This window comes from Medicago truncatula, chromosome 3 (genome assembly GCF_003473485.1).
Source record: "Medicago truncatula cultivar Jemalong A17 chromosome 3, MtrunA17r5.0-ANR, whole genome shotgun sequence".
NCBI classification, from domain to species: domain Eukaryota; kingdom Viridiplantae; phylum Streptophyta; class Magnoliopsida; order Fabales; family Fabaceae; genus Medicago; species Medicago truncatula.
Window position 1 is genome coordinate 1,078,974 of NC_053044.1, and position 71,294 is coordinate 1,150,267.

The 71,294-nt window shown below is 32.6% G+C and overlaps 6 protein-coding genes across 14 annotated transcripts; 5 read left to right on the forward strand and 1 right to left on the reverse strand.

The window, feature by feature from the left end:
• Positions 1–4,228: 4,228 nt before the first annotated feature.
• LOC11411769 (fluoride export protein 1) lies at positions 4,229–8,051 on the forward strand. 2 transcript variants are annotated; one of them, XM_003598070.4, is made up of 6 exons: positions 4,229–4,407; positions 4,627–4,710; positions 5,655–5,753; positions 5,918–6,110; positions 6,674–7,095; positions 7,492–8,051. In XM_003598070.4, the coding sequence occupies exons 1-6, from the start codon at positions 4,267–4,269 to the stop codon at positions 7,708–7,710; spliced, it is 1,158 nt and encodes a 385-aa protein (XP_003598118.2). In that variant the 5' UTR covers positions 4,229–4,266; the 3' UTR covers positions 7,711–8,051. The 2 variants fall into 2 exon arrangements, with proteins under 2 accessions (XP_003598118.2, XP_024633684.1); XM_024777916.2 differs by having other exon boundaries at positions 4,633–4,710.
• LOC11409101 (uncharacterized protein DDB_G0290301) lies at positions 7,972–10,121 on the reverse strand. Its single transcript, XM_003598071.4, has 2 exons — positions 9,888–10,121; positions 7,972–9,455 (listed from the first exon to the last, which is right to left on the reverse strand). Exons 1-2 carry the CDS (start codon positions 9,985–9,987, stop codon positions 8,161–8,163), a joined length of 1,395 nt encoding a protein of 464 aa, XP_003598119.1. The 5' UTR covers positions 9,988–10,121; the 3' UTR covers positions 7,972–8,160.
• Positions 10,122–11,215: 1,094 nt separating this feature from the next.
• Positions 11,216–14,852, forward strand: LOC11416280 (bifunctional protein FolD 2). 2 transcript variants are annotated; one of them, XM_024778498.2, is made up of 5 exons: positions 11,216–11,517; positions 12,333–12,658; positions 13,557–13,793; positions 13,869–14,036; positions 14,151–14,330. In XM_024778498.2, exons 1-5 carry the CDS (start codon positions 11,325–11,327, stop codon positions 14,178–14,180), a joined length of 954 nt encoding a protein of 317 aa, XP_024634266.1. In that variant the 5' UTR covers positions 11,216–11,324; the 3' UTR covers positions 14,181–14,330. The 2 variants fall into 2 exon arrangements, with proteins under 2 accessions (XP_024634266.1, XP_003598120.1); XM_003598072.3 differs by lacking the exon at positions 14,151–14,330 and adding an exon at positions 14,337–14,852 and having other exon boundaries at positions 11,223–11,517.
• A 2,626-nt stretch (positions 14,853–17,478) lies between these two features.
• Positions 17,479–22,498, forward strand: LOC11416281 (G-type lectin S-receptor-like serine/threonine-protein kinase At4g27290). Of its 2 annotated transcripts, none has more exons than XM_013603349.3 (7): positions 17,479–18,947; positions 19,500–19,631; positions 21,025–21,170; positions 21,260–21,473; positions 21,572–21,809; positions 21,887–22,037; positions 22,107–22,498. In XM_013603349.3, the coding sequence occupies exons 1-7, from the start codon at positions 17,630–17,632 to the stop codon at positions 22,401–22,403; spliced, it is 2,496 nt and encodes an 831-aa protein (XP_013458803.1). In that variant the 5' UTR covers positions 17,479–17,629; the 3' UTR covers positions 22,404–22,498. The 2 variants fall into 2 exon arrangements, with proteins under 2 accessions (XP_013458803.1, XP_013458802.1); XM_013603348.3 differs by having other exon boundaries at positions 17,480–18,947; positions 21,016–21,170.
• A 20,333-nt stretch (positions 22,499–42,831) lies between these two features.
• LOC11406953 (G-type lectin S-receptor-like serine/threonine-protein kinase At4g27290) lies at positions 42,832–50,149 on the forward strand. Of its 2 annotated transcripts, none has more exons than XM_003598081.3 (7): positions 42,832–44,184; positions 45,678–45,809; positions 48,359–48,513; positions 48,604–48,817; positions 48,902–49,139; positions 49,216–49,366; positions 49,437–50,149. In XM_003598081.3, the coding sequence occupies exons 1-7, from the start codon at positions 42,834–42,836 to the stop codon at positions 49,731–49,733; spliced, it is 2,538 nt and encodes an 845-aa protein (XP_003598129.3). In that variant the 5' UTR covers positions 42,832–42,833; the 3' UTR covers positions 49,734–50,149. The 2 variants fall into 2 exon arrangements, with proteins under 2 accessions (XP_003598129.3, XP_024635850.2); XM_024780082.2 differs by having other exon boundaries at positions 48,368–48,513.
• An 8,330-nt stretch (positions 50,150–58,479) lies between these two features.
• On the forward strand, positions 58,480–63,634 carry LOC11422950 (G-type lectin S-receptor-like serine/threonine-protein kinase At4g27290). Of its 5 annotated transcripts, none has more exons than XM_024780078.2 (7): positions 58,480–59,850; positions 60,569–60,700; positions 62,167–62,321; positions 62,412–62,625; positions 62,754–62,985; positions 63,101–63,251; positions 63,322–63,634. In XM_024780078.2, the coding sequence occupies exons 1-7, from the start codon at positions 58,500–58,502 to the stop codon at positions 63,616–63,618; spliced, it is 2,532 nt and encodes an 843-aa protein (XP_024635846.1). In that variant the 5' UTR covers positions 58,480–58,499; the 3' UTR covers positions 63,619–63,634. The 5 variants fall into 5 exon arrangements, with proteins under 5 accessions (XP_024635846.1, XP_024635847.1, XP_024635848.1 ...); XM_024780079.2 differs by having other exon boundaries at positions 62,176–62,321; positions 62,748–62,985; XM_024780077.2 differs by having other exon boundaries at positions 58,481–59,850; positions 62,748–62,985.
• The last annotated feature ends 7,660 nt before the right edge of the window (positions 63,635–71,294 follow it).

Below are 71,294 nucleotides of genomic sequence, written 5' to 3' on the forward strand. Positions count from 1 at the left end.
CAATGTTTCTATTATAGTGGTGTATCTAACAAACCTTAAACAAATGCCTTCTTGTATGACTTTCTCTGAAGCCTCCAGCTCAAACAGTTTCTCCTCTATGATACACTAATTAGTATAAAGTCCTGCGAAATAGTGGTGTTATAACATTGTAGCGTAGCGTTTACAATACTCGAGAGAACCATAACGGAGACTGTCCAACCTTCTATTTTCTGTCCAATCTTCTATTTTCTGTCAAGAGCTTGGTAAAAAACTTCATGTATGCTGTTTTGGGGTATAGATGATTCGCTTGGTGGCTATGTGCTACAGATTATTGGGTCTGTTTGTAAAAGAATTTGAAAACAAAATGCTTTGATGTTTATAAGATTCACGTGTTGTGTTTGTTAATTTTCTTTCGAGAAGAATGGCTTTTGGTTTGGAGGTAAAATTATTTCAGGTTGTCCGAAATATATATTACGTGAAAAGATGGGTTGGAATGGTGCTTGAAACATAAGATGCATGTCCTGTTTATTTTGATTGCTTAGTTTTATTTTCTTTCTTCTTTGTTATAGCTTCTTTACATTGCGGTTATGACATGTGGAATATGAAACCTCTGTTAATTAATGATTATTAAGATATGCAATTTTGATATGCATTATGTTATGTTTGTGCGTAATTATCGGTTGCGATGTAGTCTCAATTCCAGTTGCATTGAGTTATGTTTGTGTGTAATTGTCGGTTGCGATGTAGCCTCAATTCCAGTTGCATTGTGGTTTCGTCAACAAAACCGTCATTGAGGTGAAAATTCTTGATTTATTTGTCATTTCTTTGGCTCCCACTTTTTCTTCAGTGTAGGAGTATGTAAAGTTTTACAACCCACAAAATTTCAACATATTTCATTTGATTACTTCATCCCTATTCCTTTTTTGTCTCGAGTCCCATAAATGACTTTATTAGCTTCCAACATCTCTTCACATTGGATATACTTATTGGCCCTTTCTAGTAGATGGTTGAAGTCATGGGTTGCTTTGAGGCCAATACTCTCGGTAAACTTGGTGTCCTTCAAGAGTCTTGTCTTCATCTTGTCATCGGCGTCCTTCACTCGTACGACCTCTTTGTTGAATCTCTCAATATAATCTATGCAGATCCAGAAGATCCCACCCTTCAAAGAATCACTCGAAAATTTCCAGAACTTGGATAAGGAGGAGGGGTTCTTTTGAATCTCTAGGTTATAATTCGTAATGACTGGGATAGGACGTGGAGGATTAATTGTCATGGATTCGTGACATAGCTGATTTTGGTTTCGGTTTCGTGGTAAGGACGAAGTTGTTTTCATGCGGGTAGCAATTTGTGAGCAAACGTCTAGAAGAATATTGCAGGATGTTGCACCACTCACTACAAGAAAATCTACTATTTGACAAAGAAGAAATCCTTGAGAAAAGTATCGTATGAAAATCCTTGTGAAACAAACATTTACCACGGTTTAAATTACGATGGATAGACCAAAACTAACAATTTTAAACATAAAGAGATCAAGTCCGCAAAATGAAAAAAACAGGTATCGAAACTACAATTAAACACTTAAAATTCCATAAAAAAAAAAGTACTTTTGTTAATTCACAAAAATATTGTTCCATTTTAACTAAGGGTGTTCAAATCCAAACCGATCCAAACTAAAACCGCAAACCGATCCAAAAAAACCGAAAACCGCAAAAAACCGAATATATTTGGATGCGTTTGGATGTTGTTTTGTAAAAACCGCTAAGATCGGATCGGATTTTGGATCACTTTTTCGAAACCGAACCAAACCGAACTGAACCGCAAAAATAAATATTAATACTTATTTATTCTTTTATTAGTATTATATATTGCATTATTATGTTGTTTGTTAAATTTTAATCTTATATATTGCACTAATTTAATCTATATTATTATTACTTCATATGTTAAAAAATAATCAATAATTTTCATACTATAATTTTATCTTTTTTAATATATTTTATATCAAACCTATTATTTTACCCTGTTTGTGTAATATTAATATTAATAAAGAAAAATTATTCCTTAAAAAAGATTAAATAAAAAAATATATTTTGCATTTTGGACATCCAAAAATCGATCCAAATTAAACCGCATATAATTGGATCGGTTTTGGTTCGGATTTTTTTAGAAAACTCATCTAAACCGAACCGAACCGCATGTGATTTTTATTTTGGATCGGTTGACATTTTATCTAAAAACCGATCCAACCGCACCGCAAACACCCCTAATTTTAACCACCGTTTACAATTTTGATAATATATTTTCCTATTCTCTCTCCAAATGAACTCCAAGCGTTTGATCAGCTAAACGATAAGTGATTGGATAAGACAATTTTAGTTGTATTGTATTTGATTATAAAACATTCCAAGAACCGAACAAATTTGGACCAAACAAGGGAAAAAATTAATACCGTAAAAGTTTGCATTTCTGCCTTGTGCAGTATTTTTCTTGTTTAAAGATTTTTTTAGAGGTCCAAAGGAATTTAGCTTTGTATCCAAAACGTTGCCTTTTGTGATCGCCCATTTTCATATATGAGCAATGATATTTGAACAATTATTTGGTACAACTTTTATGACAACTTTATTTTTCTTTCTTCTTATTGGTCAAAAACAATGGAGAAAGTAAAATGATGAGAGAGTAAGAATATATGTGAGTATACGAGAGAAAATTGTGTAAAAGTTGTCACAAAATGATCGTACAAACGTAATTTCTCTTTTGAAATGGAATGGAAAACGACTAAAAGTGTAATGACTAGAAGCTATTGTCCTATTAAATAGATCCAAGCAAAACCTCAGGACAACCACAAACAACATCTACATTCTGTAAACGTGGTCAGTTCTCATCTTCACCTATTGCTTTCAACATCCTCTCTTGTCACACCTTATCCTTTAAGCTCCCTAAAAAATCACATGGGTTGCAATTTAATATCATAAATGTATGTATGTGCAATCAACCTATTTTGTAAAATGCCTAATTAACATTTGAATTATGTGATATTACCACATCACAAATATCGATTTTTAAACAAGGCTTAATACATCCCCCGGTCCCTTAACTTATTTTAATTTCTCAGTGTGGTCCCTTAACTATTAAATGTTTCAATTTGGTCATATTTTATTAATTTTAAATCCCTAAAAAAGAAAACCGCTAGATAAGGAAGTTCATCATATCTAACCGTGCACCACCAACACCAAACTACCTAAAATTTAATTTTTAAAAATAATATAAATTCATTTATATTAATTTAGAAATAAAAAAATATCTAAAAAATTGGAAAATTAACTTTCGAAACTAAAAAAAAGATCTAAAAATTTTTGAAAAATATTCAGGAATTTTAAAAAAAAAAACAAATCTGGAAAATTACTTTTAATTGGAAAGAAAAATCTGAACTTATTCAAAATATATTTTCGAATAATTAGCCAAAATGAATTTTTGTTAATTATAATTTAGATTAAATATAATTCAGTTTTTTTCGAAAATAAATAGATTTTAAAAAATTATGGAATTTAATTTTCAAAATACAAAAAAAGCAAAAATTCAAAAGTTTAAAAAAAATGTCAGATTTTTTTCGAAAAAAAGTTTTAAATTTTTTTTTTCCACAAAATTAAAATTTTGGAAAATATTTTAACTTTTAATAATCTCGATACAAATTTAGAAAAAAAATCAGAATTACGATTATATTTTTTTCAAAATTTTATTATTTTCGAAAAAATTCAGATTACTTTAAAAATCATTTTTTTTACAAAATTATGAAGATTTTACGATTTTGGTTGATCCTAACAAAAAGCCATTTTGGCTAATTATTAGAAAATATATTTCGAAAAAGTTCAGATTTTTCTTTCCAAATTAAAATTAATTCTCCAGGTTCTTTTTATAAAAAAATCCTGAATTTTTTTAGAATTTTTTTTATTTTCAAAAATTAATTTTCCAATTTTTTAGAATTTATTTATTTCTAAATTAATATAAATGAATTTATATTATTTTTAAAAATTAATTTCAAATACTTAGGTGTTGGTGGTACATGATTAGATATGATGATCTTCCTTTATCCAACGATCTTCTTTTTCAGGGATTTAAAATTAATAAAATTGAACTAAATCGATGACGAAAATAAAGAGAAGGATTAAATTAAAATATTTAATAGTTAAAGGACTAAACTGAAAAATTAAAATAAGTTATGGGAGCTAGATGTTTTAAACCAAATATATATCATTCGTTGAGCTCATCAAGACATACATATCACATGAAATGGAGCATGGTGTTGGAGTTAACAAATTGCAGCTTCATCTTGGTGCATCGAATTCTGTCTCCTCTATTTTGCCCTTAACATCTGAACAAATGTCCCCTCTTTTAAGCAATGAAAGAGAAGATTCTGAAGACATACAACAGGTGTTTCTTTTGATTAGATGATGAAAGATTCAAAACATTTTTGTTGGATTTAATTCTTATGCATTTTCCATGTAAAGATTTTTTAAATCGTCATTCGATCATAATCGTCAAATCACTTTTTTTAGAAACATTTTACACTGATGGTGTATCAAAATTTTATTGTACTCTTTTTTGTTTTGCTATGGTAAATGGTGTTGTAGTAGTGACTGTTGTCTTCAGTTGCAGGAACCTAGTAAAGAATTGCCAAAGCTACTGGATAATGCTTCATATTTGATTCATTTGGCTGTTTTTGGTATTCTCGGGGTAATATTCTATCCTCCGAACTTCAATGATAAAATATGCGAGTAGTTAATCACTTTTGGTTTAGTATTATTTCCATATAACCATTACTTGAGTTACGATATTTGAGTATTTTCAGTTCAGTTGTGGAAAATTTGTCTATCGTGTTTTGTGAATTTTGAACATACTTAACTTGAAATAACACCAGTTCACTATAGTACTCATATACACATGATATAACTAGTTTCTTGAATGAGTAGATAATAGAGAAATTTGCAAGTTCGGGGGGCATTTTGCACATAAGTGCAAAACTTCAGGGGGTATTTGCAAAACGTCACGTTGACTAACAGAAAAATTTGACGGAGGGGGTAAATTGATTAACGTTGTGCAATTTCAGGGGGGTAATTGAAGTTTTGTTAATATCAGGGGGTAATTGACGAAACTTACAATTTCAGGGGGGTAATTGCCTATTTACTCTAAACTTTATGTCTCTAATACATAATACATTGGTTTTGAAACTGAAATAAGAGATGATGTAATGATGTACAATGTTAGTTCTGTTGATTTGAAATCTTATTGATTTTCATTTTCTGTTTATAAAACTGGTCTTATAAGGGACTTGTTCACTTTCATCGTCTTCCATGATCTAGGTATTAAATTTCAATTAATTGCTCAACTTTTACCTGCAGTAGTCGCATTTATTCCATTGTATAAAGTATGAACAACAGTCTCTATTTGACGTATGTTCTGTATTTTTCAACCTTAGGAATCTGCTCAAAACTGTCATGAACACAATTTCAATTTAACTACACTATAGAATATAATGATTAATTGTATGAATCTTGTCGCACTCATTTATTTTTGGGTAATATAATGAACTAATGAATTCTGCTCATACTATTATACTAGGATTTCAGTTTTCAGCATGATACTAATTCACTTGTTCTTGTTTTGCTATTATAATGCAGGTATTAACAAGATATACTCTGGACAAGTTATTCGGCCCTAGCGTTGGTCATGTGACTAGTGACCAAACTATTCTTTACCTTGACCTTCCTTCTAACATGGTCTCTACTTTGTTCCCTTCCTCACTCCTAAATTTTTGCACCTTAAATTTTTAAGAAGCTCTGTCATCGAACTTCTCCATAAGCAGCAAAAACTTATTTTGCAAGTTAAGAACCGAATACTTTCAAATTATTTCTTAATATAACTTTTATGAATATCTTTCTAGGTTGGTTCTTTTCTGATGGGATGGTTTGGTGTTGTATTCAAAGAAGACATATCAAATGTGTCCAAGTATCTGGCTGTTGCACTGACAACTGGTTACTTAGGGAGTCTAACAACATTCAGCGGCTGGAATCAGAAAATGCTTGAACTCAGTGTTACTGGGAATTGGCTCTTTGTTGTGCTTGGCTTTCTAATAGGTAATGTTAAGAAGGAAAGTTTGATAAGTATGTTTTAGTGGTATGTTTTCTCATTCAAAACTTGTCTGTTATGACTCTTTCACTTCACATTCAATGTGTGTGTGTGTAGAGAGGATCAAATTACATCAGTGTAATACTTAGATATTGTCATACTGTTCAATAACTTTTTATCGGATATCTATATGCAAAACTCATTGTTGGATTGAAAGTTCCTTTGCACTTTTATACGAGAACCAGATAAGGGATCAAATTACATTGGTCTTTACAGTTAACTTTGTATGCACTTTTATTAAAAGACGTTAGTCTCGACATATATCAATGATGTATCAAATCTTTTTACATTTGCATAAAATTTTACACAAATGATCTATATAATATAAACTTTCAATCAGATAGTAAGTTTTATAATACAGGTGTCTTATAAAAAGTTTCTGATGAGTGTAACAATAATCAAGTATTATAGCAATGAAATCTGATACCTTCCATATATGTGTGTGTAATTATCGCAGTCTATGCAGGGATGAATTGATAGGATGAGCTTTTAAATAATTGGAGTTCTGCAGGGTTATTCCTTGTTGCCTTTTCCATCATATTTGGGATAGAAACAGCTAAAGGTTTCAGGTGGCTTCTTACACGGCTAAACGTGACTTCAGGAAGTGAAACTAGTCGAGACAAGACCAAGGCAAAGGTGGAAGCCTTCAAACATCACTTAGTAGTTATGCTGGTGTTTTTGCTGATATTAGGCTTGTTATGGGGTGTTAGTGGTGTATTGATGATTGCTGAATTCAAGAATGGTGAAAACGCTTATCTGTGGATCGCTTGCATTGTTGGACCTCTTGGTGTGTGGATTAGATGGCTTTTATCCCGATTAAATGGACATGGATTAGGATCAAGAGGTTTGTTGAGTTGGATGCGATTTGGAACTCTAACTGCAAATGTCTCTGCTGCTTGTATCATGGCTGCACTTGCTACAACAAAGATATATGTAAGTTTCTACAATATGATTCATCAACTACCTTCTCAATCAAATATTCATGTTTGTATGAACTTTCATAGCTATAAGCTGGTTTTCTAAGAATCAGAAGTAGTTTTGTTTATATTCATGAATAGGATTTCTTTTTGTGTCAAATTTATCAATTATCTATAAAAATGTTTACGAAGTTGAACCAACTTTCATTTTTAGTCCACTTCTGTTACAACTGTGTACATGATCATTGAATGATGAGGTATAAAGAATGTTTACCACTCAACATCACAGTTAGACCCTCGTTGATAACGAGGACACAATCTTTCATAAAAAACTGAAAAAGATCATGTTAACATTGTTGACGTTTTAAACATAAAGGACTCATTTCTTATATATCTCACTTGTTTGATGTAGGTGAACACCAGGGATTGTGATACTATTGTAAAAGGCATACAGTTTGGCCTGTTCGGTTGTTTGAGTACTGTCTCTACCTTTGTTGCCGAGTTCAATGAAATGAGAGAAAGCGAGCACCCTTGGAGAGCATATGTTTATACTATAATCACAATATGTTCCTCGTTCTTTTTAGGGATCTTAATATACTCTGTGCCTATTTGGAGAATGGATGAAATATAAATGTCAGGTAGCCATAGAAGGTAATATTGTCGTGACAGTCTATTTACTTGAAGGAATTAAGCAATTTCGAAAAAGCACAATAATCTGTTATCTCTTTTTCAATGAAAATTAGGTCAGGCAAAATACCAGTTTTTTCAAGTAGCTGCTATATAGTACTACAGCGTAGCGGAATTTGAACAAACTGTAGTTGTTTTGCAATAGATGAATTATGCACAAGATAATGTAAAGTCACTGTAATTTTTTATTTATTTGGCAAATGTATTTGTTGCTCAAGACAAATTATTTTTATTTGTATAGTATGATACAATAGCGTAGTAAATCAAATCTTATAAACATTTCAACTTGATCATGATTCAACACTAGAGTTTCACAAGCTTGTTGTACAATATCTTTTGAAATGAAATATATCAATAAGAAACCATGTCAATTGAAATAGATCATGCCATTTGCCTATGCTCTACGCGAAGAACGATACTTGTAGGAAGCATAAACACCAAGTGCAACCACAAGAATTGTTGCACCAGTGTATATTAGCTTTTGTTTATCTTCTTCACTGAACCTCTTTGCATAACTGGTTACAGCTTGAGTAGTGGATAGAGCCATGTCTTTGATTCTTGTCCTTGTTGATTCAAGAATCTTTTTCTCATCATGATCACCAAATTTATCATTAATCATTTCCTTTCCCTTCTCTTTGTATGTTTTCTTTGGAGGAAAAGTTTCAACTGAGGCAGATCCTTTGCTTTCGTCCTTGGTTTTCCTTTCAAGTGTAGGGGAAGAATCATCTACCACATGTGACTTTTCTGATTCTATAGCTTTCTTAAGATGCTCCTTAGTTTCTTCCTTTACAACCATTTGCTTTTCCTTATTCTCATCTTTTACACTTTCTTCTGTTTGAAGTTTTGCATCTTTTGTATCTGTAGGTTTATTTTGAATTCCTTGATCTTGACCCTTTTGAGGGTTAGACTCATGTGTACCTTCTGATTGAGTTGAAGTCTCTTGATGAGTATTTTCCTTACTTTCAACTTTTGTAACTTGAGATTTTTGAGAAATTTCTTCTTGACCCTTTTGAGCTAAAGACTCTTTTTGAGAAATTTCTTCTTGATCCTTCTGAGGTAAAGACTTTTTTTGAGAAATTTCTTCTTGGCCCTTTTGAGGTAAAGACTCTTTTTGTGAAATTGCTTCTTGACCCTTTTGAGGTAAAGACTCCTTTTGAGAAATTTCTTCTTGTCCCTTTTGAGGTAAAGACTCTTTTTGAGAAATTTCTTGTTGAACCTTTTGAGGTGTAGATTCTTGTGTGGCTTCTTGTGAAGTTGAAGTCTCATGATAAGTCTCTCCTTTGCTATCAACTTTTGTAACTTGATCTTTTTGAGAATTTTCTTCTTGAACTTTTTGAGGCATAGTCACTTTTTGAGCATCTTCTTTACTTTCAACATTTGATTTAGGATCTTGATCAGAAGTGTTTTGTTGATCCTTTTGATCATTTACCTCCTCAGCTTTATTATTATTTTCTTGAGTTGGTTCTTCTTCTTCTTGGGGGACAGCTCTATCTGGAATATTTCGCATTGTAATAGTGACAATTTTTCCATCAATCTTACCTTTAATATTGCCAATATCACAATGTGATGGAATTTGATACTTTACATTGAAACGAATCATTTTATTTGATCCACCTGATCTTTCACCAAAAACTCTCACCCTTCCAAAATCATACTCAACTTTAGCACCAATATCCCCTCGTGCAAAACCTGTAGTGTGCATTAAATAATTTGCAAAATTATTAAGAGATTAAACCCTGTTAAATATTACTACTATTTAAGTTTAAAAAAAAATAAAAATCTACTATAGGTATCGCCGGTTTGATATCTAGTTCGGTTTTTAAAACGTTGGTAAAACATCAAAAGTGATATTGAATTATAAAAGTGCTTTAAAAACACAAACAATTAATTACAAATTTCAACATCAAGTAAATTGTGCAATACTGAACATAAGTTTACTTCTAAACTAAATTTAAGATTTTGTGTAATTTAAAGTTGAATATGTAAAAGTCTTTGAATAAAAATTCAGATAAGCAAATGGAGGGTATCTTATTTAAGTATAAAAAACTTAAAGAACCTTTATAATTAGAAAGAAACTTGAGAATAGAATTTATTCAACCAAAAAATAAATAAACTAATTACCATCAGGAATTTGAACAATCAGAAGGTGTGATTCTGGAGTATTCTTTTTTTCAATTTTTGGATGCACATCTTCATAGTCATATGATTGCAAGGTAGACATAATTTCTTATGGTATTGCTCTTGTAATTGTAAACTATATCAATGCTATAATGGAACTTGAACAAATTGGATTTGGTGATTCCTATATATATAATGAATAGTTTAAAAGAAATTGTTTGAGTTGAGTTTTCTTAGAAATGAAAGCATTCCTTTTTGGCTGATTTAACGTGATATAGTTTCATGAATTTCCTCAAGTCAGATGTGAGGTATAACTTCTTCAATAAATAAAGTTGAAGTTCTTTGTTTGGCTCATACACTTTAAATTTCCATGAAGAGGAGGTAAGGCAAAGACGATTTATGTTAGAATACTTCACTCATATACTATTTTCCATAAAATAATTATTTAGCTTCATGAAAAAATTAATTTATCTCTAAGAAAGCAAAGCTTTTACCGAAGAATTACATTTTTGTCTTATTATTTTCCTTTTGGTGGAAGGAAGGGGCAAAAACTCATTACTAAGACTCAAAATGCAAATGTATCTATGAAGTTTTGTTGAATATGTACTTTCTCATCCAATTATGTAATGTTATATCAGATTTTTATATTAATTTTTTCTAAAATAAATTTAAATGTTATACAAAATATGTTTACAAAAATATAAGTACTCAACAGAACTTCATAGAATTTAGGGTTAAATATGTTTTTAATTCCTACAAATATTTTAACTTTTTTCGTTTTAATTTTTCTACAAATAATTGTTGGGCTTAGTCCTTCAAAAAATTTCTATCACTATTTTTTGTCCTTACCTTTTAGTCAACTCATGTCTAACTTTAATATTTTTTTAATGAAATTTTTTAAAAATGTGTAAATTATTACGGCATTCACTCCCAAAAAAATAATTTTTGTTTATAAAACATGAATTAAATATGAATTTTTAAGTAGAAAAAAATATCTTAAATTCATATTTTGTAAGAAAAAATCTATTTTTTTAAAAAAATATTGTCATATAATTCTATCTATTTACGCAAAATTTCATTAAAAAGCGTGTCGATGACATGAGTTAATTAAAATATAGAGACTAAAAGTGGAAATGAAAAACTTTTAAAAAATTAAAATTCAACAAAAAAATTTAGAAAGACTAAAATAAAAAATTAGTATTTTTAAAGAGATCAGTGTAGTTAACCCAAGAATTTATATAGCATAGCATTTGAAAAAATTAATGATTTATATAGCATTTGTATACGTGGCAAACACTAAACACGTTGGGTTCCTCAAATCCCACGTGCCAAAACTCATTGAACAACGTTGTTTTGTCAACAAAAAACACACTCATTCGTCAGTGTTTGTATCTTGAACAATCTCTACACGTTCATGCTCAGAAATCCACATAACCAAACATGAGAAAAGCTTTTCATTTGCATTCTCTTTCTGGGATAGTGGCATCGCATAAAACTCTCAGAAAAGTATTGTATTTGCATTCTTTTTCTTCTCCACCTTCTTCTACTTTTCTTGGTCCCAATCTTCCTGATGTTTGGGTACCTAGACACAACACTTCCCCCCCTCATACCCTTTTGCCACAAAGTCTCCAATGTAAGTTATATGATGTTAATTTTACTTTATGTGATGTTAACTATCTGTTCTGGTTAGTTTAAGATAAAGGGTAATTTTCCTTTTTCAGTTAAATATTTTATTTTGTCATTTTTTAAGTTTACTTTGAGAGTAAATACCTAAATTGGTCCTTGAAATTGAATCCATCACATTATTGATATTCCAAAATGATTCCTGAAATTGAATCAAATTCATCTCTTGGTTGGTATTTGTAGAGACTAGTAAGTTGATAACAATGGGATGCATTTGAAGTTATGTGAATAATGTCATAAAATGTACTTGATTACAGATCTAGATGAATGAATGGGAGAAATTTGATTACTACTCCAATTATTTAACTAATCTAAAAAAGTTAACGTTGCCTATAAATGTGATCAGACGATATCCTTTTGGAATATTAATGATGTGGGGACCAACTTTGGATATTTGCTTTTTCTTTTGTCAAATAACCTAATGGCTTGTCTATACCTTGTGTGGAGAAGTGGGGAATATAGGTTTTGAAGTTTGAACCCCCACTTGAGCATATCAATCTCCTTGCAGCTATCATCTGAGCAGTACTTTTAAGATTGGGTATTTTTTTTTAGTTTCTATATAAATTGTACTTTCTATTTTGAATTTTTTTCCCAAATAATTGGTGTTTTTAGTCCTGTAACAAATAAAAAGATAGTCTTTATAAAAGCAAAATATGTATTAAATTAGAATAAAAGTTATGTAGGATTAAACTTAACGGTCATGAATTTGATAGGGACTAAAAACATATATAACTTTAACATTCTTTTTTGTGATGTAATTTTTAGGGACTGATAATGATGACCACAGTGCTGCAATCCTTGAAGGTAAACCAATTGCTAATCACATAAAATTGAAAGTGGCTGATGAGATAAGAAGGATGAAGAGTGACATTGGAAAGTTTCCTAAATTGGCTTTTGTTTTGGTTGGTGATAGAAGGGATTCTCACACTTTCATCCATCTTAAGTCGAAAGCTTGTGAAAAAGTTGGCATTGAAACTGTGGTTTCACAGTTGCCAGAAAATTGCACTGAAAATGAACTGCTTGATGTAGTTTCCGGTTTAAATGATGACCAGGATGTGCATGGAATTATTGTGCAACTCCCTCTACCTCAAGTAATTTATTCGTCCTTTTTAAATCTTCTTAATTGTTACTATTTTTGTTATTTAACGAAGTGGTTGGACTCAAGTGGTTTATGAGCTTCAATTAAGACAAGTCGTTCCGGAGTTCCTGAATTAGAATCTTAGCACCAATAATTATTGGTCAGGTTTTACTTACCTCCTAATCAAATTCCGGATTACTAGAGCCTCTTTCCCCAGATAACCGGAGAGTTAAGACTTAAGACCAAAAAGTAATTGATGTTGTTGTTTACCATCTTAAAAGTTGGGTTGGGCCAAACACACAAAATTAATTTTAATCTGAGAAATGTCTATTACTTATAAACACTATTTCAAGTCACATCACATCCAGTTAGAAACTCTCAACACACACTATATCAAGAGTGTGACTCAAGATGGCTTAGTAATGGGTGACCCAATGGATCTTAGATAATTTTGCAATAGCATGTCAGTTTTAGAGTCGTTGAGGTAGAAATGAATAAGATAGCAAAATAGATCAAAACTGAAAGCAAATTTAAATGAGATTGATGTGCGGTTATGTTGAGAAGAGAGATGTGAAACATTGAGAGATCAAATGCAAAAATCTTATGTGGTTGGTTTGTCGGAAAATGAAAAAGAATGAGCGACGAAGGGAAAAAATGAATGAAATGCAGCACAAGATGGGTGTCATGACCGTGATACCAAGTTATGAAATATGGCATCGATGGATTAACAGGTTATAAAATAGAACATGTAGTAGAAATGAGAAAGGTTATCTTTGAATGATTAATCAAGTGTATATATAGGCATGAGAAAGTTTTATTCATAAGAGTAAGATTGTTAACATTGTTTGGTGATTTGGACCTGTGTGGAAAATTTGATATTAATAAGTTATATTCTGAAATATTTGATGCAGCATCTTGACGAGGAAAGAATTATGAACATTGTGAGTCCTGAAAAGGATGTGGATGGATTTCATCCTTTAAATATAGGAAATCTTGCAAGAAGTGGAAGAAAACCCTTCTTTATCCCTTGTGCATCGAGGAGCTGCATTGAGTTGTTACTTAATCATGGTATTGAAATCAGAGGGAAAAGAGTTGCAATAATCGGAAGGGGTAAAATTGCAGGGTTACCAACTTCATTGCTATTGCAGGTAACAATAAAATGTTGTTGCTGAGCAGAATGTTTCAATTGCTAAATGGCTCTGATTTTGCCGTCTTTTGAGTAGAGGCACCACGCCACGGTCAGCTTGTTACATGCATATACAAAGAATCCTGAACGAATAACGTCTGAAGCGGATATTGTGGTCACAGATGTTGGAATCCCAAACATAGTTCGTGGTGATTGGATAAAGAAAGGAGCTGTCGTCATTGATATGGGAACAAATCAAGTTAAGGTAACAACTAAAAACTTTTTACTTCAATATTTTAAGGTTTCTTTTGGCGTCTGAATGCATGGAGGTACTTGAAATTTTTATTTTGTTATTTGAAGAACTTGGTGCTATTTTCAGATGACTTGTCAAATATATATTCAGAGTTAATAAGGCACAAACTAGAAGAGGTATCTTTTAAGACAGTGATAATAAATTCAACATGGTAAAGAAACACACACCAATAGACTCAACAACACAGAGGAGGACTAGTTCCTTATGGACCTATTCTTATCTAGATGCACTTTAATATATAATAATTTGCAGGACCCTAGCAGCCAAGTCTTCCGTGTCACTGGAGATGTTTGCTTTGAAGAGGCAGTCAAAGTGGCATCAGCCATTACTCCGGTTCCTGGAGGCATAGGACCTGTTACAGTATCGATGCTTCTCTCCAACACACTTGATTCTGCAAAACGTGCATTCGGAATTGTTTGAAATAAATTGATTGACTTCTCCATGTCTTTCATTGAGTGATGAAGATGCATGTTGATGTTATGTTAGTGTTTCCTTTAAACAGCTGTTTGCTGAAGCTAACTTGCTATAAAATCTGTGACAATATGAAGGTGCAATTTTGGTTATCTTCTAGTTGATAAGATTGTTGTATATAATTTTTTGTATTCCCCAAAAAAGCCTATACTTAACAATTTCTCTATTTTTTTTAAACAAACCGAACCTAATGCGTTTCATTAATCAACAAAGTCTCTTACAAGGAGGATTAGACTCAAAAATACGTCGAGTAATCCAAAAAATAGCCGCCCACCCAAGAGTATGCGCAATCATATTTGTTTGTCGTCTAACAAACGTAACCTCAAAATTGGAATGCAAAACTTAACCTCTAAAGTCATTGTTTTATGTCTCAATTTTATTTATTTATGTTGATGGTCTAAGATGTACAATGAAATTAAAATGGATAAATGACATTACCCAAAGTTGAACTAGATAAACTGGAGGTTTGAAATGGTCCAACCACTATGCTATATTATATCATTTGTTTGAAACAAAAGTTTGAAAACAACTAAATTATTGGAAACTTGTTAATTAAAAAAAGTTTAATTTAGTCCTACACATATACTCCCTCCGTTTTTTAATATAAGCAAATTTTGACTTTCAGGTTCATTCAATTAATGATGTATTCAATTAATGATGTATGTAGCTTATAATATAGATCACATACATCATTAATTAAATGAACCTAAAAGTTAAAATTTGCTTATATTAAAAAACGGAGGGAGTATTATATCAACCTGAGAGATGTCCAAGTAACCAAAAACACTTAATAGTAAATGCCCATTGTATTTATTATAATAGCAACTTTAGAAGTTGTATGTTTTAAATTTGGGTTATGTTAACCGGTGTTCTCGGACAGTTAAAGATACCCAAAAAGGAAGTTATAAGAAATTTTTTTTGATTTTTTTTAGATTAGTTACACAACTTTCAATACAAAAACTACTATATAATTTCTTTTTTTTAATATCCTTAACAAGTGTCTCGGAGACACCGGCACCGGTTAACATTTCCTTTTAAAAATTAATTAACAATAAAATTTGTGTGAAATTTCTCATTTTAGCTTCTTAAAAAAAAAATCTGAGATGCATGTCAACAATTTAATTAATTTATAAACTTGCGTACCAAGTTAAATTGAAACAGAATTTTCTCAGAAATCTCCATCTTACATTACACATTTTTTTAAAGATTACATGTTAGATCAATCAATTTTCCATGAATTAATTAATTAATATTTTGCATCTTAGCAAGGCCAACATCTTTTTAAATAGCAAGTGAGGTTTCAAAACAAAATTTAATGTACATGAGGTCTTTTGTTCTTACTGGTCAGATATACGTATACGGTGCTGTTGCTTTCAAAATGCAAAAATAAATACAATTAAGTTTTCTAATTCCGGTACTCTAAATATGAATAAATCATATGTCAAACATTGCCATTTCTCTGTTTTAGTAAGGGTGACAACATCTAAATCAATATCCTCAAAAAAAAAAAAAAAAACCAAATCAATCCAGATAAAAGAAAAAGTAAACCCATCTAAATACTTTGAAATCGTACAAAATACCAGTTGTTTAGATTTTTTGTATAATATTTATAGAAATTATTCAAATCACATAGATTTTGAATTTTTTTTTTTTTTTAACTTGAATCAAGCTTAGTCTTTTTTTTTTTGAATGGCAAATATATATATATATATATATATATATATATATATAAAAGAAAAGAAAACGTTTACACCAATATACAGAAAAGGAGGCACCAAGCAGCACCCCACAAAACATCACCAAAATATACACCTCCGGCCCCACAGACGAAGCCAAAAGCACACCGAAAAACCCCAAAAGGAGGCAACACCAAAAGAAACAGAAAAATAGAGCACCAAAAGCTGAGAGCTAAGCACACCTGCAAGAAACAAACAACAACAAGAAAACCCCGGAAGCCAAACCGGAAAGGAAGGAGATACAACCCCACCCAACCCTGCAAGCAGCCCCAGGAACACCCACCATCACAAAACCCTACCGATTCAAACACAGGACGAGCTGCACCTCCCCTCATAGAGAGAACAAGAACTAGCAGGGCACTTAGCCAGGAACCACTTCCAAGCTGAGAGTTTAACCCTATCCACCACTGGCTCCTCATGGAGAACACCACCAGCAAAGATAAGGTCATTCTGGGTCGCCCAAATGATCGAGATAACAACATGCCAAACAAGAAGCAAACATAACCTAACTCTCCTCCCCCCACCTAAACCCATAAAGGCCTGAAACTGCTGGGCTAGCCCCAAAGGCATCACAAACTCCCAACCCAGCCAGCAAGACACCTGATACCACACCGGGAAAAAAGAAGGGCAAGAAAGGAACAAATGCATCGAAGACTCAAACGGCCCAAATATAAGCAAATATTCATTTTTCAAATCTATTGAATAATTGATGTCCCTATAAATATATCAAATTTTCGTTTTAATTCCTCTAAAATTTTCCTTCAACTTTTAGTCCCTATAAATTTTTCAATCATTACTTTTGGTCTCTATTTTTAAGTCAATTATTTTATTTTTTAACAAAACATAAATTAAAAAATCACTCACAAAAATATTGTAAAAATCACTCAAAAAAAATAATTTATTAACAAAACATAAATTAAATATGAATTTTTAACCGCCAAAAATATAAAAATTCATGTTTTGTTATTCATGAATTTTTAACCGCCAAAAAAAATGTTTTGTTAAAAAAATAATTTTTAACAAAGCCATAATAACACGTTAATCTCCAATTACCAGCTTCTCTATCCTCCATAATAACACGTTAACCCTTTTATTTATCTATGAATTGCATAATATATGTTGTATTTTTTGATATGTTGAGAGTAAACTTTGTCATCACCATAATAAAACTCTTTTGCCCGGTGCATTGCACGGGTCAAAGACTAATAACATACAAACACATAGTTTAGTCCCAAGTCAATTTAACATGTTTTTTTTCTTTTTTAAGGGATGTCAATTTAGCATATCTAAACACACAAACATCCAACGTGTGTCTGCATCAAATTCAATCAATGCAAAATGACCAATATTCTTTCTATGATATTGTTTGTTATTCTTAATCTCTTGTTCTTTTTTAAATTATCTACCGCAATTGATACAATCACCCAATTTCAATCTCTTGATGATGGCAACACCTTGGTTTCTAATGACGGAACCTTTGAGTTAGGCTTTTTCACACCAGGTAGTTCAACAAATCGCTATGTGGGAATATGGTACAAAAACATCCCAAAAAGAAGAATAGTTTGGGTTGCAAACCGTGATAATCCAATCAAAGACAACAATTCCAACTCAACCATGTTGATCATAAGCAACGAAGGAAACCTAGTACTACTTTCCAACAACAACCAAACACTTGTTTGGTCAACAAACATCACAACCCGATCTTTGTCAACTACAAGTTCTCATGTTGCTCAACTATTAGACAATGGAAACTTTGTAATCAAAGCCAACAACAATACTGATCAACAAAGTAATAATTTCTTATGGCAAGGTTTTGATTTTCCTTGTGATACTTTGTTGCCAGACATGAAGCTTGGATGGGACCTAAAAATTGGTCTTAATCGTCCATTAACTTCTTGGAAAAATTGGGACGATCCATCTTCGGGAGATTTAACTTGGGGTATTGTCCTTCGTAGTAATCCAGAAATTGTTTTGAAAAGAGGATCAGTTGAAATTCATAGGAGTGGTCCTTGGAATGGAGTTGGATTTAGTGGAGCGCCTATGGAGATTGTTACATCAACTGTTGTTGTTGCAAGATCTGTGAACAATTCAAATGAGGTTTATTACTCATATAGTCTTGTAAACAAGAGTAATGTTTCAATAACTTATTTGAACCAAACGCTTAGTCTTCACGAACGCATTATATGGAGTCCAGAGGACAATACTTGGAGTGGTATTGAGTCAGTACCAAAAGATGATTGTGATGTCTATAATCATTGTGGCCCATATGGAAATTGCATTTATAACCCGTCTCCAATTTGTCAATGTTTAGATGGGTTTGAGCCTAAATCACCACAAAATTGGGACGCATCAAATTGGACACAAGGATGTGTGCGCAAAGGCGAAGAAACATGGAATTGTGGTGTGAATGATGGTTTTGGAACATTTTCTGGATTGAAATTGCCAGATACAACACATACTTGGGTTGATGCTAATATGACACTTGAGAATTGTAAAAATAAATGCTTGGAAAATTGTTCTTGCATGGCTTATTCAAACTTGGATGTGGCTGGAGATGGCAGTGGTTGTTCTATATGGTTTGGTGATCTTATTGACTTGAAACAGATCTTAACATTCCAACAATATCTATATATTCGAATGGATGCTTCCACAGTAGGTAAATGCTATGTTCTTCTCAAACATTTATTCTTTTTGTATGGATTATATAAATGACACTTGAAGAGGCACCATAGTATTAGACTTCTTTTTCCGATGGCCAACTTGAAATTTCCGACGGCCATGACACTCACAAATATAGAAGGAAAATACAATTTTGCAATATACTAGAAGTTCGAACCTCGAATTTCTCACTTATTCACCTGCCTATTAGACTACTTGACAAACAAAATATTTATTACCAAGGAATTACAAAGATATTTCACTGTAAAAAAATAATTACGAAGGTCACATGACAATGTTTTGAGCAAGCCAAAAGGTCAACCCCATACCATATATAGAGTATAAGCATGTCATACATATAAATGTGGGGACAAATAGTTTTTATGAATGTTAAATTAATGAGAAATTTTTTGATCGACTGTAAAAAAAAATTGTTTTGTTTATAGCAATTAAAAAACTAATTTCTAATTTCAATCTTTCATTTAATTATTGAGTAGTGGTGGTCACTATTTTCTGATGTTTGACAAGTATTCATTTCATTTTTTAAAAGATTCAAGTGGAGATGTTTCTGGCGGGAAGAAAAATCATACTTTGGCCATTGCGGTCACTATTCCGTTGGTCGTCATTTTGCTACTGGTGATCATAGTCTTCTACGTCTATATGAGAAAAAGAAAGCAAAGAGGTAAATTTCTTGACCCAAAATGTAGAAATTCAAACATGGAGGAAAATGTTTGTATATTTACCGAATGCTCTCAATAACAAAAAGGTGCTCCTATATATATATATATTGTAGGATAGGAGATAAGAAATCAAGGAAAATAATTACACATAAAACTAATTGCATTACAACAAAATATGTGATTTGCTACGACCAGTTTTGTAGCTACTCCGTAGCTAATATATAGAACAACCATTTTGTTATAGATATGCTACGGAATAACTATTGAATCAGCTGTAGCATGGATTGAGAGACAAATTTGCTAGGAAATTAATCCCTAGTAAATCCGTAGCTAGTAAAACAAAAATCCTTCTACATTTAAGATATTAATTCCAATAATGAGAGGATCATATAATAGACTAAAATGGGTAATAAGACTAAAAGACTTACATCTACAGAAGGAAAAAAATTGTCAGCTTCACATACTTTTTTTTAGAGAACTTCACATAGTTTTATTTTTAAGAAACTTCTCATACTTGATGTGAGACCTTATATCTTCTTTTTTAATAAGCTAAAATGATATTAGAATACCATAAAGCCTAGATTTTTCAGCACAAGGTGCACCAGAAAATAAGGCTAAGTCAACAAGATACAAAGTCCATAAACCGACCAAAAGGAGAAAGAAAGATGCATATTAAGTAATAGCTGTCAAGTATAAGTTTGTATTAAGCCAACAAGAATGATAATCAAAAGAGAAAGTAGCGTACTTCACTTTCAACCACCAAAACATCTGAAGCTTAATTTTGTCAAGCAGGCATAAATAAATAGTGCTTCTTATATTTAAAAATTCGGTTGTTTCTTACACTCCAAATTACCCAAACACAAGATAACTAAAAGAGATGCAGAGTTGACCGTTGATGTGAGACCTTATATTAATTTTAGTTAAAGCCCTTTTCTTAGAGGTAATTTTAATTAAAGTACTTGAATATTATATAAGTAGACAATTTAAATATGAGAAAAATGCTAAAATTTAATTTTTCCATTTTATATTTTATATCAAAAAAGATTTGTATTATATTTGCTAAGAAATTTCCATCATTTTATTTTTATTTTTGGTACAAACCAACATGGTATTGTAATTAGTCTCCTTTTTTTTGTACAAGTAATTAGTCTCCTTTAATTAAGAAAATGTTCAACAAATTTAACCCACCGAAATGATGCATGATCTAATACCTCTTCTAGGACTTTGCATGTAACAATGATATAAGAATTAGCCATAATAAGAATTTACCACATCGCAAAACATTATGATTACATGGAAATTTTGTCCAACAAAAATTTATTTTTTTGAATTTTGTCCTACAAAAATTTATGTCAATATTGCATTGACGCCATTTACATATGGAAGAAAATTCAGAGATCAACACTTTAACCGAAGAGAAAGATGAAGACCAACAAGATTTTGAGCTTCCTTTCTTCAATATTTCAACAATGATAAGTGCCACAAATGACTTTTCGAACTATAACAAACTCGGAGAAGGTGGCTTTGGACCAGTATATAAGGTAAACATGCATGCAACAACTTGAATACAACACATGAGAAATCTCTTGAGTCTCATTTTCTAACAATTTTTTCCAACTATAATATTTAGGGTACACTAGCTACAGATGGGCAAGAGATTGCCGTCAAAAGGCTTTCAGGAAGTTCGAAACAAGGAACAAGAGAATTTAAAAATGAAGTTATATTATGTGCAAAACTTCAACACCGAAATCTTGTTAAGGTTCTTGGTTGTTGCATTCAAGGAGAAGAGAGAATGCTTATCTATGAATATATGCCCAACAAAAGCTTAGATTCATTTCTTTTTGGTAAGTATCTCTATTAAGCTTGAACATTAATATATATATATATATATATATATGAAGTTTGGAAAGAAAATAATAAATAAATTTGATATTTTTAATAGATTCAGCTCAAAAGAAACTTTTAGATTGGTATAAGCGCTTCAACATCATTTGTGGAGTTGCCCGTGGACTGATTTATCTTCATCAAGATTCTAGATTAAGGATCATACATCGAGATCTAAAACCAAGTAATATTTTATTAGACAATGATATGAATGCCAAAATATCAGATTTTGGCTTGGCAAAAATTTGTGGGGATGATCAAGTTGAAGGGAATACAAAAAGAGTGGTTGGAACACAGTAAGTAGTTTCATTCATAATTTTAAGTTACTGAGAGAAAAAAATAATTCAAATTAACTCATTTATACACTTTTCAGTGGTTATATGGCTCCAGAATATGCCATTGATGGGCTTTTCTCCACAAAATCTGATGTATTTAGCTTTGGCGTATTATTGCTAGAGATTGTAAGTGGACAGAAAAATAAAGGACTTACATTTCCAAGCAACAACCATAATCTTGTTGGGCATGTAAGTAATACAAACTACTTTATATTCCCTTAATGAAATGGTATATGACAACTATTTGAATTTTTGTAGGCTTGGAGGTTATGGAAAGAGGGAAATTCAGAAGAATTAATTGATGATTGTCTAAAGGACTCATATATTCCATCTGAAGCTTTAAGATCCATACAAGTTGGTCTTTTATGTCTACAACTTCATCCAAATGATAGACCAAATATGACATATGTGCTTGCGATGTTGACGAATGAAAGTGTTTTAGCCCAACCAAAGGAACCTGGTTTCATAATACAAAGGGTCTTTGATGAAGGAGAATCTACAACGAAGCCTTTCTCAATCAATGAGGTTACTATTTCGTTAATAGATGCTAGATGAAAAAAAAGTCTTTTATCTATTTGTATGTTATGTATATATGGACTTATTTGATCAGTATGTTATTGTCACTTAGATATTTTATTTGCTCATGCAAACATGATAAAGGTGTATATGAGCTAAATTTTTTTTTTCTAAGCAAGGAGAGAGGACAAACATCAAGAGGGAACACCGACATCCCAACTAGGTTGGCACCTCGGGAAACCTCCATCCTAAGCCGCCAAACTCTAAAGATTTATTAAAAAAAGGGAAAATCTGTACAAGAAGAGGGGGGACTAGGCCAAGACCCTCTGGAAAAAAAAAAAAAAAACAAAGAAAAATGCAGCCGATTACAAGGCCCTAAGGAAACCTGTAGTTAGGAAAGCCTACTCTATCACGAAAGAAATCAAGATGCAACTCCATGGGTAACAAATCTAACCAAACAGAGCCCTGTAAAGAATGACCCCGATTTGCTAACCTGTATGCACAGCAGTTACCTTCACGAAATAAGAGAGAAGAAATAATCTGTTCCAATATTATTCCAATACCACGGAGTAACATGTTCAAAATATATCATCGGCTCCGCAATAAAAATAATAATAGGTTTATGTGACAGAAATAAATTTCGTAAACCAATTTTAGATTCAAAATTGTCGATACCTCGGATATTCCAATAAAGGACATTCATGATGAAGAAGATGGAGGTGTACCCTTTGCCCGGGTGTTGTATGGAGCCTTTCATAACACTTGCTTTTTTACTTCTTTTTGCTGCTTTTTGGATAGTACTTGCGTGAAACCTTCCTCCGCCATCTGTTTTTCATACTCACGAATTCGTGCCCATATATCCAAGTCACTCTGGACATTCTTCGAAATCGGAAGCTCTTGGTGTTGAACATGTGCTACACGAGCACGAGCAGTGACATCAACATTCTGGACTGAACTATTTTCAGTTGATGTGGTATTTGTCTGAGTATGTGCTTCTAATTCCATGACATCAGTAAAGAGGGGCTGAGCTGCTGCAGTAGTGTCGCCTTCTTGTGTCTCTGCAGATTCGGAAATTTTCTCCAAAACATGAACCGAAGTGCTGGGAAGCGTTTCCTGCCTTATGTCCTCTACGACAACCGGAATGGCCTCACTATCATGCTGTTCCGTGGCAACTTCCTGAGCGGAAACATCATCCGAGCGTTGTGCAGTTTCTGACTCGGTGTGAATAAATTGTAATTGTAAAGTATTGGCATTGCCTGCGGTACTGAGATGTCATCTGCATCGTTGTTACCCCTCGGAGTTTCGAAGGATTTTGATGACCCTATGCCGACGAGGTTATCCTTAGGTTGCCACTTCGGAGGCTGCTGTTTCTGTGAAACAATACTTTTTTTCTTTTTGTCAACATGAGTTTCTTTCACGGGGTGCAACCATCGACAACTTGAAATATGATGCCCAATGTTCCCGCAATGTGTGCAAAACGCCGGCAAACATTCATAGGTGATCTCAATTGAAAAAGAAAAGCTTGTTCTCTCAATCATAACCTCATTGAAGATATTCTTTGATAGGTCCATATCCACCAAAACTCGCCCAAATATTGGGTTTTGAGTGGCTGCATCAATAAGTAGTGGGGTTCCAATTGCGCTTGCAATCTCTTTCAACGTGCAGTCCATCCAATATTCTTGCGGCAACTCAAGTAATCGAATCCAAACTTGTGCATGTGTTTGTCGCTGCATGCGCGCACTAAAGTCCTTGGACCATTCGAAAAGCCGAAGTAAACCTGGCTTGAGGTTTAGAGTTCCCTTGGACCATACTAATCGCATATCCTCATAAGAAGAAAAATAGAATTCAAAATACCCTTTTCCCAGTGGCGTCATCTTCCATGGCCCAACATTCGTCCAAAGTTGTTGAAGCTTTGTTGAACCTCCCGTGATCAATAGGGTTTGTCGCCCTTACTTAAGATGAGTCTGCCCCGAAAGTTTTGAAGGTGAGAAAAAACACAAGAAGGGGGGGTTGAATTGTGTTTTCTTTTTCTCTAAAAAATCTTCTTCTGATAACACTTCAGAAGCAGGTTAGGAATGCTTCAGATGTGATGTTCAGAATCAGATATGCAGCGGAATAAAACAGAGCAGAGAAAAGAAAGAGAGACACAAGCAATTATCCTGGTTCCTTCCACAAACCGGAAGTAGTCCAGTCCCCCTTGCACTTCCAAGGAGATTTTCACTAATAATCACACAGATTACAAATGCTCAATACTCTCTAAGTATGAGACTTCTCAAAATGCTCAAGCACGCAGGCGAGAGTCTTCCAATGCTCAAGCACTAAAGCAAGAGTCTTCTAATGCTCAAGCACGCAGGCGAGAGGCTTCTAATCAAACGAAAAGACACAGAAAATGTTTGACTTTGAACACTTGATATACAATCAGTGGTGTTCACAATACAATGCAATAAAGACTCTAGACTTAAGAATTTCTAAGATGTATCAAATCAGTGCAGAAATTCAAAGTGCTTTGTAGAATCAAATTTGGCAGAGTTTTGGCACTTTTAACTTGTGTTGATGTCTCTTGCCAATCTTCAAGTCTTCACTCCTTTATATAGAGGTGTGAAAGAGACGTTGAGATTTTTAGCACGTCTAAAGAGTCGTTGAGTTCCTTTGATCATCCACCAGTAATCTTTTGCCTAATTTGGGTGTAGTCCTTTGAAGAATCAACTTCAAATTCATTCCCATCTTGAAGGAACATTTCTACAGGCAGAGCTGTTGTCTTGTCTTGTAGCGTAGACAAAAACAAAGTAGTGGAGGTAGTGGTTGTACACTTGTACTTTGTCAACTCTGATAACGAAGGACAAGTACCTAGTGCTCTTCAAATGACCGTTGATATCTCCCTTTCAATTCTTCGTTCTCTTAGACGAGGTTGAAACGAAAAACAGCTCCTTTGAATCTTCAGTTTAAATTTACTGATCACTTGTAGCTTCTGGTGATGATATAGCTTCTATAGAAATCTTGCTTCTGATGGACTTCTGCTTCTGATGATGTCATTACTTCAGAGGCACTTGTTACTTCAGAAGCACTTATTAGCTTCAGACACAGTTTTCTTCAGATGCTTTGGATTCCTTTGCTCTCCATTGTTCTTCCAAGACCTATTGAAATGATTGACTTTGCCTATGGTCCTGTACACTTGAACAATTATTAGCAATAACCAATTGACAATTTTTAATACTTTATTATCATCAAAACTCATTAAGGTTTATTGTGAAACACATTTTGTTTCAACAATCTCCTCCTTTTTGATGATGACAAACAATAGTATTTAAAATGTTCAATTGTTGTTGATCTAATTAACAAGTTGACTACTAGGTATGAGGTTTGTAAGCTCCCCCTGAGTCTAATAGATCTTTAAGGTGAGGTTTGTAAGCTCCCCCTAAGTTCTATACTCGTTAATTAAATTTCAATATAATGCACACAAGGTAATTAATAAAATTTCAGAAGTATTAAGAATTACCAAAAGTTTAGAAAATGGTTCTATTGATTTAACTTGATTAAATTAATGGGGCTCAGAGCCTAAAAATACTATACAACTACTCCCCCTTTTGTCATCAACAAAAAGTAAATAAAACAAAAGAAAGAGTTTGTGCAATCAATGAGAAAAACTGTAAAGATATACAATGTAATATAAGTATCAAAGCATTAAAGATTGACGGAATTGTTTCAGAAACATATAATGATACAAAATTAGCAAGTTTAAGATACATAATCAGAGCAAGTTAATATTAATTTGAAAAACAAAATCTAAAGAAGCAAAAAGAATTGGTGTGCTTCTAAGGTTTGGCTAGTTTAGACATTTGTTCCATCAAATACTTGATTTGCTCAGATTGATTCTTCAGTTCTTCTGCTTGCTTATTCACAACTTCTTCCAGAGTATCAGACTTCTGCTTAACCTTCTGAACTTCTTCATTCTTAGCCCTAAGCCTCCTTTTCAGCCCTTGAAGAATTTTGTCACCTCTTGAGACATAATCACTTTCTAGAAAGAAAGGAGCATTAGCTATCAGAAGTAGAGAGTCTTGCTCTTTCTCTTTCTCAGTGGAGTGAAGATCTTCCAAATGCTTCTTAAGCACTTCAGCTTGAGTTGTTATGCATTTTTCACTTAGTAATTCCAGCAACTCATCAAAATCTTTCTTCAAACCAGCTTTCAGATTTATCCATTGGTCTATGTAGTGAATTGAAAGTGAAGGAACTTTTCTGAGAAGAACAAGTCCTTGAATTTCATCACTATTCCTTTGAAGCTCTTCATCAATGAATTCAGACTCTAGAATGGTATCTGGGATGGGTATAGGTTCTGGAGTGGATAAGGGTTCTGGAATAGATGTTGTATGAGATGGAGATGGTTGGTCAGAAGTTGTGTGTTGCTCAGGTGTTGCTTCATTGTGATATGGTGATTGGTTAAGATTTTCTGGTTGTTGTTCAGGGTTAGTTTGGGGTAGGTCAGAGGCAACTTGTTCAGGAACATTTTACTCTTGGTCAGAAACAACTTGTTTAGGAACAGCTTATTCAGGAACACTTTGCTCTTGGCTGGTTGAGGTTTCAGGTTGGGGATTTGATTGTTGATTTTCTAAGACAGTCTTTTCAGAGACTGTTTTAGAGGCCTTTGTAGGTGTTGGTCGCATCTCACCTCCTAAGTGTTTTTCTAGGTTATGAAGGGTTGAGGTTTCATGTTGTTGGGGGTCTTCTGAAGTGGCTGCTTCTGAAACTACTTCAGGGGCTTTTTGTGGTTCAGGGGTGGTTTCTCGGTGTTGGATATTTAAAGGTTCAATGATAGGTGGTTGGAAGAAATGGTCAGCAGGCAATTTCTCACAGATTTTTATCCTCTGTTTAGAGAAATTGATTTGCATTTGTTCATAATCTGTGGTTTTGGAAGGGGTTGTTTTTGAGGGTTTGAAGTTTGGTAGGCATTGTTTTATGTGCTGACTCAGAGGAATGTCATCTGAGTCAGTGGATGATGATGATGAGGGTGATGATGTAAAGTTAAAAGTCTGAACATTGATTTTAGCTTTTGGACCTGAAGAAATACCTGAAGGTTGAGCTTCTGATCTAGTAGCTTCTGAAGCTGGTTCTGAAGGTTTTGCTCCTGAAACATTCTTAGCTTTCAGTGCTTGTTTTAACAAAGCAGTTCCTTCCTTAACTGTTTGTTCTTCAATCTCAGCAGCTAAAGAAGCAATCACAACAGCTTTATCAGCATCCAGTTCATACCCTGCTGCTTTGAGTTGTTCATCTCTCTTATTCTTGTAGAGTTCAGCCATATGCCTCCTTTTGGCTAACTCATTAGCAGCAAATTCCCTAGTCATTTGTTCTTGTTCAGGGGTGAGTCTAAAGCAAGGTGACTCCAAAGACACAGGCTTCTGAGCCTCCTTGAGACTGGGATCTGCTTATTCCCTTTTTAGCTGTTCAGCAGCTTCCTTGATACGCTCCTGAACACTTCTTTCTCTCTTTGCTCGTTTGCTTCTGATAGCTTGAAGAGCAGCTTCCCTAGCAGCATCTTGAACTTCAAGCTCTTTGTTTCTCTTTTCTGAATAACTTCCTCAGAAGCAGAAACAGTTGAACCTTCAGTCTTGACAGTTTTACCTCTCTTGGGTTTAGGTGCTGCAACATCATCCTTATCAGCTTTCTTAGATCTCTTGGAAGGTTTTCTTGGAGCTTCTTCTACCAAATAATCTTCCTTGGTTAAAGCTTTGGTTTTTGTCTTCCTGCTCTTTGCAACAGGAAGAGCTCCTCCATACATTTGTTCAGGTACTTCCTTCAAGCTGATTTTGACCTGAGTCCTTTCAAAATGCTCTCTGATGTAGTGCATCTGAACATCCAGAGGGTCTTGTTTGCAGATTGGAGGAAAATCAGTCATCATAGCTGATTTAGCATCAGATTCTGTCATATCTGTGCTCAGCTTCTTATGATCCTTTACACTGATCAGATGCATGGACTTCAAAGTTTCTCCATTGATGATTTTTCCTGTTACAGTGCCCAGCTGATCATCATTGAAGAAATCCACTTCCTTAAGAAGGTTGAGAATACCTCCTTGATGAAAGATTTCCGAGAGAAGCCTCTCATAGGGTACCCAGCACCTATTTCTCGTTTGACTTTCTCTGAGCTGTTGTACCATGTGCCTGAAAATGTATCTAGGCACATTTGCCTTTACACCCGTAGTTGGCCTTCTGAGAACAAAAACAATGACATCCTCAGAAATACGAACTAGAATCCCCATGATGCTTGACCTAATTTCTGTCTTTAAGAACGGTTCCAATCCCATTTCTTTTCTTGACTTTCCTTTCAATTCTTGATTGAGAAGAACTTTTTCATCTTTTTCAATCTTTGCAGCTTCTCGATCATAGATACTGGCCCTGACCCAGAAATGTCGCACCAGCGTTTGATACGTTGGACCATTCAGAAAATTGAAGTAACTCCCCAAACCTTGAATATTGTAGAATTCACCAATGTCACAGTTGTGAGCAGCTAGTGAATTAAAATCTACTGGACATTCAGTTTGGATTTTCAAATCCCATTCCTCCAGGGACATGGTTCTTCCTTTAATCTCGTAGGCAGGAGTTTTTTGTTGTTGCTTGTTAGATGATGATCTAGGAGTAGAACTTGATGAAGCCATTTGATTGATTGAAGAGGAAAAGGGTTTCTAGGGTTTTAGAGGAAATGCCCTTACTTCACAGAGAAGATTGGAAAACAAATGAAAGTGTGAGTTGTGAAGTGAGTAGTGTGTGTTTGTCTAAGTGTTTTTAGTAAAAACGATTGCAATTCAAAAGGGGACAAACAAACAAAGCATTAATGACAAATTGGGGGTGCGTGTTAGTACGTTTAAAAGCATATAAATCATCATTGCTCTTTTTGTTATACTCCAATACAAATAAACCACGTCAGAAACTTTTCAGACTAATAACCTTGGTTAATGGGACAGGTGTTACTAAAACGTAACTGCCAACGATCCCACTAACCTTGCTATTCAGAAGCAAAGAACACAGCTTCTGAAGTTATAGTGCTGACGTCATCTTCAGAAGCACATTTTCCTCAGAATCTCAGTTAAGAGCTTCTGATGGACCAAAGCTTCTGAATAAACTTCAAAACCAAACTTCTTATTCAGAGACAAGCAAATCTTAATCAGACACAAAGTGCATGTTCAAATTTTTCTTGATAAAATCAAATCTTTCAACAGTTAAAGGCTTTGTAAATATATCAGCCCATTGATGCTCAGTATCAATGAATTGTATATCTAAAACTCCTTTTTGAACATAATCTCTGATAAAATGTTGTTTGATTTCAATACGCTTGGCTCTTGAATGTAGAATTGGATTCTTTGACAAACAAATAGCAGCAGTATTATCAGAAAAGATGGGAATACTGTTAGCATTAATCTGATAATCTTCTAACTGATGTTTCATCAAAAGTAGTTGTGTACAACAACTTGCAGTTGAAATGTATTATGATTCTACTGTAGACATAGCAATTGTTGCTTGTCTTTAGCTTGCCCAGGATATCAGATTCTTTCCCAGGAATTGACAATTTTCACTGGTTGATTTTCTTTCAATCCTGTCACCAGCATAATCAGCATCACAGAATCCAACCAACTGGTAATCTAGGGATTTCCTATACAGGAGTCCAAGATTAGTTGTTCCCTTCAGATACCTGAAGATTCTCTTAACAGCAGTTAAATGAGATTCTCTAGGATCTGATTGAAATCTTGCACACAAGCATACACTGAATAAAATATCTGGTCTAGATGTAGTGAGGTATAACAGAGAACCAATCATACCTCTGTATAGCTTCTATTCTACTTTAGTTCCAGTATATTCTTTGCTCAAGGTGCATGTTGGATGCATTGGAGTGTTCATCACTTTACAATCTTCTAGCTTGAACTTCTTCAGAAGCTCCTTTGTATATTTGGTTTGATGAACATATACTCCTTCTTTGCTTTGATTAATTTGAACTCCAAGAAAGAATTTTAATTCTCCCATCATGCTCATTTCAAATTCATCCTGCATTAACTTAGAAAATTCCTTGCAAAGAGATGCATTAGTAGAACCAAATATTATATCATCAACATATATCTGCACAACCAGAATGTCTTTCTTAAGAGTCCTTCTGAAGAGTGTTGTGTCAACTTGACCTCTCTTAAAATCATTTTTAATTAAGAAATTACTTAGTCTATCATACCAAGCTCTGGGAGCTTGTTTCAAGCCATATAGTGATTTCTTAAGTTTGTAAACATGGTCAGGATGCTTAAGATCCTCAAACCCAGGAGGTTGTTTGACATACACTTCTTCTTCAATGACACCATTAAGAAAAGCACTCTTGATATCCATTTGATATAATATTATGCCATGATTAACTGCATAGGATAGAAGTAACCTGATTGCTTCCAATCTTGCAACTGCAGCAAATATCTCAGTGTAATCAATGCCTTCTTGTTGACTATAACCTTGTGCAACAAGTCTAGCTTTGTTTCTGGTTACCTCTCCTTGTTCATTCAGCTTGTTTCTGAATACCCATTTTGTTCCAATAATGTTCTTCTGATTAGGTTTGGGTACCAGATCCCACACATCATTCCTTTGAAACTGATTTAGCTCTTCTTGCATAGCTAATATCCATCCATCATCTGAGAGAGCTTCATCAACTGTATTTGGTTCACTTATTGACAGCAATCCTATCAAAGATTCTTCTTGTCTGAAATGAGATCTTGTTCTTCTAGGACTGTATTTGCTTCCAATGATTAGCTCCTCAGGATGTGAAGATTTGTGCTTGAATTTTGGTTGAACCACATGCTGAGTGTTATCTTGAATGTCCTCAGAAGCATTTTCATTCTGTGCTTCTGGAATAGGTTCAGCAACTGGACTTAATTCATCTTCTGAGTTCTTTTCAGTATCAGAAGGTTGATCAGATTCTGATGCATCTTCAGAATCATTTGTACCTGCATTACTTTCAACTTGCTCTGGAGTTTTACTTCCAGACTCTCTATCATCAAATTTAACATGCATAGATTCTTCAACACAATGTGTTTATGAATTATACACTCTGTATGCCTTTGACCTTTCAGAGTAACCTAAAAAGATTCCTCTTTGAGCCTTGGCATCAAATTTCTTTAGATAGTCTTTAATGTTTAGAACGTAACAAGTACATCCAAACTGATGAAAGTAAGAGATATTGGGTCTTCTTCCTTTGAAGAGTTCATATGCAGTTTTTTCCAACATAGGTCTGATATAGATCCTATTTTGAATATAACATGAAGTATTAACTGCTTCTGCCCAGAAATGTTTAGCTAAATTTTTTTCATGAATCATGGTTCTGGCCATTTCTTGTAAAGTTCTGTTCTTTCTCTCTACAACCCCATTTTGTTGTGGAGTTCTAGGAGAAGAGAATTCATGGAGAATCCCATGTTTTTCACAAAAAGATTCAAATGGCTCGTTTTCAAATTCTCCACCATGATCACTTCTGACTTTCAAAATTTTCATTTCCTTTTCAGATTGTATTTGAGTGCAGAAGCTGCTAAACACTTCACATGCATAATCTTTACTTCTAATGAATTTTACCCAAGTCCATCTGCTGTAATCATCAACAATGACTAATCCATATTTACTTCCATATAAGGATGCAGTGTTAACTGGTCCAAACAGATCAATATGGAGTAATTCTAAGGGTCTGGAGGTTGATACAATGTCTTTGGATTTGAAAGAAGTTTTAACAATTTTTCCTTTCTGACATGCACCACATAATGCATCTGAATGATAATCAATGTCAGACAAACCTTTGACAAGTTGTAACTTGCTTATTTTAGAGATTAATCTCCCATTAGCATGTCCCAACCTTCTATACCATACCCATTTTTTATCATTCATTGACAGAAGGCAAACTACCTTCTGATCAGCCAGATCAGAGAAATTAATCTTATAGACATTCTCAACTCTTTTTCCCTTAAATGTAATGGATTTTTCATCCTTGTTGACTAGAGTGCAGTTGGTCTTACTGAACATAACATCATACCCATTGTCACAAAATTGACTGATGCTCAATAGGCTATGCTTCAGACCATCTACTAACCAAACATTATTTATTGAAATGGAGGAATTACCAATAGTACCTGTACCAATGATTTTTCCAGTTTGGTTGCCACCAAACTTCACTTCTCCTCCATCTTTCATGGTAAGGGTAAGGAACAAAGCTTTCTCTCCTGTCATATGCCTTGAACACCCGCTGTCTAGGTACCAGGACCTTTGTTTCTCTTTTGCCCTTAGGCATACCTGCAGTTTTGATCAATTCAGACTTAGGTACCCATATCTTCATGGGTCCTTTTGGGTTAGTTCTGGAGGTTTTACTTTTCCTCCCTTGTACCTTGGGGTGAGTGCTGAGTAGCTTCTGATCATTCAATACTTTAGGTTTAACACCTTTGGGTATTGTTTTCTCATAAGCAGTAACTGTTTTGTTCTTCTGATCCTTTGACTTTAGGATTCTAGATTCTGGTTTGATCAGACTCTGAGGAACAGGTTCTGATCTTTTCATAATTTTGATCTTTGTAGTCTTAGGATCAGATTTTGTCATAACCTTAGACTTGAGGCTTTCTGGCTTTGATGTAATCTTAGCCTGAGAACCAGAAGCTTCAGGTTCTAACTGAACAGCAGTTACAGCATCAGTACCCTCGGGCACAAAGGTGGATTTCAATCCATCCTTAATACAATCGCAATAGCTCTTGAGACTGTACTCTTTGGATTTCTCCTCAGAATATTCAATCCATTTGCCATTGTTTTTGTATATGTTGTAAATCATAGAAGCTACCTTGCTTCTGTCTATGCCAGCCATTATAAAATCATCCAAGGCAATTTCATGTTTATTGCCAGAACCTTTATCACATTTTTCTTGTAGTTTATTACAAAGAATCTTGAGTCTGTCTTCATATGTGGTTGATATGAAGTTAAACCCTCTGAGTTCTTCTTCAGAAGCTTTCAGTTCCAATAGAGTTGTTTCTTGTTGTTTCATTAAATCAACATATTTTTCTTTTAAATCAGACAACTCATTGGTTCTGTGTTCAAATAGTGATAAGAGTTCTTTAAGAGAATCAACAAGTTCTTGTCTGGGAATTTTGGAATATACCTCATTTTCATCTTCTAAATCTGATTCAGCTTCTGATACTGCTTCTGATGATACTGTTGCCACTAACTCCATGGCTGCTTTTGCATCATCATCTGCTTCTTCTTTATCAGAACCAGATTCACTATCCAGATCTTCCCAGGTCGCCATCAAACTCTTCTTGATTTGCTTTCTGAATTTGCTAGAGCTGAAACTTGGTTTCTTAGGTCTGCTCTTTGACTTCTCCTTCTGAAGATCAGGGCAATCATCAATGAAATGACCAGACTTCTTACAGTTGAAGCATCCCTTTTGATCTTCTTTCTTGGAGTTCTTATAACCACCTCTCTTGCTCAAAAACTTCTTCTGCTTCCTTGCCAGATATTCAAGCTTGTTAGACAGCATAGCCATCTTCACAGATTGATCTTCATCAGATTCTCCATCTGGTGACTCTTCTTCAGATTCACTGGCCTTGTAAGCTTTGGAAGACTTTCCTTTAGATGGTAGAGCAATAGATCTATTCTTCTTAGAGGATTCATGCTCATTCATACTCATTTCATGTACCTTGAGGGAACTGACAAGATCTTCAACACTCAAGGTGTTTAGATCCTTAGCTTCCTCAATGGCAGTTACTTTGGGTCTCCATCTAGAAGGCAAGCTTCTCAGAATCTTGCTAACGTGATCAGAAGCAACATAACTTTTCTTCAGTATTTGCAGTCCAGATACTAAAGTTTGAAATCTTAAGTACATCTCCTCTATACTCTCATCATCCTTCATTTTGAACAGCTCATACTGATGAACTAGCATTAGTGCCTTTGCTTCTTTAACCTTCTTGCTACCTTCGTAGTTAGCACAGAGTGATGCAAACATTGCCTTAGTAGTGGATTTATCACTCATCTTCATATATTCAGTGCGAGGTATAGAAGCAACAAAGATCCCTCTGATCTTGTGATGCTTTTTGTAAAGTTTCTTCTGAGCAGGAGTGTGTATCCTTCTGTCAATAGCAGCTCCTTCTTCATCCAAATCCAGATCATCAACTCCATCTTCAAGAATGTCCCATAGCTCCTCATCCAATCCCATGATGTAGCTGTACATGTTGGTTTTCCACCATGAAAACTCTTCTGGATCTCCATTGAACTTTGGAGCTTTTCCAGAATCTGATTTCCTGTCAGCAGTATCATAGTCATGTTTGACACTTGTATTTTGTTGATGTAATGGATTCATCTTCGGTAGACATATTTTTCTCGGATCTTGATCTGTCACACGGTTAAGTGCTTTGATAACAGAGCAAACTCTAATACCAATTGAAGGTGAGAAAAAACACAAGAAGGTGGGGTTAAATTGTGTTTTCTTTTTCTCTAAAAAATATTCTTCTGATAACACTTCAGAAGCAGGTTAGGAATGCTTCTGATGTGATGTTCAGAATCAGATATGCAGCAGAATAAAACAGAGCAGAGAAAAGAAAGAGAGACACAAGCAATTATCCTGGTTCCTTCCACAAACCAGAAGTTGTCCAGTCCCCCTTGCACTTCCAAGGAGATTTTCACTAATAATCACACAGATTACAAATGCTCAATACTCTCTAAGTATGAGACTTCTCAAAATGCTCAAGCACGCAGGCGAGAGTCTTCCAATGCTCAAGCACTAAAGCAAGAGTCTTCTAATGCTCAAGCACGTAGGCGAGAGGCTTCTAATCAAACGAAAAGACACAGAAAATGTTTGACTTTGAACACTTGATATACAATAAGTGGTGTTCACAATACAATGCAATAAAGACTCTAGACTTAAGAATTTCTAAGATGTATCAAATCAGTGCAGAAATTCAAAGTGCTTTGTAGAATCAAATTTGGTAGAGTTTTGGCGCTTTTAACTTGTGTTTATGTCTCTTGCCAATCTTCAAGTCTTCACTCCTTTATATAGAGGTGTGAAAGAGACTTTGAGATTTTTAGCACGTCTAAAGAGTCGTTGAGTTCCTTTGATCATCCACCAGTAATCTTTTGCCTGATTTGGGTGTAGTCCTTTGAAGAATCAACTTCAAATTCATTCCCATCTTGAAGGAACATTTCTGCAGGTAGAGCTGTTGTCTTGTCTTGTAGCGTAGACAAAAACAGAGTAGTGGAGGTAGTGGTTGTACACTTGTACTTTGTCAACTCTGATAACGAAGGACAAATACCTAGTGCTCTTCAAACGACCGTTGATACCTCCCTTTCAATTCTTCGTTCTCTTAGACGAGGTTGAAACGAAAAACAGCTCCTTTGAATCTTCAGTTTAAATTTACTGATCACTTGTAGCTTCTGGTGATGATATAGCTTCTGATGAAATCTTGCTTCTGATGGTCTTCTGCTTCTGATGGACTTCTGCTTCTAATGACGTCATTACTTCAGAGGCACTTGTTACTTCAGAAGCACTTCTTAGCTTCAGACGCAGTTTTCTTCAGATGCTTTGGATTCCTTTGCTCTCCATTGTTCTTCCAAGACCTATTGAAATGATTGACTTTGCCTATGGTCCTGTACACTTGAACAATTATTAGCAAAAATCAATTGACAATTTTTAATACCTTGTTATCATCAAAACTCATTAAGGTTTATTGTGAAACACATTTTGTTCCAACAAGTTTCTCTTGCAAGCATCAATTCCTTGTGTGTAGGTCTCATCAGATATAGGGATGCATAGCGTTTCACCACGGATAACCGGAGTTAGTAACGGTGTAGATGTGTTTGTCACGGTTGCTGCAACAAGAGCCTGTGCAAATGATTTTTTTGGTGGATTACTGTTTGTGGGGAGTGCAACCACAGTGGAGGGAGAAGGAGGTTTCCCCGTGGAAGCCAATTCTGATTGCCAATCAAAAGCCATGGCAGGACTTGTGTAGAAAGAAAGAAACGCGGAATAAGTCTGAAGGGGTTTACGAGAATGATCAAGAAATAAAGATTTGGAGGTGCAGCTTCTAAAATTGAATGTTTCTAGCGGTTGATGCACGTTCATGAACAATTGAAATTGATAACATGAATTCAATCCCGATTATTCACGTTGTTTTTTGAATTGGAATTATGAAGCGGCAGCCACTAGGAAACCCTAGCAGCCATCCACGTTCATTTTTAAAAACTCCCCTTCCTTCTACATTATTGATAAGAGCTTCTCATTTGAAGTAAAACATGAGTTTCATCGGTATGTATATGTATCGAACCAGGACCTCATCAGTATTTTATTTTTTTAATAAAGACATATGAAGAAGGTTTGAAGGAGAATCAGTTATTCCATCCTATAGACACTTGCTTTAATTTGGTTTAGATTCATACTTAATAATTTATATATAGGACATAATTTGTTCGTAAAGGTCCAAATAAAGTTGACATAGGTTATGAAACATATACCAATGGACGTTTAGCTCCGTCAACTTTGATTAGATATACCAACGGAAAAATTTTAGACAACAAAATGTGAGACTTATACCAACCGTCAATGACACCTATTGAATTGTTTTATATAACACCCCGAATTTCTATTTAATTAATTTAGAGTTTTGGTGATTAGCAATACGTTATGAGGATTAAAATTAGGAGGAGAGGAATTAAATAAAATGATAGAGGTAGGAGGTATGAAATAAAATTAATAAATTATGTGGGGGAAAAGGGGAAGTAAAATTATGATAAGTGGAGGAGAAAAAATAATAATAATAGATGAATAACTCAATTTCCTAGTATAAATAGAGAAATAGGAAGTCGGAATAAATTTGATTGGTTTTATCCTACATGGGAAAGAAATAAGAAATAGGAGAAATAAGAAATCTTGCAAGAAGTGGAAGAAAACCCTTCTTTATTCCTTGTGCCTCGAAAAGCTGCATTGAGTTGTTGTTACTTAATCATGGTATTGAAATCAGAGGGAAAAAAGTTGCAATAATTGGAAGGGATAAAATTGTTGGGTTACCGGCTTCATTGCTAATGCAGGTAACAATAAAATGTTGTTGTTGACCACACCACTACAAAAATGGGTTTACATAGCGCTTCTTTCATGTTATTTTTAGCGTTTTTAAAGCGCTATTGTAAAGGATGCTCCTAAAGTTAATATAGCGCTTTTTTCTAGTATAAAGCGATGTCTAAAGCAGGGTTTATATAGCTCTTTTGTCTTAAAGTGCTATCAAAGGAGGACTTTAGATAGCGCTTACATTAACAAATTGCCATCTCTAATGGATTTTAAATAACCACTCGGCTGAATGTTATTCTGTTACAAAATAGTGCTTTTCTTAAACTATCTTTCTCAAGCCTACAATAGCGTTCGGTAAGCGCTATTTAAGGTTTATTAATTTATAGCGCTATTTTTATAATATTTATTATTTTTATTGAACATATGCTGGTGCTTTTTCAACAAAAAGCTATATAACCTGAAAAGCATAGAAAGCGTTTTTTTTAAGCACTATCTAAAGCATCCGTGTTTTGATTTATAGCGCTATTTATGAGGTGCTATATTTTCCAATTTTGTATTCATGGCATAATGTTTGGCTAGATGGCTCTGATTTTTCCTTCTTTAGAGTAGAGGCACCATGCCACAGTCAGCTAGTTACATGCATAAACAAAATTCTGAACAAATAACGTCTGAAGCGAATATTGTGGTCACATATATTGGAATCCGAAACATAGTTCGTGGTGATTGGATAAAGAAAGGAGCTGTGGTCATTGACACGGGAACAAATCAAGTTAATGTAACAACTATTTTTTTTTTACTTGAATATTTTTAAGTTTCCTTTGGCTTCTGAATGCATGGAGGTACTTGAAGAGGTATCATTTATGACAGAGATAATAGATTCAACATGGTAAAGAAATACACACCGATACTTATGCTAAATGTTTGCCCCTTTGAAATCACTTATCATGTTATAAATAAGGAGTGTGTACGTACTTATAAGGATCAGGAAAAAAATTATGTAATCACTTTATTAAGTGGTTGTTAATAGTTCTCTCCTTCCAAACCTGTTTTGTAAAGGTTATGTTAGATCAAACTTAATATTAAGTTGATATCAAAGTCTATCTAAGATCTATTGGGTCACCTTTCGGGTCATTCCTATCACACCACTTGAGCCAAGTTCCAGAAGTTTAATCCTAGACGTCAAGAGGTGTGCTAAAATTCCACATTGTATGAAGCTAATTTACTATAAAATCTGTGAAAATATGAAGGTGCAATATTGATTATCTTCTAGTTAAAAATATTGTTGTATATAATTTTGTATTCCCCAAAAAAATACCCTATACTTAACATTTTCACTATTTTTTAAAACAAACCAAACATAACTCGTTTCATTAATCAACAAAATCTCTATACAAGGAGGAATAGACTAAAAAATATGTGAACTGATCCAAAAAATAGCTGCCTACCCAAGAGTATGTGCGATCATATTCGTTTGTCGTCTAACAAACTTAACTTCAAAGGTAGAATGCAAAACTAAAAACAAATTAATATTAAAGAAAAAATCTCTCTCGTTTTTTTTTGGTTAATACCTCTTTTGGTCCTTGTAATATCAGCGAATTCTGATTTTGGTCTTTGTAAAAAAAAAAGTTTAGATTCTATCTCTGTCATTTTAGATTCTTCCATCTTTAGTCCCTCACTTAAACATGTCAGCAAATTCTGCCTACATGGCATGCTGATTAGGATATTTTTATTATTTCTTGAATTAATTAATTCTAAATGTCTTTTTCTAGTAAATACAATTAAATAAATAGAAATTTAAGGAAAAAAAAAATTTTGAAAGAATTTTTTTATGGAATTTAGAAACAAACAAAACATATGTTCATCATTTCTTCATTCTTGTTCATTCAAATCCAGAAAATCATCATAAACCCATCTTTCCAAAATTTCATAAAACCTAAAAAATTAAGTGTGCTCCAATTGCCTTCTTCAATGGTGTTTCTACCATATGAACCCACAACCTGATTTTCATGGAACAACGACACAAGAACAGGAACAACAATGACACAAGAAAAAAACAAGAAGCCGGTAACCCAGATATGAAATTTTATCATGAGTTGAAGAACAAGCATAAACCCAAATCTAAACTCATTCACAACAAAACTTAGATATGCACTCTCCCCCTCTAAATTGTTGTCTTCAAACCTAGAAAACAACAAGCATAAACCCAGAAAGCTTCAACACAAATTCACAAAACACTTTAATAGAAAACAACAACCCTATATTAAACCCAATTTCGGATTAGAGAGTAGAAGGGGTTAGGATTTCTCAAATCAAAACACCATCAAATCTGAAACAAAATAAAAAGCAATATTTTGAATTTGGAAGGGAAGAAATTTGAGGTTTATAATCAAAAGTTTGGGGCTTTTGATTTTAATCTTAAATCGTCAAAAGAAGAACACATGAATTTGAGCAAGGAGAGGAACAATGATGATAAGAACAAAGGGGATTAGAGGTTTTGTGGGGAGAGATTAGCGATTTTTGTTTGAATAATGATTAGGAAATGGAAGAGAGGAAGGAGAAGAGAGAAGAAACGTGGGAGAGGAAGGAGAAGACAGAAGAACATGATTTTTGTCTTTTAATTTGTTGTTTTTATTGTTTTTTTCTTTTTTAAAAATAAATGTTAATAATAAAAATTTCATGTGATAATAATTAAATGAGAAAAAAAATAAAAATGTCCTAGTCAGCATGCCATGCAGACAGATTTTGCATGTTTAAACGAGGGACTAAAAGTGGAAGAATCTGAAATGACAGGGACAAAATTAAAACTTTTTTTTTACAAGGACCTAAACCGAAATTCACTAATATTGCAGAGACCAAAAGAGGTATTAACCCCTTTTTTTTCCACAAAATTTCCCCCTTTCAAAAACTTGACAAGTGTGTTTTCATTGAATTTATGTGCGGATAAGTCCTTGTTTTATGTCTCTCAATTTTATTTATTTATGTTGATGGTCTAAGACTTCCAATGAAATAAAAATGCAAAAATGACATTACCCAAAGCTGAACATGATAATACAAGAGGTTGAAATGGTCCAACCACTATGCTATATTATATCATTTGTTTGAAACACATAAGTGTGAAAACAACTAAAATATTGGAAACTCGTTAATTAAAAAAAGTCTAATTTAGTCCTACACATATTGTTATATTAATCTGAGAGATGTCCAGGTCACCAAAAACACTTGTTAGAAAATGCCCATTGTATTTATTTATTTACATAACAACTTAAGAAAGTCGTATATTTTAAATTAATTAACAATAAAATTTGTGTGAGATGCTTCTCAACGACTTAATTTATAAACTTGCGTACCAAGTTAAATTGAAACAGAATTTTCTCAGAAATCTTCATCTTGCATTACACGTTAGATCTATTTTCTATTGATTAATTAATTAATATTTTGCATCTTAGCAAGGCCAACCTAATCATTTTAAATAGCAAGTGAGGTTTCAAACAAAGTTTAATGTACATGAGGTCTTTTTGTCAAGATATAAAGTATTTGTTTACTTATAAAATCCAATGAAAAATCATTTGTTTGTCTCTGTTTTAATGTTGAAATTACCCATGATGTTGCATTTCTATAAAATCTTTCTTTTATCATTTCTCAAACGAATGTGTCACCGACCAACCAATATAATTAAGGCTTAATTACTCTTTTGATCCCTTAAATTATTTTTTGGTTTCGTTTTGGTCTCTTAACTATTAAAAGTTTTGTTTCGGTCCCTTAACTTATTTTTGGGTTTTCTTTTGGTCCCTTAACTATTAAAAGTTTCGTTTTGGTCCCTTAACTTATTTTTTGGTTTCGTTTTGGTCCCTTAACTCTAATACATTCATCCTAACACAAAGGACCAAAGTGGTTGACGGAGGAAGAGTTAATGGACCAAAACGAAACCAAAAAGTAAGTTAAGGGACCAAATCGAAACTTTAATAGTTAAGGGACCAAAATGAAACCAAAAATTAAGTTAAGGGACCAAAACGAATCTTTTAATAGTTAAGGGACCAAAACGAAATCAAAAAATAAGTTAAGGGACCAAAAGGGTAATTAAGCCTATAATTAAATTCCAACTCGATTTAATTACTCTTTTAGTCCCTTAATTTATTTTTTAGTTTCATTTTGGTCCCTTAACTATTAAAAGTTTTGTTTCGGTCCCTTAACTTATTTTTGGGTTTTCTTTTGGTCCCTTAACTATTAAAAGTTTCGTTTTGGTCCCTTAATTTATTTTTTGGTTTCGTTTTGGTCCCTTAACTTATTTTTTGGTTTCGTTTTGGTCCCTTAACTCTAATACATTCATCCTAACATAAAGGACAAAAGTGGTTGACGGAGGAAGAGTTAAGGGACCAAAATGAAACCAAAAAATAAGTTAAAGGACTAAAACGAAACTTTTAATAGTTAAGGGACCAAATGAGTAATTAAACCTATAAAATATGATCCAGGTGATCTGATAGCGGTGATCAAATAACATATAATCCAACATATAGATAGACTCTTATATCATGTAAAGTGAAAACCATCTCCACCACATGTTCAGGATTTATCTTATACAATATACAATATAGGACGAAAATTCTTTAACATTTTGAAGGCTAGAACATAAATTATTTTTAAATAATCAATTCTATATATAAAGAAAATAGGCTTAAAATACATGTGTTTAGGCTGTCATTTTATTACATATTTTACCCTTCATTTATATTATTTTATTTACTATTCTATCCTTTAATAATATTATTTTAAATTTTAATTAAAAAAATTAAATCGCATAAAAATAGGTAATATTCCACTGCAATATAAACAATATTATTAATATTATATAGAAAGAGGATATAGATTTTGGGCTGAATTTTTTATAATTTTAACATATCATTAAACAAATTTTCATATATTAATGTTATATACATATGTTGTTCAGAAAACCGAGACATTGCTGGTTGGGTGACTTTAATTCTTTGGCCAATTTGGGTTGCACGTAATGATATCATTTGGAATGACGCTCATCATACTTCAACAATCATTGGAAGGACATCACTAGATGCCTGATAGCAATGACAAGAGAATCATAAAACAACTATCACCACCGCTTGTACAACACGGACATAATAGAGAGCAAGGTAAAACCTCAGTTTAGGAGAAACCGCGCGAGACATGGTTGAACTGCAATGTGGATGTTGCCTTCCATGATCGTAACCATCTTACATCGTAACCATCTTTTAAAAAGATCAGTCTAGACTTAAAATAAAGTCATTGATAGGTAAAAGGCCAAGGCTCGGGCCTTAGTTTTTTCAATTAGGTCAAACCTATTTAATCAGAGCCCGGCTCGGCCCGACTCGTTCCCTAGTCCCAAGTCAATTTAACATTTTTTTTTTTTTTTAAGGAAAGTCAATTTAGCATATATAAACGCACAAACATACAATGTGTGTCTGCATCAAATTCATTCAATGCAAAATGGCCAATATTCTTCCTATGATATTGTTTGTTATTCTTAATCTCATATTGTTCTTCTTTCAATTATCTACCTCAATTGATACCATCACCCAATTTCAATCTCTTAATGATGGCAACACTTTGGTTTCTAATGATGGAACCTTTGAGTTAGGCTTTTTCACACCAGGTAGTTCAACAAATCGCTATGTGGGAATATGGTACAAAAATATCCCAAAAAGAAGAATAGTTTGGGTTGCAAACCGTGATGATCCAATCAAGGACAACAACTCCAACTCAACCATGTTGATCATGAGCAAAGAGGGAAACCTTGAACTACTTACCAACAACAATCAAACACTTGTTTGGTCAACAAACATCACAACACAATCTTTGTCAACTACAAGTTCTCATGTTGCTCAACTATTAGACAATGGAAACTTTGTAATCAAAGCCAACAACAATACTGATCAACAAAGTAATAATTTCTTATGGCAAGGTTTTGATTTTCCTTGTGATACTTTGTTGGCAGGCATGAAGCATGGATGGGACTTAAAAACCGGTCTTAATCGTCAATTAACTTCTTGGAAAAATTGGGACGATCCATCATCGGGAGATTTAACATGGGGTATTGTCCTTCATAGTAATCCAGAAATTGTATTGAAAAAAGGATCAGTTGAAATTCACAGGAGTGGTCCTTGGAATGGAGTTGGATTTAGTGGAGCACCTATGGAGATTATTACGTCAAGTGTTATAGCTACAACACCTGTGATCAATTCAAATGAAGTTTATTTCACATATAGTCTTGTAAACAAGAGTATGGTTTCAATAACTTATTTGAACCAAACGCTTAGTCTTCATGAACGCGTTATATGGAGTCCAGAGGACAACACTTGGAGCGATATTCAGTCAGTACCAAAAAATGATTGTGATGTCTATAATCGTTGCGGCCCTTATGGAAATTGCATTCATAACCCGTCTCCAATTTGCCAATGTTTAGATGGGTTTGAGCCTAAATCACCACAAAATTGGTACGCATCAAATTGGACACAAGGATGTGTGCGCAAAGGTGAAGAAACATGGAATTGTGGTGTGAATGATCGTTTTAGAACATTTTCTGGATTGAAATTGCCAGATACAACACATACTTGGGTTGATGCTAATATGACACTTGAGAATTGTAAGAATAAATGCTTGGAAGATTGTTCTTGTATGGCTTATTCAAACTTAAATGTGAGTGATGGTAGTGGATGTTCCATATGGTTTGGTGATCTTATAGACTTAAGACAGATTTTAACATTCCAACAATATCTATATATTCGAATGGATGCTTCCACAGTAGGTAAATGCTATATTCTTCTCAAACATTTATGCTTTTTTTATGGATTATATATATTTTTAATCTCTAGCTATATAGTTTTAGTTAATACTAAATTTGTTTGCCTAAGTTTTAATTAATACACTACAAAAACACCATAATTTTTCTCGAGCCACTATTGCCAGCCTCTAGACCCTCGAAAATACTGGTGGCTTGACAATAAACCGAGCGAACTTGAACAAATTTTGAAACTCGACTCGATAATTGATTCGTTGGACTAAGTTCATGAACCAAATGAGTTGAGTTTGAGCCGAAAATTAAGTTTGTTAATATAATGAACTGAACTTGAGTTATATATAGTTCGCCTCGTTTGGTCCATGAGTTGATTCGATTATATATTTTTTATAAAATATATTTTTTATTAAATAGTATGAACATGAACGTAGGGTCAAATTAATCAATTAAATTTAAAAGTTGTTGCACAGTACTAAGTCAACTAAGAGGTTTCGAAGTGGAACAAGACTACTCTAATATTTATCTATGTTGATTTGATGGAGCTAAAATTACAGGTTTAATTAACAATTTAACAATTATAAAATAAAAAATAAAAAAACAAAGTCCGACACTTACCAATAATCAATCAATAATAAGATGAAAACGAGCTATATCCATGTTGATAGACAAACACGTAATAACAACAGCATTAGTTTAAGCTTTGAAGCAAATTGTCCCACATGCTTGGTTTGAATATAAATTACAACTTTAATTACTTAGTATAATAGTTTGATTATTAATTTAACACCAGCCTATGGGAAAAAAGTTAAGACTTTTTTCTCCCAAAAAAAAAAAAAGAAGCAAAAACTTTTGATTTTAGAATTATGTGATTCAAACTAACGAGTCGAACCGAATTGTTTGTGAACTTTAATCAAGTTAAGTTCGAGCTTTAAAAAATGTCCGTCTCGAACTCGAGTTTAGTTTCGAACCGAATCAAATTTTATCGAGCCGGGTTGATTTAGGTTCGATTTGGTTCAACTCATTTCCAACCCTACTGATGGCTTTTTCTGCCGGAAATGACACTAGAAGAGGCACCATAGTTAGATTTCTTTTCCCGATGGCCAACTCGAATTTTCGACAGCCATGACACTCACAAATATAGAAGGAAAATACAATTTTGCAATATATTAGAAGTTTGAACCTGAAATTCCTCACATATATATCTACCTATTAGACTACTTGACATACAAAATATATATTACCGAGAAATTACAAAGATATATATATATATATATATATATATATATATATATATATATATATATATATATATATATAAATGTGGGGACAAATAGTTTTTATGAATGTTAAATTAATGAGAAATTTTTTGATGGAGTGTCACAAAAAAATAGTTTAATTTTTATGGAAATTAAAAAACTAATTTCAATCTTTCATTTAATTATTGAGTAGTGGTGATCACTATTTTCTGAGATTTGACAAGTATTCATTTCTTTTTTTAAAAGATTCAAGTGGAGATGTTTCTAGTGGGAAGAAAAATCATACTTTGGCAATTGCAGTTACTATTCCGTTGGTCATCATTTTGCTACTGGGGATCATAGTCTTCTATGTTTACATGAGAAAAAGAAAGCAAAGAGGTAAATTTCTTGACCCAAATAAAATATATTTCAATTCAATGACATAGAGTTCTTGAAATTTGTTTATAAAACATGTACTCTACCTCTTTTTTTTAGATATATGCCATTTTTTTATTCCTAATCTCTTTCTATACGAATTCAAATTATTAGCAACAAAAGAATTCAAATTATTAGCAACAAAAGAAAACTATTCAAATTATAAATGTATGCTCACTATAAGAAAATATGCGATTTGCTATGGCCAATTTCGTAGCTACTCCGCAGCTGATTTGTAGTAAACCCATTTATAAGCTCCGGAATAACTATTGAAACAGCCGTAGCATGAATTGAGAGAGAAATTTGCTAGGCCCATAGTTAGAAAAACTAAAATCCTAGCAAATATATAATTTTTTTTTTCTTTTTTTTACAAAATAAACGATATTCATTCATTCAAATTGATAGAGTACATCGATATAATACAAATCCAAATTCGCTAAAAACAAAAAGGATGAATATGTGAACAAACTCACATCATCCATGTTAATAGCATAAAACGGCAAAGTAAATATGTCTACAAATATGACTAACATGATTATATTCAAGTCTCCGGAATACTCATGTCTCCGGATCTGCAACGTTGACGACGCCAAAGTCATTGTCATTGATCGGATTTGCACTTGCTCAAAGCTAATCTTTCAACTTGAATCAAATAATCACTACACTAAGACGGGAAATCAAAAACACACCGCACAAAGACGGAAAATCAAAAGAAACAGAGTCGTTAAGAGACGACAAAATCACGAAAACAAACGAAAGAAAACAGAAAACGTGTGAATCACTTATTCAATTAGAATATAAGGAAAAACAACTCGGATGGGTGATTTTTGGGTCAAAATTGACCATAAATCACCCCTCTGACAAGAAGAAGAAGAAGAAGAAGAAAGGGGTGACGACAAGATAACTATGACTTCTCAAAGCAATTTCACAACAAATCTAATTGAGGACATCATAGCAATTTTGCAGCAAATCTATAGTAAAATTTTAAAATTAAATTTTACAAAATTAAATTATGTTGTAATTATATCTTTACGAAAATACCTTAATTATTGTAATTTTTTATTTTACTATAGTAGAGAGGTAAAGTCATTTTTTTAAAGAAGAAAGATAAATATCTATCTTAAAAGAAGAAGGAGGATGGATGAAGATCGGGGATTTTAGAAATTAGGGCTCATGATTCCGAAATCTAATTCTCTTCCTTTTTATAATTAAATTTATTTTTTTTAATAATTAATCAATTAATTTTTATTATGCATCCAATTAATTATTTTTATTAATGACATGAAAAACGAATAAGTCAAAACACATGTCATGTCACTGCCACATCATTAATGGGAGCAACAAATCAACAAAAATGATACGAGTCTAAAAAAACCTAAGAAAAAAAGTGAAGACCCAAAATAATCCCTCATAAAAATTTGCTCCAATGACATAAATTCGTGAATTTTGATTCAATACTGTAAAAGAAAATATAAAGGTTGTTTTTTCAACTGTTTTTGTTTCTTTAAGTTTGAGAGAAAAATGACATCTAGGAAGAAAAAAATTTGTTAACACTACAAAGGAAATTATTAGAGAACTTCGCATAGTTTTTTTTTTTAAAGAAACTTCACATACTTGATATGAGACCTTATATTTTTTTTTTAAGAAGCTAAAATGATATTAAATTGTCAAAAAGTCTAGATATTCCAGCACAAGGTGTGCCAGAAAATATGGCTAAGTCAACAAGATACAAATCTAGAAAACGACCAAATGGAGAAAGAAATATACAAACTAAGTAATAGCTTTAAAGCATAAGTTTGGATTAAACCACCAAAAATGGTAATCAAAAGAGAAGGTAGAGTACTTTACTTTCAACCACCAAAAAATTTGAAGCTTAATTTTGTTAAGCAGCTTAAATAAAGAGTGTCATGATTGAAAATTCGGCTATTTCTGTCACTCTAAATTACCAAACACAAGATAACCAAAAGAGATGCAAAGTTGACCGCTGTTGTGAGACCTTATATTAATTTTAGTTAAAGCCCTTATCTTAGAGGTAATTTTAATTAAAGTACTTGAATATTATATAATTAAGCAGACAATTTAAATATGAGGAAAATGCTAAAATTTATTTTTTCCATCTTATATTTTATATGAAAAAAGATTTGTATTTTTTTTTTTTTTTAGAGAAAAGATTTGTATTATGTTTACTAAGAAATTTCCATCATCGTATTTTTATTTTTGGTACAAACCAACATCAACATGGTATTGTAATTCCTTAAAAAAATGGTATTGTAATTAGTCTCCTTAATGAAGAAAATGTTCAACAAATTAAACCCACTGAAATGTTGCATGATCTAATGCCTCTGCTAGGACTTTGCATGTAATAATGATAAATAAGAATTTGCCATAATAAATACCACATCGCAAAACATTATGATTACATGGAAATTTCGTCCAAAAAAAAGTTATTTTTTTGAATTTTGTCCTACAAAAGTTTATGACAATATTGCATCGACACCATTTACATATGGAAGATAATGCAGAGATCAACACCTTAACCGAAGAGAGAGATGAAGACCAACAAGATTTTGAGCTTCCTTTCTTCAATATTTCTACAATGATAAGTGCCACAAATCACTTTTCAGACTATAATAAACTTGGAGAAGGTGGCTTTGGACCAGTATATAAGGTAAACATGCATGCAACAACTTGAATACAACACATGAGAAATCTCTTAGAGTCTCATTTCCTAACAATTTTTTCCAACTATAATATTTAGGGTACACTAGCTATGGATGGGCGAGAGATTGCCGTCAAAAGGCTTTCAGGAAGTTCAAAACAAGGATCAAAAGAATTTAAAAATGAAGTTATATTATGTGCAAAACTTCAACATCGAAATCTTGTTAAGGTTCTTGGTTGTTGCATTCAAGGAGAAGAGAGAATGCTTATCTATGAATATATGCCCAACAAAAGCTTAGATGCATTTCTTTTTGGTGAGTATCTCTATTAAGCTTGATCATTAATATATATTTGAATTGTGGAAAGAAAATAATAAATAAAATTGATATTTTTAATAGATCCAGCTCAAAAGAAACTTCTAGATTGGTTTAAGCGCTTCAACATTGTTTGTGGAATTGCCCGTGGACTGATTTATCTTCATCAAGATTCTAGATTGAGGATCATACATCGAGATCTAAAACCAAGTAATATTTTATTAGACAATGATATGAATCCAAAAATATCAGATTTTGGCTTGGCAAAAATTTGTGGGGATGATCAAGTTGAGGGGAATACAAACAGAGTAGTTGGAACACAGTAAGTAGTTTCATTGATATTTTTAAGTTATTGAAAGAAAAAATAATTCAAATTAACTCATTTGTAAACTTTTCAGTGGTTATATGGCTCCAGAATATGCCATTGATGGACTATTCTCCACAAAATCTGATGTATTTAGCTTTGGCGTATTATTGCTAGAGATTGTAAGTGGACATAAAAATAAAGGACTTACATTTCAGAACAACAACTATAATCTTGTTGGACATGTAAGTAACACAAACTACTTTATATTTTCCCTTAATTAAATGGTATATAACAACTATTTGAATTTTGTAGGCTTGGAGGTTATGGAAAGAGGGAAATTCAAAAGAATTGATTGATGATTGTCTAAAGGACTCATATATTCCATCTGAAGCTTTAAGATGCATACAAGTTGGTCTTTTATGTCTACAACTTCATCCAAATGATAGACCAAATATGACATATGTGCTTGCGATGTTGACGAATGAAAGTGTTTTAGCCCAACCAAAGGAACCTGGTTTCATAATACAAAGGGTCTCTAATGAGGGAGAATCTACAACGAAGCCTTTCTCAATGAATGAGGTTACTATTTCGGTAATAGATGCTAGATGAAAAACATATATCAATGGACGTTTAGTTCCGTCAACTTTGATTAGATATACCAATGGAAAAATTTCATCTCAATAGCCTATAGCTACAGTAGTTTTGGACAACAAAATGTGAGACTTATACCTACGGTCAATGACACTTATTGAGTTATTTTATGAAAAATGTTACATGAACACCCTTTATTCCTGCACCTCATTGTACACCTAATGTATTAGGATATTTTTGTAGGTTCATCTCACAATATCTTCTATTTGTGTGGAGTTCAGGTTGCCACGTGTCAGAATTTTGTGTGGATGTAAAGGGTGTATTGCCACATGAGGTGGTACATGTATCATCACTCTTATTTTATCCATAGCAGTTTTCCATTGGTAGGTTTGAGAATATTTTTTTAGTATATATAAATAGTTTTTCGACTCAAATAATTCTTTCATATTTTTCATTATGATTGAGACCGTAGGGAGTAGTAGGCTTTAATATGTTTTTCGTCCATGCAATTAGGGGTCATTTAAAAATTGGTCCCTGTAATCGTTAATCTGGTAAATTAACCTTGTAAAGTTTAATCATTTAAAATTTCGTCCCTACACCCATTTAATTATTGTCATGTCATCAAATTAGCAAGATGGCACGGGAATGGACAAAAATACTCTCATCATCCTTCTCCAAACAATCTCTCTTCTTCTCTTTCCCTTCCATCAAACACAACAACCTTAAAAATTAACTTGCCTCCTCAACTACGAACCAGAGAAATATGAAAGGTAGGTGTTATATTGGCTTTCATATTTTTTACTTTCATATGCGATGAAATGTCTCCTTGTGTAAGATTTTGTTGTATGCTTTTTTCCATAATCAAAATATCATTATAAGATTTTTTTCTAGTTACTATAATAGTTAATTAATATGATTCTTTTGATATGCTTTCTATCCTCTAATTGAGTTTCACAGGGTAAAAAGCCTTCACTACAAATCAAATCATTCTCATAGGTTTCATGTTTGTTTTCCTGCTTGTTACGGCTCGATTAACCTGCGCTAGGCATCCCCCCTTTTATCAATAAAATTCCAACATACCCATGTTTTTTTCAACTTCCAACAGTATTGCTCTCACTTAATTGGTTTGCATAAAAAAAAACACCTGAAACTGAAAGCTGAAACACTTGGTTTGCATAATCCAACAACATTGCTCTCACTTGGAAGATGAAATCGAAAGCTGAAACTGAATTGAAACAAAATTGAAATTGAAATCAGTAGAATCGATGTTCATGTGAATCGATGAAGAAGAAATTGGAATGGAAGAAGAAGGTCTTGATGGATGTTCATGTGAATCGATGTTTTTTTTTTTCAATTTAGGAATGAATGTTTTGTTGCAGATCCATTGAGAAGAGGAAGAGGGAATGAGAAGAAGATGAAGACAGGGGCAATACTGTCATTTCACGTGTGGGTTGGCCAATTAAAGTCATTAAACGGGTCATGGGACGAAATTTTAAAAGATTAAACTTTGCAAGGCTAATTTGCCAGGATTAACGATTACAGGGACCAATTTTTAAATGACCCCTAATTGCAGGGATGAAACACATATTAAAGCCTACAAAGTATTATTATGCAAGCCCCTAAACCACTTGAAAATTGTCGGGAATTTGAATCTCAACGTTTTACCATAAAGATTCCCATCATAACAATCTGGAGCAGTGTCGTGATCCAAAATAATTTTCAATATCTGAAAGGTGGACTTCTTATCCATCCGCTTGTCACTTTTGGAAATGTTGTATCATATGACTGTTCGGCCATAATGACCGTCCAACATCAACCAATAGCCTTGTAAACATTGTCCATCTCTTTTACGTTGTAACAACACACAATCGGAAATGGGCGGTGATTCTCTCTTGAATTTTAATTTTGTCAAATCGACCCAATTTTGAGTTGTTAGTGAGTACATCATCCAACATAAAACCGTAAGATTGTGCATCCACGTTGTCGGATTTGTCAAAAGAGACATTCACATACTGCTCAACCAAACTCTTAAATTCTTGGTAGCTTAAAACGTGTATGCGAAGATAATCCATTTTTTCACTCTTTCTCCTGCATAAATTTGAAAGCAAATCAATATATGGGTTTGACGCAATTTAAGAAGTTGTGCATAGAAATAATATAATAAAAGAGTGAGAAGAAGAAGAGAACACACAAGGGAGGCTAGAAGATTAAATTACATTTTGTTGTTCTTCTTCTTGGTTCTTGTTATTTTGCTCAATCGCATGTCCACTCAAGGCAGTAATGTGGCCATCATAACAGTAACAGAGAGAGAGCAGTCAATTAACATTTTTTTATGTGGGCAAACATTTAGTAATGTGGTCACAGATGTTGGAATCCCATACATAGTTCGTGGTGATTCGATAAAGAAAGGAGCTGTGGTCATTGACATGGGAACAAATCAAGTTAAGGTAACAACTCAAAAATTTTTACTTCAATATTTTAAGGTTTCCTTTGGATTCTGAATGCATGGAAGTACTTGAAATTTTTATTTTTCTATTTGAAGAACTTGGTGCTATTTTCAGATGACTTGTCAAATATATACTCAAAGTTAAAAAGGCACAAACTCAAAGAGGTATCATTTAAGGAAGAGATAGTAAATTCAACACACTGATGCTAAATGTTTGCCCCTTTGAAATCACTAATCATGTTGTTATGACAATTCATTTTGACCATCCTAAAATTGTTTCAAATTGGATTTCTATGTTATAAATAGGGAGCGTGTACTTATATGGACCAGGAAAAAAAATTGTACTCACATTGTCAAGTGGTTGTTTTTCCTCTCAACCTACAAACCGGGTTTGCAAGGGTTGAGTTAGACAACCTGGCCTACTTTCTAAGTTGGTATCATAGTCTATACAAGATCCGTTAGGTCACATGTTGTCTGATTATCGCTATCAAACCACTTGAGTCACATTCTAGATGTCTAGTCCTGGACGTGAGGGTGTGTGTGTTAAGAATTCCACATTAGATGAGATATGACTAAAAGCGGTGGAAAATCATCACTTTACATGTCCGTTTTCTAAGGACGAGCTAGTCCCAATACAAAATTCTAACAGTTACGCTTAAGTATGGTTATTAGTTATGAAATTTAACTAATTTAACAAAGAGACTTGTGGCATCATTTAGGTTTCATTATGGTATTATAAATTTTTAGAAAATGCAATGTATGATTGTTGTACCATAAAATACGTCTTTGTGAAAATAGCACACAAATATGTACTCTTCTCACCTGGATTACAGAAACAGTAAATGGAAGAAAAATAGATCACAATATGTAAATAAATGAGTGTTTTATTTATGAAAGTTAAAGGTAAAATGCAAAAGATGAATGTATCACCCACAAAGCCATGCCACTACAGAGAACAGTATTATTTGTTCATAGCTATCAAAATGGTTTTTCCAAAAATTTACCCCATAATTCTATCCTCCACCTTCTATAACAAACTTAAATATATATCTTCCCTGATCTCTAATTTTCCTCAATTGGTTTTAGTCACTTGACATTTGACAATGTAGAAGCTTGAGCCTCAAGCAAAATGAATGTATGTTGCGATTTGGGAAAGGAAACAAAGAGAAGACATCATATGGGAAAACATGACAATTAGGGAAAAGAAAAGACACGTTAGTGCCCTAAAAATAGTATGACCCTAAATTGGTACAAGGATGGAAAATGGCATCAGCCATTACTCCGGTTCCTGGAGGCGTTTACAGTATCGATGTTTCTCTCCAACACACTTGATTCCGCAAAACGTGCATTTCGAATCGTTTGAAAGAAATTGTTGATTCACTTCTCCATGTTATAGGCATAGCGTCTGCCGAAAAGCCTAATATTCTTTCCTTGAGTGATGAAGATGCATGTTGATGTCATGTTACTGTTTCTTTTAACAGGAGTTTGCTAACTAATTACTATCAAATCTCAAGTTGCGATTTTGATTCGTTTGCTATAAGAATATTGTTGTATATAACAATGAGTTAATAATCATTTTAGTCTCCCAATGTTTACCGGGTAGTCACAATAGTTAATGTATCGAAATTTCAAAATAGTTCATGATTGGACATTTCCTTAATCAAAATAGTACTTGTCTTACGATGTTCTGATAATATTGTCATATTTGTCTCTCAATATATTTAAATTCATAAAAGTACTTATTTATTGTCATATCAATCCCTTTATGAAAAGAATTTTCGTCAATATTGAAGGACTGTTTCAACAATAACTACTTTGACTAACATAGTGCACATTCATGGATTATTTTGGATTTTTGATACTTTGAAATACTAATATGAGTACTCTTTGCATATTCAAGGACTAAAATGACTATTACCCCTGTAATAATATAATTTTTGTATTCCTAAAAAAAAAAACCTATGTAACAATTTCTCTCTACTTTTTTTAAACAAACCGAACTTAATTCGCTTCACTAATCAACAAAGTCTATACAAGGAGGATCACACTCAAAAATACGTCAACTAATCCAAAAAATGGCCGTCCATTCGAGAGTATATGCAATCATATTTGTTTATCCTCTAACAAACTTAAACTTAAAGTTGGAATGCAAAAGTAGAAAACTCTTAATATTAAAGAAAAATATCTCTGTTTTTCTCTTTTTTTTTACCCACAAATTTCTCTCTTTTAAAAACTTGACAAGCGTGCTTTCATTGTATTTCTGTGCGGATAAAGTCCTGGTTTTATTTCTCTCAATTTTATTTATTTATATTGATGGTTTAAGACCTCCAACGAAATAAAAATGCAAAAACGATATTACCCAAAGTTGAACATGATAATACTGGAGGTTGAAATGGTCCAACCACTATGCTATATTATATCATTTGTTTGAAACATAAATGTGAAAACAACTAAAACATTGGAAACTCGTCGATTAAAAAAAAGAGTCAAATTTACACATATATTATATCAACCTAAGAGATGTCTAGGTCACCAGAAACACTTGTTAGAAAATGTCCATTGTATTTGTTGACATAACACCTTAAGAAAGTCGTATATTTTGAATTACTTAACAATAAAATTTGTGTGAAATGTTTCATTTTTGCTTCTTCAAAACAATAGTGTTAGATGCTTATCAACGACTTAATTTATAAACTTGCGTACCTACTTAAATTGAAGCAGAATTTTCTCAGAAATCTCCATCTTACCTTACACGTTTTTTTAAAGAAAATCTTGCAATACACGTTATATCAATTTTCCATTAAACAAAATGACTCTCAAAGTCCCTAACTCAATTTTTGTCATTTATCTTTTTTTTTCACGTTTTTTTTTCTTTTGATTCGTTTACATAGTGATTTTCAAGTATTAAATATAAAAAAAAATTTAAAAAAAACTAACAATACATAAATGAAAGACCATAAATTTAAATTCTAAAAGCTTTATATTAAAATAAAATCATGATTTGCGCTTGAAAATTCATATGCAAATTGTTCAAAGGGACCAAAATAACATGAAAAGATAAATGACGAAATTGTTATCTAAAATAAGTTAAGAGAGGATGATAATCATTTTGTCTTAATTAATTATTATTTTGCATCTTTGCAAGGCCAACCCAATCATTTTAAATAGCAAGTGAGGTTTCAAACAAAATTTAATGTACATGAGGTCTTTTTCTAAATATAAAGCATTTATTTATAAAACTAATGAAAAATATTAATTTTTTTATTTAAAAGGATAGTTTTAGTTTATTCAAAGAAAATAAAAGAGGTCCTCGTCAGTGTAACTCAGTTGGTAGGGGCAACGCATAATATATGCAAGGTTCGAAGTTTAAACCTCGGCCACTACCAAAAAAAAAAAAAGATAGTTTTAGTAGTCTTACTCTTAGGCCATCGACGCTGCAATTTAGGTCTACGGATTCTAGTAACTTTGTTGGAGTCTGGTTGTTCTTGATTTTCGTTGTCTTATTTTTTTAGTCAAGTAGCCTAGTGGCTGACGAAATTCACTTTAAAGATGAATAGTGAGGTGTCCGGGGTTCGAACCCCTGCACATATTGTACATTATCCTTTAACAAATGAGCTAAGCTCATGGGGACTGATTTTCATTGTCTTACTGGTCAGATACATAGATTATACGGTACTGTTGCTTTCAAAATGCAAAAAAAAAAAAAAAAAAAAAAAAAAAAAAAAAAAAAATTAAGTTTTCTAATTCTGGTACTCTAATATATAAATAAATCATATTTCAAACGTTGCCATTTCTCTTCTTTAGTAAAGGTCGGATACTTGGATTATACGTTGCTGTTGCTGTTGCTTTCAAAATCCAGAAGAAAATTAAGTTTTCTAATTCTGGTACACTAAATATGAACAAATCATATTTTGAATGACATCCAAATCAATGTCTACTCCTAGATAAAATATCCAAATCGATCCAAATAAAAAAAGTAAACCCATCTATATACTTCGATATCATACAAAATAGCATTTTGTTAGATTTTTTTTGTATAATTTTTATAGAAACAATTCAAATCACATAAATTTTAAATTATTTTTTTGAAATTGAATCAAGCTTAGACTATTCCTTTGATCTCAAATATAAACAAATATTCCTCTTTTTTCTTCAGATTTATTGAATAAGTGATGTATGTAAATCATAATATTTACTACCTCCGTCCCTAACTATAGGGCCCTTTTAAAAAAATAACGGGAATTAAGATAGTGGATATTTTTATTAAATATCTTTGTAATTACTATTGTTTTTACAATTTTACCCTTTAAGAGAGAGAGATAGTTTATGTTTTCAACATGTTATTTATTGCTGATTGAAGAAAAAAATGTATAATAAATAGGGACATGTATGTAAAGAAATAATTAATGTAGTTGAAAATAGTAAAAGGATCTTATAAAAAGGGACAAAAAAAAATTCTTAAAAGATCTTATAATTAGGGACGGGAGTAGAATTTGTTTGAATGGATGTTCATTTTAGTTGGTATATACTCATTTGAAGTATACACTTTAGTTGGTCCAAAGTTCTAATGTTACTACGTGTCATTTTAACAATGGGATAGTTGTTATTCATCAATATATGACCAAACATGGTTGTGGTGATGATAATCGATGAGGACGATGATGAGGAAGGATGGTAGTCGTGACGGAGGCTAGCAGTGACGAGAGATTTTACGGTGGCTGGTCTAACGGGAGAGAAAACAGAAGAGGTAGAGAAGGAAGAAGGAAGAGGGCAGATTGGATTTTTACAAAATTGCCCCTATTTTAATGTTGAAATGTTAAAATTATCCTTGGTATTGTATTTGTCAAATAATTTGTGTTTGTTTTATCATTTCGAAACAAATGTGTCTCCACCAATCAATGTACTTAATTTCCAACCCGATGTTGGCCATTTGTTTTGAAATTTAAGTTGAATCTAACTCAACCTTATAAAACTGATCGGTAAGTGTTTACCGGTGTTTTTGGTAAACAATAAAACTAATTTTAAATTGCAGGATCAAACTAGAAATCCTAGGACATGTTGTGCAATGATTTTCTAGAAAATATATGAATGTTCATCATATTTATGAATTTGCTTATGAACAAGATGAAGAAAACTGTTTTATGTTGAAGCTAATTACCTTTCGACGGGAATCAACAATATATTTAAAGATTAAAAACTTAAAAGACTTCGAATTCTAAAGGCAAAGAAACTTAAAGGAAAGTAAATTGCATTCCATAAAATGAAAAACTACTATATATACACAAGAAAAATAACTACACAGACCAACGGTCAGAAACTAAATCATTTCGACAACTTTGGCTTGTTTTCCACGTGTCTGACCCTTCAGTCTTGCCTCTCCAAGGAATTTGAACTCCTCTAGTCAAACCCTCAAAACCTTGTCGAAACCATTTTCTGTCGAAATCATCAACTTCATCCTGGACTTAGAGAATTTCATGGTTTTGATTATCTAGTTACCGGTCAAAATACACAAACGAAAATACATGCTAACAATAAGGTGATGATATTTTACCGATAAACACATGTTCATGTCTCATTGTATACCATTTGAGACTCTTAATTAATATGTGTTGTCATGCTCATGACTTAACATGTAGAATATGATCCAGGTGATGGATAGCGGTGATCAAATAGCATTTGACTCAAAAAATATTAGATAAACTCTTATATCATTTAAAAACTTAACATGTGGAATATGATCCAGGTGATCTGATAGCGGTGATCAAATAGCATTTAACTTAAAAAAATAGACACTAATATCATTTAAAAATTTAGATTGGACTCACCTTAACACTTACATAATTGTCTTGTAAAATAAAAATTCTCTCCAAGACATGTTCATGATTTATCTTAGTTTATGCTATCATATACATGTAATTTCAATATTAACTATCATCTTTTTGCTAGATTTAATAAAAGAAAAAGACATTAGTTAATCTTATAAAGTTACCTCTCTATAATATACACCATCCTCCAATCATTATTAAAAGTACGAGTCAACTTTTTAAGTTCATTCAATAAATGATGTATGTGGTATATATAATAGACCATGTACATCATTTATTGAATGAATCTAAAAAGTGAATTTTTACTTATAGGGAAATGCTAACCTAAAACATAAAACTTTCTTTTTTCGGCTTCCTAAACTATTGTCCTAAGGGCACCGGTTAACATAACCCTTATTTATAATATGATCGGAGGATGTCCAGACACAAAGTTTAGTCCCAAAGTCAATTTAACATGTTTTTTTCTTTTTTTAAGGAAAGTCAATTTAGCATATATAAACGCACAAACATAAAATGTGTGTCTGCCTCAAACTCAATCAATGCAAAATGACCAATATTCTTCCTATGATATTGTTTGTTATTCTTAGTCTCCTGTTGTTCTTCTTTCAATTATCTACTTCAATTGATACCATCACCCAATTTCAATCTCTTCATGATGGCAACACTTTGGTTTCTAATGATGGAACCTTTGAGTTAGGATTTTTCACACCAGGTAGTTCCACAAATCGCTATGTGGGAATATGGTACAAAAATATGCCTAATAGAATAGTTTGGGTTGCAAACCGTGATGATCCAATCAAAGACAACACCTCCAACTCAACCATGTTGATCATGAGCAATGATGGAAACCTTGAAATACTTACCAACAACAATCAAACACTTGTTTGGTCAACAAACATCACAACACAATCTTTGTCAACTACAAGTTCTCATGTTGCTCAACTATTAGACAATGGAAACTTTGTAATCAAAGCCAACAACAATACTGATCAACAAAGTAATAATTTCTTATGGCAAGGTTTTGATTTTCCTTGTGATACTTTGTTGCCAGACATGAAGCTTGGATGGGACCTAAAAACCGGTCTTAATCGTCAATTAACTTCATGGAAAAGTTGGGACGATCCATCTTCGGGAGATTTAACTTGGGGTATTGTCCTTAGTAGTAATCCAGAAGTTGTATTGAAAAAAGGATCAGTTGAGATTCATAGAACTGGCCCTTGGAATGGAGTTGGATTTAGTGGAGCACCTGTGGAGATTGTTACTTCAATTGTTGTAATTACAACGTCGGTGAACAATTCAAATGAAGTTTATTACATATATAGTCTTGTAAACAAGAGTAATGTTTCAATAACTTATTTGAACCAAACAACTAGTCATCGCGAACGTGTTAATTGGATTCCAGAAGACGATACTTGGAGTGTTATTGAGTCGTTGCCAAAAGATGATTGTGATGTCTATAATCGTTGTGGCCCTTATGGAAATTGCGTTCATAACGAGTCTCCAATTTGCCAATGTTTAGATGGGTTTGAGCCTAAATCGCCAAAAAATTGGGACGCATCAAATTGGACACAAGGATGTGTGCGCAAAGGTGACGAAGATTGGAGATGTGGAGTGAATGATAGTTTTGTAAGATTTTATGGATTGAAATTGCCAGATACATCACATACTTGGGTTGATGCAAATATGACACTTGAGAATTGTAAGAATAAATGCTTGGAAGATTGTTCTTGCATGGCTTATTCAAACTTGGATGTGGCTGGAGATGGTAGTGGTTGTTCTATATGGTTTGGTGATCTTATAGACTTGAAACAGATTTCATCATTCCAACAATATCTATATATTCGAATGGATGCTTCCACAGTAGGTAAATGCTATGTTCTTCTCACACATTTATGCATTTTTTATGGATTATATATGTCTAGTCTTTAACTATATGGTTTTAGTAAATGATTAATTTGTTTACCTAAGTTTTGTCTCTTGTCAATTTAACTTGCACAAAATTGATCCTAAAACATTCTGAACCATCTGTCAATAGTTTATTCTAGGCTTTTATGAAGCATTCTATCAAGAGTCCTTTTTACATCACACACTACAAAAACACCTTGATTTTCCTCCAGCCACTAGACTCTCAAAGATACTGGTGGTTTTTTCTGCCGGAAATGACACTTTAGGAGGCGCTGCGGTTAAACTTCTTCCGATGGCACAGCATTCGCTACTATTTCCGACAGCCATGACACAATATAAGGGAAATACATCTTTGCAATATTCTGGAAGTTCGAACCTCAAATTCCTCATTTATTTATCTACCTATTAGACTACTTGACAAACAAAATATATATTACCAAGAAATTAATAAGATATTTCACTGTAAAAAAAAATTACGAAGGTCGCATGACAAAGTTTTAAACAAACCAAAAAGTCAACCCCATACCATATATAGAGAGAATATCAAACATGTCATATATATAAAAAATTATTTTTTATGGAAATGAAAAAATTAATTTCAACCTTTCATTTAATTAATGAGTAGTGGTGGTCACGATTTTCTTAGATTTGACAAGTATTCATTTCTTTTTCAAAAGATTCAAATGGAGATGTTTCTGGTGGGAAGAAAAATCATACATTGGCAATTGCAGTCACTATTCCTTTGATCATCATTTTACTGCTGGTGATCATAGTCTTCTACGTTTACAAGAGAAAAAGAAAGCAAAGAGGTAAATTTCTTGACCCAAATAAAATATATTTCAATTCAATGACATAGAGTTCTTGAAATTTGTTTCTAAAAAATGTATTCTACCTCTTTTCTTTGATATATGACATTTTCTTTGCTAATCTCTTTCTATATGAATGCTTTCAAATGATTTTCAACAAAAAATATCTTTCAAATTATAAATGTATGCAGTAATTATATCTTTACCAAAATACCTTAATTATTTGTCAAACAAAATACCTTAATTATTGTAATTTTTATAATAGAAAGGTAAAGTCATTTTTTACATAAATATCTATCTTGAAAGGTAAAAATTTAATATGGTTAAAATATGGTAAAAATGCAGATACCAATGACATATTTTTAAGTTTAACTTTAATTAATACCCTTTTTATAGAGGTAATTTTAATTAAAGTACTTGAATATAATATAAGCAGAAAATTTTAAATATAAGAAAAATGCGAATATTAATTTTTCTATCTCACATTTTATACGAAAAAAGATTTGTATTATATTTATTTACTAAGAAATTTCCATCATCGTATTTTTTTGGTACAAACCAACATGGTATTGTAATTAGTCTCCTTTAATTAAGAAAATGTTCAACAATTTAAACCAACTGAAATGTTGCATGATCTAATGCATGCCGCTGCCAGGACTTTGCATGTAATAATAGTAAATAAAAATGGAAAATTCTATGGTGAAGTATGATAATGATTTTTCTAGTAAAGTTAATATTATAGTATCAAAAATGTAGTGAGTAACAACCTTGTTTTATCAATTTATCAGATCAACAGGACTACATTAAATCTAATTTTATCCTACCTTGTTTTAAGTGTAACATCCCCACAAAGTGTAACACTTAAGACTATCACATAACATCAACAACTCTATTTGCATGTTAAAGATGCCAACGATAAAATAGTACATTAAATCCAAGATTTTGCAAGCATTACTAGATGAATTACTATTGATCATTAATCAATAATCAACAATTTAAAAATGAATCAAACATTAAGATCAAAATTAACTTTTTTAAAAAAGTCAGTTTCCTGACTACACCGTAGATGCTTCCAATAAAAATTTGTCATAATAAATACCACAATGCAAAACATGTGGTATTGCATTGTGGTTTTGCAAAACATTATGAGTACATAGTCTCTTGGAAGGGAATTAATGTGCAGATTTTTTTAGTTAAGTTTAGTGTCTCATCTAACTTTTAAGTTTTTTTGTTACGATTTTCTTTAGGCAGATCTTTTGAATCTTCTTCAAAATGATGCAGTTGAAACTATTTGTTTGAGAGAGTAACTCTCTTTTTGTTACTTTTGTTTTCCCTTTTTTCTCTAGTTTGTACACCAAAAAAAACATTATGATTACATCGAAATTTTGTCCAACAAAAATTTATTTTTTAAAATTTTGTCCAAAAAAATTTTATGCCAATATTGCATTGACGTCATTTACTTATGGAAGATAATTCAGAGATGAACACTTTAACCGAAATAAAATATGAAGACCAACAAGATTTTGAGCTTCCTTTGTTCAATATTTCTACAATGATAAGTGCCACAAATGACTTTTCGAACTATAACAAACTTGGAGAAGGTGGCTTTGGACCAGTATATAAGGTAAACATGCATGCAACAACTTGAATACAACACATGAGAAATCTCTTAGAGTCTCATTTCCTAACAATTTTTTCCAACTATAATATTTAGGGTACACTAGCTACAGATGGGCAAGAGATTGCCGTCAAAAGGCTTTCAGGAAGTTCAAAACAAGGATCAAAAGAATTTAAAAATGAAGTTATATTATGTGCAAAACTTCAACATCGAAATCTTGTTAAGGTTCTTGGTTGTTGCATTCAAGGAGAAGAGAGAATGCTTATCTATGAATATATGCCCAACAAAAGCTTAGATTCATTTCTTTTTGGTAAGTATCTCTATTAAGCTTGAACATTAATATATATATATATATATATATATATATATATATATATATATATATTTAAATTTTTGAAAGAAAATAATAAATAATATTTATATTCTTAATAGATCCAGCTCAAAAGAAACTTTTAGATTGGTTTAAGCGCTTCAACATCATTTGTGGAGTTGCTCGTGGACTGATTTATCTTCATCAAGATTCTAGATTGAGGATCATACATCGAGATCTAAAACCAAGTAATATTTTATTAGACAATGATATGAATGCCAAAATATCAGATTTTGGCTTGGCAAAAATTTGTGGGGATGATCAAGTTGAGGGGAATACAAAAAGAGTAGTTGGAACACAGTAAGTAGTTTCATTGATTTTTATTTTTTATTTTTTGAAGAATCCTTGATATTTTGAAGTTATTTGAAGAAAAAAAATAATTCAAATATAATTAACTCATGTGTACACTTTTCAGTGGTTATATGGCTCCAGAATACGCCATTGATGGACTATTTTCTACAAAATCTGATGTATTTAGCTTTGGTGTATTATTACTAGAGATTGTAAGTGGACAGAAAAATAAAGGACTTACATTTCCAAGCAACAACCATAATCTTGTTGGGCATGTAAGTAAACACAAACAACTTTATATTCCCTTAATGAAATAATATATGACAACTATTTTTATTTTTGTAGGCTTGGAGGTTATGGAAAGAGGGAAATTCGGAAGAATTGATTGATGATTGTCTAAGGGACTCATATATTCCATCTGAAGCTTTAAGATGCATACAAGTTGGTCTTTTATGTCTACAACTTCATCCAAATGATAGACCAAATATGACATATGTGCTTGCGATGTTGACAAATGAATCTGTTTTAGCCCAACCAAAGGAACCTGGTTTCATAATGCAAAGGGTCTCTAATGAGGGAGAATCTACAACGAAGTCTTTCTCAATCAATGAGGTCACTATTTCGTTAATAGGTGCTAGATGAAAAAAAAAAAAAAAAATTATCTATTTGTATGTCATACATATATATATATATATATATGACTAAATTGTCAATTACCTCCCTGAAATTGTAAGTTTCGTCAATTACCCCCCTGAAATTAATAAAACTTCAATTATCTCCCTGAAATTGCACAACGTTGATCAATTTACCCCCTCCGTCAAATTTTTCTGTTAATTAACAAGACGTTTTGCAAATACCCCCCTGAAGTTTTGTACTTATGTGCAAAATGTCCCCTGAACTTGAAAATTTATATATATTTTTCTTATCCTTAAAAGTGACTGCATTATCACTGAATTGTGGAGCATTTAGCTAAGTTTTGACGGTATACAATCATATATGTTCCTTTAAACGATCAAAAATTAATCATGTATTAGAGTCTAACGATATGAAAGTCAGCATAGTAAAGTACAACCACACTTGCCAGATGGAAAACTAATACATGTCATACATAATGAAGCACATAAATAATACTTAATTGACATAACCAAGAATTACCAAGATGTCACAATATATGGCTTTGCTATTGCTAATTTTAACCACACCAAAAATTTTCACTTCCTTTATATTGTGAGCGGTGCACACCACCAACACACTTCTCTCACTTTCAAGAAAAAAATACATAAACTTGTTACTTCACTCAACGTTATGTTGACTAACAGAAAAATTTGACGTAGGGGGTAAATTCAATGGTGGAGCCAGAAAAAAATGTCAGGGTGGGCCACTAAAATTAACCATTGAAAAATTGTTTTAAGTCTCGCAAATCAGACCTATAATTGAATTATTTAAATTTTTCGCGTGGGCCACTACACCAATTTGCGGGAATTTGGATCAACCGAAACCTAAAACCGACGTAAAATTGTATAAAATCTCGCAAAATAGATCTATAATTGAATTATTTAAATTTTCGGGTGGGCCACTACACCACTTTACAGGAATTTGGATCAACCAAAACATAAAACCCACACAAAATTGCATAAAATCTCGCAAAATAGACTTATAGTCGTTGATTTTTTAATTTTTCCGGGTGGGCCGTGGCCCACCTCAGCCCATGAAGGGCTCCGTCATTGGGTAAATTGATTAACGTTGTGCAATTTCAGGGGGGTAATTGATGTTTTGTTAATTTCAAGAGAGTAATTGACGAAACTTACAATTTCAGATGAGTAATTGACTATTTATTCATATATATATATATATATATATAGGGCATATCAAGTGAGAGGAGTAGTTACAATGAGAGATGAGAGGAATTAATTTAGACCGTTGGATCTAAATCAACGTTTCAGATGTTATTGCTCTTTAAAAAGGGTCATGCACTACATCCTCCACCTTTCATCTTCTCCACTTTGACGCGTTCTCTTTCTCTTACAAGTAATTTCTACTCTCTGTGTTTCTTGTTCTGCTTCTCATGTTTTTAATTTCACCAGTTGATCTAAACAAAAACTTCATTATCACCATCATCGTAATCAAAGACCCATTATTTTGGTTTTTTAGGTCAAGGAAAAATTAAAACTTGCTTTCACCAAGTTTATAAAATATTTAACATACATCCATCTGCAAATCTATACTCGATTCACATGAAGATGTTGGGTTTTCAATAACCAAATTCGTTAGATTGGCAAAACAATTTCGTTTTCATTTTTGTATTCATTGCTTCTCAGTATGGAATTGAAATTTCAGATTTGCATTACCCAAATTGCTTCTCAGTATGGAATTGAGATTCAGTGGATTGATCATTGTACCAATTTATAATAAATAAAAAATCATAGGAAAAAGCTTATTCAAATGTTTATGGTGTGTGCTCCTTCCATTTGTTTAATCAAAGGGTTTGAGATAATTCATGGCTTTTAAATTTGTGTTAGCTATAGGCCGATTTGGAGAAAAAAAAGGTCTTTTAATAAATAGACATATAGATTGAGATAACCAAAGCCATTAAAATGGTTTTGAAAGAAATTAATTAATCTTATGTTGATTAGACCAGTTTGTAGGGAGAATGTGCAGAGAAAAAGAATAAGGAAGTTGGATATAGGGAGAGAGAGAACAAAGAAAGTGACTGGGTTGAGAAGAAGGAAGCGCGTGAAAGAAGGAGAAAAGGGCATGTGCAGTTTAATGTGTAACTTTTAATGTGAACCGTTTATTTCAATCCAATGGTCAATAAGTAATGCTCTCACCCTCTCATTATAAGAAGTCCTCTGATACATTTCCTATATATATATATATATATATATATATATATATATATATATATATATATATGGACTTATTTGATCGATATGTGATTGTCACTTAGATATTTATTTTTCTCATTTAAGATATTTATTTGTCTCATTTAAACATGATAAAGTTGTATATGAGCTAAATTAATTGAAACATAAGTTATGCAAATGTGTATCCGTTAACTTTATTTGTTATTTTATGATTTTTCAAATATAGACATGTGAAGAAGGTTTGAGGGAGAATCTACTGTTCCATCCAGAGACACTTGCTTTAATTTGGTTAAGATTCATACTTTTCAATAATATTTTATAGGGTCTTGTTAACGAGTGTTTCGGAGCATTCTTTAAGCATTCCTAATATAAAAAGGGTTTTTCTAACCTGGATAAGTGGTATTTAATGCTCCACTTTTATAGGTTTCTACGCATCTTATTAATGACCCCACTTTCTTGAAAATTGATTTTTTTTTCCTTCTCTAAAAGTGGAACATTAGAAAAGTGGGGTCATTAATAAGATGTGGAGAACCCTATAAAAGTGGAACATTAAATACCACTTATCATGTGCAATCTTGCACAAGTTAGAAAAACCCATATAAAAAAACTATTCTTTAAGAAAAATAAAGACTTTAATTTCCAATGCAATAAATGCACAAACTTAATTTGTTTGTAAAGGTCCAAAAAAAATTGGTATAGGTCATGAAACATATACCAATGGACGTTTAGTTCTGTCAACTTTGATTACATATACCAACGGCAAAATTCCGTCCCAATAGCATATAGCTTTGGTAGTTTCAGACAACAAAATTTAAGACTTACATCTATTGTCAATGACATGTATTTAATTGTTTTACCCATAGCAGTTTTCCGTTGGTATAAGTTTGGGAATATTTTGCAGTATAAATAGTTTTTTTTACTCAAACACTTTTTTTATTTTTTAATATAAAGGTATACCAATATTTTTGTATACATCACTCACTAGAATTTTAGTATACACCCACTATAATTATGAAACAAAACAAAATAAAACTTCAATTATATTGAAAAGGTAACAAGTCTTACAAGAATTTTAAACAACATACCTTTGTTTTAGCCTTTAAATTTTCAACCTCATCACTAGTATCTGGGACATGAAACAGGAAATGAAAAAAATCGTCAAATCGTAAATAAAAAAAATAAAAAAATAAAAACTAATATTTGTATGTGATTTGTACTTACCTATTTAATCAGTATGTGATTGTCACTTAGATATTTCATTTGCTCAAGTATACATGATAAAGTCATATATGAGCTAAATTAACAAAAACGTGAGTTATGCAAATCTGTATCCTTATAACTTTATTTGTTATTAGTAATACTTGTTGATTAGTAATAATATTTGTTTGTTGGTTAAATGAGACTGCCTCTATTTTTGAATTGGAAAGTGGGGACGCTTCCTTTAACATATTTGGGGTTGTCAAATGTCAATATTGGTGATAATTCTTGCAAATTATCATTTTAAAATCCAATATTTGATGGTATAAGAGAAAGATTGTCTTCATATGTAGTTTCTAGTTATCTTAGATTTCGAGTGATGTCTTATATTCCTAGGACGAATTTAGAAGATTGTATTTTGTCTGTATAGTTTAGGACTTAATCTCACCTTGCACAAAACATATTGTGCTTGCATAAAAACTTTGCTAAGTATCATTTTTCAAAGCTTGTTTTCGTGAAAATCATTTTTGGTTTACTTTTGGGTTTTATGTGCATTTTCAATTCTTTAAAAACAAATTTCTTAAACTTAAATCTATTCAAAAGTCATAACTAACTCTCGGAATCGATTCATGCAAGTCAGAGAGATTTGAGTTATTTTTTAATCAATTTGAATGATTCAAAAGTCATAAGCTACTCTTTGAATGGATTCACTCAAGTTAGAGAGTTTCTAGTTAGTTTTGAATCGACTCAAAACTGGATAGAAGAAACATCGAATCATTTTAATCTTCATGGAGTTCATCTTAATCGATTTAATCATCGTCTGAATCGACTCATTCTTCAAACATTGTCCAGATTCAATTATACTCATCTGAACTGATTCAACATAAGTGTGAATTGATTCAACCATTGTTTTTCCACTAAAAATTAGTTTTCTTTCAACAAAGATTCAACATTAAGGAAATTGACATTATATCACAAAACATTACATCAAATAAATTAAAAGTCAATAATATCACACAAAATATCTACTAGCAATTTGGACACTTGTAGTTGGAACGAACCTAAAGATATAGCTTATTATTTTCAACCATCCAATAAAATGGATACTATCATACGGAATTGGATTGACTTCATTTGATTCTTTTTTGGGTGGTTGCTCATCTTTTTCAATATCCATGAGATCTCGAACCAATATTAGTTAGAAAAGCATGTTTCCATGTCTTAGCTTCTTCTTTCTCGTATAACTTCTACTTCGTACACGATGGAGGTATTGGACAACCATCTTTCAAAAATACATGAACAAAATGATTGGGAGTTCAGCCAATACACATAATGTTGGTATTTGAGTTAAGTGGTGGACGACTTTTGATTACTCAGTAATAATGTTTGTGATGACAGGTCATCTTACGTTATTCTTTGCATGTTTTTAGTCATTTTCAGTCAGTTTTAGCAGCAAAAAGGAGGATTACTAGAACGATTGCCTATGATTTTCATAGAATTATATCAGATTCATGTCAAGCTTAACCACAAAGGAATTAGTTACTCATAGCTAAAGTATAAGTTAACTAACATAAGAAAAAGGATTCATACATGTAATGGATGATTGACTATGAGTTGTGATGGTTGCCCACCAGATCTGCAAAAAGTTTCTGCTCCAAAATATGTTTTAGGTCTCAAAATTCGTGAACCCCTAATCTGAAAACGCACTTTTCTATTTATAAGCCTGCGAAATTCGGCCACCGTGCTCCAAAATTCGGTGGCCGAACCTCAAAAACGTGTTGCCCAAATAAATAATTCGGTGGCCGATTTTCATTCTTCGGTGGCCGGTATTTTACATATCAAAATGTTGGAAATTGGCAGCAAATTCGGTGGCCGAATAAGTATCTTCGGGGGTCGAATTCAAAACTTCAATTTTCTTTCCTTTTTGTGGCCTGCAGCTCTATGAATCATAATAAATATCCCTTAAAATTACATAAAAAATGTCTAATAAACTAGTAATGACAGAGTGTCATCACCGTAGAAACTTTTATGTCAAGATATAATTTTGCTAAAACTCAATCATAAACAATGTCGAAAAAATGTAATTGTTCCATAAAAAATCTGGCTATTTCGGACAAATTAAATATCACACTATGTTCAAATGTGTATAGATATATCTTTGATTTTCTCCTAAAAGAGTACATCTTTGATTTAAGAAAATTAAGAAAATCTATAAATAATTTTTTTTAAGAAATCAAAATGGAATATATAATTCCAACAGACTATCTTCCAGTATAAGGTGTGTCAACGGAGATAGCCAAAAATTATAACATTGGTTCAACAGTAATAACAACAATTAGTTGACATCCAAACATGAGAAAGGGTTCTGACACCAATCATGAAAACTTATAATACAAAACTACAAACTAAGACTTATACCACTAAAAGGAAAGAAGCTTAATGCTCTTCAAAAGTTGAGATGGTATGTTTTCTTTCCCTCGAAAAAGTCTATCATTTTTTTCCTTCCAAATCACCAAGAGTTTGCAAACTAGATTAAATGCATGAAGGAACACCGCGATTTTGCAAGACTGGAAGAGGTACCAAACTGGAGAAAATGGTCAACAATGGTTGAGGGTCTGCAGAGTGAACATCCAACCAATTACGAACAAGCTACCAAACATAACCAAAGAGACTGCAAAACAAAAACAAATGGACGTCCAATTTGATCGACCCACAACCACTAACACACAGTTGAGTATCATATTGAATAACCCCCCTTCAAAATAAATTTGCCTTCGTAGACAATCCTATTTCAAAAAGAGCCATCAAACAAAAACTGAAATCTTAAATCAAACGTCTTTCCGCCAAAGAAGAGCAGCGGGGACCAACTGAGCATTAGGAATGATGGGCATTCCGCATGTAAGGGTGTGGTATGCCCTTCTAACCATATAAGCCCCTCTAATCTTTTAATAAATTAAGATGAACAATACAATTGGCACAAGAGGTACCTAATTTCATATCTAGGCCATCCAATATTTTATGAATAATATATTTATGATATATTTGACCTTATCCCATCAAGGAAAAAGCAAGAGGGGATGAGATCGTCTCCGATGAAATATTTTTCCTATGGAGTCTCAACCCTTCTCTTTTATTACATGCAGTTTCAATTATTAAAAAGAAAAAATAATGGTGAAGACTCGTCTGATGGAAGCTCGTCTGATGGAAACTTTATGGACGATACAGACATTTCCATCATAAATATCAGCCTTAACAAAACCTTGAGTTATACATGAATACATATTGGCACATTATTGTATCAAAGTCTTGATGAAATAATTATTGGTTAAAGACTTTTTTCTACCTCTCAACCCAACACTGAATTATCTCAGAGTTTTTTTTTTTTTTTTTCTTTAGGAAGGGTTAACACAAAAATAATGTGTATAATATTTTACTCTAAATTATATAATTTATCTAAAGATCAATTCAATGAAAACATAAATTACCATTTGTTCTCAATTTCTATATTCACTTCTCTCTTTTTCCACTTTTATTTTTTATCAATTACATCTGGTGTGTTTGTTTCAAGTTTACCAAATTTATTCTTAGGAATAACATTCCTTGGAATATAAAGATGGGAATTTTATTCCAAGGAATTTAGGAAAAATATGTTTGGCTAGCTTTATAATATTTCTAGGAACCATAAAAATAGGGATTATAATAGGTAAATATTTATGAATTTATTCCCATCTCCATGGGAACTTTATTCCCACCCTTTTCCTTGGGAAATTTTTTCTATTCCCAGGAACATTTTATACCAAGGAATAAATTTTAGTAAACTTGTAACAAACATAGGGATATACATTTCTATCATTTTATTCCCGGGAATCAACAATTATAACTTAAAACAAACACACTTAGTCATATCACATCTGCAGTAATATTTACTTGAGCATAAACCCAAATAAATATAATTGAACACACATACACATCTAAAAAAAAGTAAATATTGAATAAAATTAAGAGCACAATTTTAACTGGGCAACCTCAAATCAAATTTATTTGAACACACAAGAAATTGTAAAAAAATTAAAAGAAAAATTATTTACTCACATCATTTAATTCTTTTCTCTTTAAATTTTTTAATTTGTGTTCAAATAAATTTGATTGTGCCCAAGTTAAAATTACCCTAAAATTTAAAAATGTCAATTGATGTGATTATATTTTATTTATTTTTCATTATATGTGAATGTAGCCAAATATTATTGATTTGAAGAT

Bases quoted from the DNA above. Each gene is read 5' to 3' on its own strand.
- LOC11416280 (XM_003598072.3), top strand. From the start codon at position 11,325: ATGAGAAAAGCTTTTCATTTGCATTCTCTTTCTGGGATAGTGGCATCG. The intron at 11,518-12,332 runs GTAAGTTATATG...TGTAATTTTTAG, and splicing joins TTTGCCACAAAGTCTCCAAT to GGACTGATAATGATGACCAC. The intron at 13,794-13,868 runs GTAACAATAAAA...TCTTTTGAGTAG, and splicing joins CAACTTCATTGCTATTGCAG to AGGCACCACGCCACGGTCAG.
- LOC11416281 (XM_013603348.3), top strand. From the start codon at position 17,630: ATGACCAATATTCTTTCTATGATATTGTTTGTTATTCTTAATCTCTTG. The intron at 19,632-21,015 runs GTAAATTTCTTG...TACATATGGAAG, and splicing joins GAGAAAAAGAAAGCAAAGAG to AAAATTCAGAGATCAACACT. The intron at 21,171-21,259 runs GTAAACATGCAT...TATAATATTTAG, and splicing joins GCTTTGGACCAGTATATAAG to GGTACACTAGCTACAGATGG.
- LOC11409101 (XM_003598071.4), bottom strand. From the start codon at position 9,987: ATGTCTACCTTGCAATCATATGACTATGAAGATGTGCATCCAAAAATT. The intron at 9,456-9,887 runs GTAATTAGTTTA...TGCACACTACAG, and splicing joins GATTGTTCAAATTCCTGATG to GTTTTGCACGAGGGGATATT.
- LOC11411769 (XM_003598070.4), top strand. From the start codon at position 4,267: ATGGAGCATGGTGTTGGAGTTAACAAATTGCAGCTTCATCTTGGTGCA. The intron at 4,408-4,626 runs GTGTTTCTTTTG...TGTTGTCTTCAG, and splicing joins ATTCTGAAGACATACAACAG to TTGCAGGAACCTAGTAAAGA. The intron at 5,754-5,917 runs GTCTCTACTTTG...ATATCTTTCTAG, and splicing joins TTGACCTTCCTTCTAACATG to GTTGGTTCTTTTCTGATGGG.
- LOC11406953 (XM_003598081.3), top strand. From the start codon at position 42,834: ATGTGTGTCTGCATCAAATTCATTCAATGCAAAATGGCCAATATTCTT. The intron at 49,140-49,215 runs GTAAGTAGTTTC...TAAACTTTTCAG, and splicing joins AACAGAGTAGTTGGAACACA to TGGTTATATGGCTCCAGAAT. The intron at 49,367-49,436 runs GTAAGTAACACA...TGAATTTTGTAG, and splicing joins ACTATAATCTTGTTGGACAT to GCTTGGAGGTTATGGAAAGA.
- LOC11422950 (XM_024780077.2), top strand. From the start codon at position 58,500: ATGTGTGTCTGCCTCAAACTCAATCAATGCAAAATGACCAATATTCTT. The intron at 62,626-62,747 runs GTAAGTATCTCT...TATTCTTAATAG, and splicing joins CTTAGATTCATTTCTTTTTG to ATCCAGCTCAAAAGAAACTT. The intron at 62,986-63,100 runs GTAAGTAGTTTC...TACACTTTTCAG, and splicing joins AAAAGAGTAGTTGGAACACA to TGGTTATATGGCTCCAGAAT.